Source organism: Vigna umbellata, chromosome 9 (assembly GCF_029865625.1).
Source record: "Vigna umbellata cultivar VRB3 chromosome 9, Vumbellata_1.0, whole genome shotgun sequence".
Classification (NCBI taxonomy): Eukaryota; Viridiplantae; Streptophyta; class Magnoliopsida; order Fabales; family Fabaceae; genus Vigna; species Vigna umbellata.
Window position 1 is genome coordinate 13,476,231 of NC_142173.1, and position 72,089 is coordinate 13,548,319.

General features: G+C 33.2%; 1 protein-coding gene and 1 long non-coding RNA gene across 2 annotated transcripts; one reads left to right on the forward strand and one right to left on the reverse strand.

Annotated features, from left to right (window-relative positions):
- The first annotated feature begins 28,439 nt into the window (after positions 1-28,439).
- Positions 28,440-28,942, forward strand: LOC124827583 (transcription factor PAR2-like). Its single transcript, XM_047300667.2, has one exon. It carries the CDS (start codon positions 28,594-28,596, stop codon positions 28,804-28,806), a length of 213 nt encoding a protein of 70 aa, XP_047156623.1. The 5' UTR covers positions 28,440-28,593; the 3' UTR covers positions 28,807-28,942.
- Positions 28,943-35,508: 6,566 nt separating this feature from the next.
- On the reverse strand, positions 35,509-48,547 carry LOC148192637 (uncharacterized). Its single transcript, XR_015781893.1, has 2 exons — positions 48,301-48,547; positions 35,509-36,075 (listed from the first exon to the last, which is right to left on the reverse strand). It is a non-coding gene; the product is annotated as an uncharacterized LOC148192637 (long non-coding RNA).
- Positions 48,548-72,089: the final 23,542 nt, after the last annotated feature.

Genomic DNA, 72,089 nt, shown 5'->3' on the forward strand with positions numbered 1-72,089 from the left:
ATAGTTATTTTGATCTCACCTTTATGAATTAGTGAGATGTTTATCTTACCCTTTGGACGAGATACATATATTCAAAATATTTTTTAACAATATAATTTTATAATTAACAAGATAATATAATTGTTATTCTCATAATTTTAAATATTTTTCTTTTATATTTTTTTTTCAATTCTTTCTAACTTCTTAATCAACTTTTATGTTAAATTATATTAATTTAATATTGGGTTAATGTGATGATTATAAAAATATAAATGTATACACTTTTTGTATGTTTCGTATTGTCGTATTTTAGAATGAGAGTCCCAATCTAATTTATAGAGATCTCACTCAAGGATGCATCCAAAAATTTGTTGTCAGTTAATTAACGTGTGATAATCAATTATCCACTTATGTCATGCTTGTGCTTCCTTTCAATACTAAATATTTCACCATTCAACTTTACAATTTTGGACTCCAAGGCATTTATATTCTCCATCGAGACTTCACAAACACATATCTTATAGAAGGATGTCTCTACGAGACTATGTTGCATTGCTTAATATTGATAAATCCTGCAAAAGGTTAGCAAAATAAAATAAAAGAATATATTTAGATTCTTACCACTTGTTTAAGTGTTTCACTCAAATTTCACTCGTGTATCACACTTATACGTTTTTTCTTGAATGTATTCTCTTGCCTTTTACCACTCAAATACTCTTTAGCACTTGAAAAAGGACTCTAATAACTTATGTAAAAAGTGAACAAAGAATGTGAAAAACATTACGAGATCTAAATCTTGACTCAAGAGGTCAGAGAAAATAGAAAACTCTAAGCAAAACTTCAAGGAATTTTTTTAAAAGACAAAATAATAAATTTAAAAAATTATAGGACTAACAAAAATAGTTAAATGAGACAACGCGAAGACTCTAAAAAAAAGACTAAATATAATTTAATAGATTAACAATCATAAACAATAGTGGTACACAATAATTTGTGTTGAAATCTACAATTTTTATTTATTTTTTACTCTTGGATCCTTACTTTCTCTTTTTTTTTCAACACATATTTATTTCATTTTGACTTGGATCCAATATATATATATATATATATATATATATATATATTTATTTATTTATTTATTTAATTTGGTAGTTCAACACACAAACAAAGATTGTCCTTCAAACACCAAAAATCATGCAAAATCAAGGTAAACATTTAACTGGGGCTACAATTAATAAAAAGCACAATAAAAGAAAAACAAATAATTTTCACAAATCAAAAGTAGAAATATACAAATTAAAAGAAGGACATAAAAAATACCAAAATTAAAAACTCAAGGGAATTAGATAAAGTATTGGGTTTTTTTTTTAATATGACTGAAAAATAAGATAAAAAAGGATATTCAAACCAAAACCTTGCTCTAGATACCAGATTATATGATCCTTTCTAGGAAAGAGTACGATTTTTTTCGAATTTGAATCCTCAAAAGGCATAACAAAAATAAAACAGGGTAGAATGCAGAATAAGACAAAGATAGGGACACCACAATCTAAGAAACTGATAAGTCATGTGAAGATTCATCACAGAGATGTTAATCTATGATAAAATCACAGTTCTAATCCAAGAACCAAGAGAATCCTCTCTCAAAAATACAAATGCATATATTATGGCTCAAAACTGTTAGATATGATTTTGGTACCTATATATATATATATATATATATATATATATATATATATATAGGTACATAAGTATATATATATATATATATATATATATATATAGGTACATATATATATATAGGTACATAAGTTTAAGAAAACTTAGAAACCCTAAACTAAAGGCTAAAGCCCAAACCACATAAAAATAACAAAAAAAATGAAAATTATATAAAATTAATATAAAATTAAAATTCATTTAATTTCCTAAATTATTCTTCAATTGTGCTTATAATCTTTATGCTCTTTAAATTCCCTCCTTGATGAAACATTATAGGATTCAAGGAGACATGTTTTGATATTGGACCTTGTCATACATCCTTTGAATTACAAATGTTTGTCCTCAAGTTCTTCTCATATATGTTTTAGGAGATAGTCCTCTATCACAACTCATGAAGGTACCTGCTTCAACAAAGCTAAAATAGGAAAGAAGAACAAGAAGGACAAAACCCTAATGAAAGTGAATAAGGGTAGTATTTAGAAGGACAAAAAATGTTTCTTTTGCAAGAAAGTGGGTCACTTTAAGAAAGATTGTATGAAAAGAAAATCTTTCTATAAAAGGACATTGATTACTACTCATGTTTCTAATATTATTCAGGGATTCCTTTCAATCTAGATCATAAAAGGACATTGATTACTCTTTGGATCTTGAAAAGTGTCTCTATGTTCCTGGTTGTTCTAGGAATTTAATTTTTGTTACAAAGTTGGATTGTTTAAGTTTTAATTTTAGGATTGGAAACATGATTTTTCATTTGTATAAAGTTTCTTACTATTATGGTTGTAGTACTTTATTGGATGATTTGTATCGTTTAAATCTTAATATTAATTTTTCTGAATCCCTGTATAATGCTGAACACGTTATTGGTAGTAAATGTAGTGTTGGAAATGAATGTTCTGTTGTCTTATGACATAAAAGATTCGGTCACATATCCAAAGAAAAGATGTTGAGGTTAGTGAAAAATAAATTTTTACTCAACTGGATTTTCATGACTAGGATATATGTATTGATTGTATAAAGGGTAAACAAACAAAACACATATAAAAGAATCTCGCCACAAGAATCAGTCAACGTCTTAAGTTAATACACACCAATTTTGTTGTCCTTTTGACATTAAATCTTGGGATGGTGAAATATATTTGATCTCCTTTATTGATGACTTCTCACGTTATTGTTATATATATATATATATATATATTGCATGAAAAATCTTAATCAGTGCTTGAGGTGTTCATAATGAGGTGGAATGACAATTAGATAGAAAAGTAAAAGTTGTGAGGTCTGATAGAGGTGGTGAATATTATGGTAAAACTGATGATATTGGACAATGTCTAGGACCATTTGCAAAGTATCTTGAAAGTCGTGGCATATGTGCACAATATACAATGCTCGATACACGATAACAAAATGTTGTAGCAGAAAGGCAGAATCGTAATCTTATGGATATGGTTAAGACTATATTAAGTCATAATAATATTCCTTTATCACATTCATTAAAGACTATTGTATATATATGTTGATAGGGGGAGCACTGCGATAGCTGAACGCAATCCCTGTGATATTGGTTTTTGATGATGATAACACATTGTTAATAAAAACACATGTGTATGTACTGTGTTATATGTTTTTATGCTTATTGTGAAATATGCACATATTGTGATTGTCACATTTGACATATTGCGTTGACTGATGCATACTACTGTGTTTGTAAAGTGATCATATTTGTGTATGCACAATATATGTTTTGAAATAGAAAAACCACATGCACAAAAATATATCTACATGATTTAATCGATTATAGTGTTGTGATAATCAATTAAGGTCATCAGACAACTTGAGTTTTAAATTGTGGCAAAACAACAAGTTTTGAATCGATTACGTTAGTTGGTAAATCGATTAAAACTCGTGTGTTTGCACATATCATTTTCAAATGTGCTGTGATAAGTTTTGGGAAAGAAAAGTTTTCAAAAATCTTCTAAGTGTTAAAGATTAATCGGTTACATGGATTGTGTATTCAATTAAGTCTGTTAAGATTTGAAAACTGACTTATGCTTGTCTAACTACTATAACGATCATATTTTTAAATATGTCTGACTAAGCATTTAATGAGAATCGATTGTATTAATTGTGCATTCAATTAAGGAACAAAGTTGGTTGTAATTTTGTTACACCTGTGTAATGTAACAAATTACATAATCTGGCTAATCGATTAAATTGCGTCAGGATTGACTTAAACTATATATTGACGCATTGATTGAATTTCTGTAAAAAGAAGAAGAATTGAGGTTTACATTTTCATATCTGATTCATATTCGTTTGAGAAATTTTACAAAGGTGATCAAAAGCTCCAAGAAACAAGAACTTGAAGTGATTTACTATTCTTGAAGATTTCTTGAGAGGCAAACTTGACTAGATTGAAAAGGTTGATCGTTCTGCACAACTGAGGTGCTTGCTGTTTGATCAGGAGAAGAAGATTCACAATCCTTGATTTGTGTTCCCTGTGCATGCGAACAGAAAGAAGAACGAGGAGTTCTTTGTACTTTGAGAGGGTTCTCAAAGGGGTGACTGCAAGAGAGGATTGTTCTTGCTGTAGGTTTTTGTATTGACTATATTAGATTAGTGAGTTAGAGAGATTGTTTACATTTTGACAGGTTGGTCGCTGTAAAAACCTTGTTGTAAAAACTTAGATCTCTATAGTGCAATTGACTTTCAATCTCAGGTTGATTAAAATGACACTGGATGTAGGCATTGAGACCGAACCATTATAAAAATCAGAATTTGATTTTTCTTCTCCCTATCTCTTTGCATTGATCGATTACATACTGTCATTAATTGATTAAGCATACTGTTACATTGCACACATATTGCTTACTTTCTAAGAAAGTTTTAAAGAATCATACCATTTGCGAAAAAGATTTGAAAAGCGTTTATTTTGATAAAACACCAATTCATCCCCTTCTTGGTGTTGAGAGACAAAGCTCATTAATTCTAACAATATACTTAACATGGTTCTTAGCAAAGTAGTTCCTAAAACTCCTTATGAACTATGAACTGGAAGGAAACCTAGTTTAAGACATCTTCATGTTTAAGGTTGACCAGTAAATGTAAGCTTATACAATCCACATGAAAAGAGGCTTGATGCAAGAACCATTAGTGGTTACTTCATCGGTTATTCTGAAAAATCAAAAGGATACAAGTTTTATTGCCCTGACCATAGTATAAGAATAGTTGAGTCTAGTAATGCTCGATTAATTAAAAATAGACAATTTGGTGGGAGTGAGAAATCACAAACAATGAACATTAAAGAGAATACTAATAGTATTTCTACACCTAATGTATTTTCTCAAGTTGTTATCCTTATTGTTGTATCACAATCACACAATATGTAGGGACAACAAGTTAATGTTCCAAAGCAAAAAAATAAACATATAAATGTTGAGCACTCTAACAATGAGCAAGTCACAAATGAGCAATTGATAAGAAACAACATTAATAAGGTCTGTAAGGTAGGAAAGCCTTTCTATTTTGAATGATTGTGTGGTTTACTCTGTTGAACATGAATGTGACTTAAGCATTAATTAGGATCCAGGCTCTTTCAAATAAGCCATGGAAAGTAACAATTAAGAGAATTAGTTAAATGTTATGAACGAATAATTAAAATCAATGGATGACAATAAAGTATTGGATCTAGTTGAATTGTCTAAGGGTTCAAAAAGAGTCGGTTGTAAATGGGTCTTTAAGACCAAATGTGACTTAAAAGGCAATATTGAAAGATATAAAGCTAGATTAGTCGCCAAAGGTTTCACTCAAAAGGAGGACATCGACTACAAAGAGACCTTCTCTCCTATTTCTAAGAAGAACTTTTTGAGAATTGTTTTGGCTTTAGTGGCTCATTATGATTTAGAGCTTCACCAAATAGATTTTTCTAAATAGTGACTTAGAAGAGGAAGTTTATATGGATCAACCTGAAGGTTTTCCAATAACAGGAAAATAAAATTTTGTGTGTAAATTGAAGAAATCAATATACGAAATGAAACAAGTTGAATGATATCTAAAATTTAATGATACCATAACTTCATATGGTTTTGTAAAGAACGTTGTTGATTAGTGTATATACATAAAGATCAGTGAGAGTAAGTTTGTTATTTTGGTTCTATATGTTGACGACATTCTTCTTACTACTAATAATATTTGTATGTTACATGATGTAAAAAAGTTTCTCTTTAGAAACTTTTGAAATGAAAGATATGAATAAGGCATCTTATGTGATAGGAATAAAAATATTTTGTGATAGATCCACAAGGATTGTTAAGTTTGTCTAAAAAAGGCTATATTAAAAAAGTGTTAGAGGGATTCATAATGGAAAAATGCTCTCCTGGTGTAGTTCCAATTCAGAAAGAGGACAAGTTTAATCAAGTGCAATGTCCTAAGAATGTTTTGAAACGAAAGGCCATGGAGTCAATTCCTTATGCGTCAATAGTTGGGAGTTTGATGTATGCTTAAACTTGTACTCGATCAGATATCAATTTTGCTGTTGGAATGTTAGGCTGATATCAAAGTAAAACTGTAATAGATCACTGGAAAGCTGCAAAGAAAGTTCTTAGGTACTTACAAGGTACCAAAGACTACACGCACCTATAGAAGATCAGATAATCTTGAAGTGATTGACTACTCAAATTCAGACTATGTTGGATGTGTGGATTCAAGAAAATCCACAATTTGGGTATGTTTATCTACTAGTTGGAGGAGAAATTTCTTGGAAAAGTGAGTAAAATCAGTCATTGGTACTTCCACCATGGAGACTAAATTTGTGGAATGCTTTGAGACCACTATTCATGCATTATGGTTGTGGAATTGTGTATCGAGGCTTGGTGTTATTAATAGTATTGTTAGGTCAATAAGGATTCATTGTGATAATTTTGCAGTCGTCTTCTTCTCTAAAAATGATAAGTACTTAAAGGGTGTTAAACACATATATTTGAAATACTTGTCGATCGAAGAAGAAGTGCAGAAACATAAAGTGTGGATTGAGTATATTGGTATTAATTTGATGATAGCAGATCCGTTAACTAAAGGACTACCACCCAAAACTTTTATTGGCCATGCTGAAAGTATATGCATGGATAAGTCAACATTAACATGATGATGTTATCTATATGTATATGGAAATGTATACTTATATTCTTGTACTGTCATGACACTTGTGAATTCAATTAAAATTATGTTTTTCTTTATTTTATTGTTATCCACATTAAGTTTATACATGTATTATTGATTGTGATAACATGTTATGCTTCTTTTAGAGACATGAAAGTTATAACATTGGTTAAAGTTATGTTGAGTTGATTTGATTATGTGATACATATATGGAAGAAATCTTGTCGTTCATGACTTTTTTTCTGCCATGATCCGATCATTTCAATTCATGTAAGGATGATGACTTGATTATTCTAATGAATGATGCGCATTTAAAGTTTAGTATTAGATCTTCAAGTCATCACATGAACCAAGTGCGAGAATCTTAAATTATATTAATTTAATATTTGGTTCATGTAATTTCAATAACTTTGATGTAAAGATTTTAATGTGATGATTATTAAAATATAAATGTATTAAAGTTATAGAAATTATTTTAGAGTTATTAAAATTAATCTCTCTCTTCTCACTTCAAAAGAACATTTTGGTATTTTATTAAAGTTGGTAAAGTAAACATAGAACAAGAGTTAACTTCTTGAAAAGATAGAGAAACAATGACTTTGATAGAAAGAGACTTTTTATCCGAGTAATTTCTATATCATCCAAAAGTCATTAAAAGAAAATAAGAGAAGGAAAAACATTTATTAGGAGAACTTTGCCATAAATGTAATTATATATATGAGAATTTGTGAGCATAAAATTCAAGATCATGAATGTTTCATTTAATTGAAATTATAGAAATTACTTTAGTTTAAATTGAAAAGAGAATAAATGAATTAATCAACTTAGTATAAAAAATAAAACTAATTATTATATTATTGTGTTGATATAAAAAGTAATATTTAAATAAAAATAAAAAATATTTTAAACATTCAATAAAATAAATTTATTTAATAAAAACTCAATTTAAAATATCTAGATTCTGAACATATTTAATTTAATTAAGCTTTTTAACTCTTGTATGTTCTGTTAAAAGAAATTACACTATTTTGTACACAGTTACGTTTTTATTTCTTGTCATCATCATTGCACTTATGTTTTATCTAGTTTAACAATGAAACAAAATAAAATAAAATGAAAGATAAGATAATTATTTAAGTTGTTTGCTATGAAGAAAAGGGAAAAGATTATAATTTTCTTCTTTCTTATTTAGTTACGTAGAGAGTGAAATAAAAAAAATGCATAGAGATAAAATATTATAAATATATCTGTTAAAAATTACACATGCAAAGATACTTTGATCTTTTAATTGTAATAAAGCACTTTCTCTTCTTTTTTCTTCTCAAAATAAAGAGAGAAAAAAAAATTACATATATATATATATATATATATATATATATATATATATATATATATACACACGTGTGTGTGTGATGCATTGTCTGAAAAATTGAACGGAAGGCTAAAATGATTTCCTTGTGGATGGTTGTGGTAGATCATCATCCATGAGACATGTGTGTAAATTATATGAATGTGTTGGTGAGAATAATTGAATTGAAAAGGCTGCAGCACAATTGAGAGTTTGGTTAACTAATTGAAGCTTAGAATTGAGAAGATATTTGTCGGCCATTCTTATTATGACTGCAACTTGATCTAAGACAACCAATATTCATGAATGAACAGTAAATATGATCATAACTTATAATTTGCTGCCCAATGAAAAGTCATCGTCAATGACTTAGCACCCACATGGAACCAATTCATTCCCATATTCTACTGCTCGAATCATCATATATCCATATCTGCCTCTGCAGGTACTTGTAATAATATTACATTCAAATTACTAGTTTTCCTTCATTCCTATTTAATTTCATTTTTTTTATATACTGTTTAGTTAAGGATATTTATAGGTATAAAAACCATAGAGTATTTTTTTCATGGATGCTTAATGAGTAATAAAATAGGTAATGCGACGAATTTTTTTATAAAATATGATAGTAGATAAACATTATTGGTATCAATTCGTTCTATTGTCATTCATACTTATTATTTTATTGTAATAATTAAGATTTTATATATTCTCATTTGAAACGTAATTAATATTTAGAGAAATACTCATAAAAAATAATATAACATAAATTCAATTAATATAAAAAATTGATCTCATCTTCAACTCAAAATCTTATAGTTTTTTTTTATATATTATTTGATTTTTTATTTATAATTAATGCGAGATTTTAAAAGCTTAATGGTATTTGTATTTTTAATATGACTTGATAAACTTTGTATATGAAATATATGATGAAAATAGTAAGGGAAGTGAATATTTATAAATTGAAAAGAAAAATAAGAGAAGTTAAATATTTGAATAGGAAGATAGAAGAAGGTGTTATGATTGAGTTGGGAAAGAGGGTAATAATTAGATTGGGAGGAGGGAGACAAGGCCTAGAAGTCCGGCAACCAACGTCCCAAATGGACCACACACCATGAGACTGGCCTTCCTTCCGGTGAACACGCTCCCACACTCCCACCTGTTCACAACCATCACCCTTTCACACATTCACTATTTCCGTTTCATTCATTACTTTATTTTCTACATCTTTTAAACATTCAACTAATTCAATTTCATCAGAGGATAATTTCTCTACTCTCTATTTCTCTGCAAAATCCTCATAATTATATGTTCTTTCGTATATGAAATTTATATCTTTTATTGTCATGACATCTTTTTCTCCTCTAAATCACTATCTTATTACCACCTCATCTCCTCAATGAAGAGGGTGACAACAACAGGCTTAACATCTTTGCCCACATTCTCATCTATGGCTTTGACTTTTTGAGTTTCTCTTACGATTCCATTACCATCTCTTTGTTTATTTGCATGTTGCTTTCTACTTTTTTATCTACATAGAATTATAGAATTACTTATGTTAGGTTTTAGGTTCTATGTTATTGACTCTGAGTTTGAAGTGAGACAATGATAATAATTGAAGGTGATGATATTAATTTGGGGTGATGCTTCTGAGATGGAGACTATGCTTAGAAGAACAATCACAATAATTTTGTGTGGGAGAAAAAGTTTGCAGAAACACACACAATCAATGTGAGATGAAAAAAGAATTAAGAAATGTTACATGGAACCGGTTTAAACTATATATTTTTTCTATTTATAAATGCATACCACCATGCAGCCTGGTCTTCCCTATCGCATAGTTAAATGAATTAAAATGCATAAAGGTATGAAGAAGAGCTCCCGACTTATTTGTTCACCAAACTCATTCCTAAGAGTAAGCTTATATGCAGAATTTGGAATTGCTAAATTATGATTGTTAATAGAAATTATTTGTGCAACATTATAAACGAACTAAAGTCAAGAGCGAGATTCATTTAGTTTTACTTTTTCTCTTCTAATAGCATTGTTGAGTTGTTTTGTCTAACAGCTATATCTAAATAGATATTCTAAAAATGAGATTGATTTAACTTTTTTTTACCAAGTTTTGACATGTTTTGAGCACATTCGAAGTATTTTGGAGTTTAAAATTTTGTTATAATTTTGTTTCTTAAAAAGAGTATTAAAAGATGGTGAGAAAAAGTATATTTACATTAATTTTGAAATTGACTTATAAGTAGGTGAAAATATTAAATATATCAAAACATGCATTAAACAAACACTTTTTAGTTGTATATGTGATAATAGTGGGTTGTTGGATGTAGCTTAGCATCTACAAATTTAAATAATATTTGAAATTATTATTAGTGTAATGAGAACATGTTGGGTCACATAAAATATTAGAAAAGAAAAAAAATATGAAGTATAACTAATATTTCTTCTTGATAAGCCTACAATGTATCCCATTAAAGAACTTCACTCTTAGTGTAAGATTTCATAATTATTAAAATAAATATACCAAAGAACTACTAAATACACTATAAAAAGAGGTTTGACGTTTGTTATTTTGATATTTAACGTTTGAGAAAACACTAACATCATATCACGAAACATCAATTTGGCATCAATAGGTGAAAAAGTCGTTAATTGACGTCGAAAAAAAAAACAATTCTGATGTCCTATAGCGTTGAGCGACACACCCTTTCCAGTTATCGAAAATTTATGGGGTACTCTCAATAATGATGAATGGGATTTTTTTTTACGTCAGAATGATGAATTCTACATCCTTTTCACTAGGCCACGCCTTTCCCGCTCAATGAAGGTTTGTCTCTGTAATTGACATTGTAAGGTTTTTGATGATTGAAAATATACTTTTCGACATCAATTGATGTAGAAAATGGACATTTTCAACATCAATTGACGTCAAAAAGTGTACTTTTGGACAATCTTTCTGTGTTTTTTTTATAAAAGCTTCACTTTTACACTTTTAGCAAATCTGAAAAGTAAAACCAGTTTTGACATTTCATATATCCATAACTCATGAACAAAGTATGTATTAATCACAATTCAAACTATAAACTAAAGCTATGACAATTCAAACTATAAACTAAAGCTATCAAAACACAAAGTATTGAAACTAAACTATTGTATGCCTAACTCCATCTCTCCAAAAGATATGTTGCCCATTCCTACCGCATTTTCATCATTGTGGCCTCTGTTATTGGGGATGGATTGTTGAACCATTACAAAAATATGACAACTTTACTACATTTGCATTCTAATGTTCAAAGTTGAATGTGATTTTGTAAGATGTGAAATATATATTATTACCTCAGTCCAATCATCTTTAATTCTTGCTTGGATGATGGTCTTAATCCAAGACATGATGTAGTACCCACACATGCCCAAGAATCTGACTACTTGTTACACTAAACATGACAAAGAAAATAGTCAAACATGATGGTCCAAATTTCACATACGAACATTAATAAGTTAAAGATCAATGAAGTCTAACCTTTGGATAAATTATTTGAATTTGTTGTGCTCTAAGTCTACCCATAACTCTCATTAAGTTTGAAACATAGGTTAATATAATAATGAATTGATATGAAAGAATGTAATACTTACGTTTGTAACAAGGATTTCAAGTTAGGTTTCATCTTCCTATGCAGGGAACAAAATCATACAACTTAGCATTATCTTGGTATGATCATCATCACTTGTCAATGGCCTCTATCATGAATCACAAACAGTGAGTCGATTGATTAAAGCTTCAAAAAATTGTACAATGTGTAACACCTACCCATCAATGTATGGCGTGTTGTACATCTCTCTTTTGGACTCAATAATCCATGTTTGCATATATTATTGCTTGAATTCTATTGTGTTTTCCGATGCTTGAATGGTTTGAGGTTAAAAAAAACCATACATGGATGCATGAACTTGGGCCACAATGATAGTGTCCATGTACCTATAATAATAAAGTTTATATATATATATATATATATATATATATATATATATATATATATATATATATATATTAAAAAGTAGCAATTTGAATATTTAAAAAGGTAAGATAATGAAAAATATTACATGCACCATAGTTGTATGATTGAAATGTTTAACATTCTTTCTCAACCAATGACCTCTAGTGCATCATTTAGAGTAATATACAATGACACATGACATTGGAGACCAAATACTCTAAAGTCTCACTCCAACTCCACTGGTCCTTTATTCAACCTGTGTACTTTTCTCATCAACTTGGATAGAGGATCATCTTCTTCTACTGCCTCATCATCTTCATGGCTCACAGTTTTAGGCATTGGTTGTTTCTTTAGGCGGTAGAACTGAAATAAATATTTTAAAATTTATGAATCATTAATTTCTAAGTTGCACATAAATATACTAGGAATAACAATATAATACATGTGGTAGGCCAAAATATGACATGATCAAAGTCTTAGGCCAAACTTTACATGTGCCTAAGGCCTCCCCCACGAATTGTATTTCAGAAGTTGGCATAGACACTTAAGTGTGGGGGTCTTTGGCTTCATCAATTGTCACTCGCACATAGTGGGGCAATAGAGGAGCACCATGATGGTTTTCCCTCCTATAAGTTGTCGTCCCATGGCCACTATGCATGGGGGATCTCCATTAACCAATAACTCATATTGACAAGTGTAGTAAGTATGATGTACAGTAGAGCGTGACCCTTTGGTGCTCACGCGATGTCCTATTGGATCTTCAATGCAGGTATCGTTCTTCTGCTAGGTCATGGTCTAAAGTCTTTCTTCAAGTGCCCTTTGAATTTCTTGTTGTTTTTTGAGGCATTCCATGAAGCATTGATCCATAATGCTCATGCGCTCATTTAATCTTTCCTCCATCTAGAGCTGTAACTTCCTCAACGCCTCCTGACTCTAAAGTAGTCTTTCATTGTAATAGATCCTCCAATGCCACACACATAACCTAGGTGTTATGGCTTTCCAATGGCTGCTGTGAGGATGTCCTCCCTACCTTGGTTGACATATGTGCCTTGAGTTTGTTGGTCAACCAACTCATCTTGCATATCATAATGAAGTTTGATACGTAAAAAAAGTTTGTTACATAAAATTCATATGAACTATGGTAATGAATTAAGAATTCGTACCTACAATTCTTTGTGATATATGTTGAGTTGTTTATGATGTCATCTGACCATCAGACTTAGTCCGTGCAACCTTCCACATCTCATACTTAGTAGATGGAGGTGCTAGATCATGTGACTCAAGACCTAAAGCCTCTATACAATACTTTCTAGTTTTTATTCTCTAATAATGAATAACCACCACGTGAGAATACGTGTGATGCATCATTAAGTCTCTGTCTCTACTAGGTGGCAATCCATTTTTTCTGTCAAACCATAAAAATTAATAAATTTATATAAGACATGAATGTCTTGTATGAGTATAACAAAGTATTAAGAATCAAACATGTCAATCCCTAAACTCTCTAGATGCTTTAAATTGCACTTACTCATCATTAATTATTCTAGACTTTGTACAAGAAATGTCATTTTGTCTATCATCGAACATATATAGACATGTTAACCTGATCTTAAAGTCCCGTCATCAGATTGCAATATGGGATGAGACCTTCTTCCTTATTTTCTCATTATTAGGAATGTCAAAATTTTGTTGTTGAAAACAAAAAAGTGTTAATGATTGAAGTAAAACATCTTAAACAATGTATATGTTTTAAGTAAACATACCATAATTGTATCCTAGCATAGTAGATCCTTCTCCATCTCTGAAATATCATCCTAAGAGGCAATAATAATCGACACTAAACCTTTTTGCATGTGGGCCATTAGGTGTACTTGATTGAGGATCAATCTCCACCACCAACCTCTCTATAGCAATCTGAGGAAGATGTGACATCAGGCAACCAAGTCACAAATCTACCATGTCCACTCTTTCTTGATCTAGAGCTCATCATAAATGAAAATAAAGTGTTAATGAATTATATACGATGAATAAAACAAATTATTTCTATAAAGTTAGAATAAACAAAATAAAGAAAGTATAAAAGTGGAAAAAATAATAAAAAGACACTTATTAAGGAATTGTTTCCTCACATATGCTTTCGTTGTGATCACTTTGAATTGCATGAATTTCATCGACTACGTCATTGACCTTATTTTCAATGGTTCTTGATGAGAAAGATGTTGTCTTAAGTATATCTAGAGAGTCTTCTTTATCATTTACGTGCATGGTTCTACCTTCTAATACCACTAACCATTTATGATTCGTTTGATAAATGACATAAATATTTGTCTTGCTTGACTAGCCATAATAAATGGTTCATCCGTATAACTCGTCTATTTAAGATCCACCAAAGTGAATATGAGATCATTTGTCACCATACCAAAATTGCTATCAAGCCATTCACACTTGAATATTGGAACTCTAAAACTGACATAGTAAACTTTCCATATTTCTTGTATTATTTTGAAATAACTGATGAATGTTGTAATTGGATTTTTATGTTTAGAAATGACGAAGTGTACAACCAAAACTTGGGGTAATCTCACTTTTTTGAACTCTACTTTTATCATCTTCCTACTTTGAATAGAAACAATAATTGTTTATGTAGTAGTCACCATATGTGATCACGTTGGTATTAGGCCCACGAGCTAGCCTCGATAGATTTTCAGAAACATTTGGAGTCGTGTAAACCTTTTTCTTAAATCAAGTTAAAATAGTTTTGTGTTTGTTCATGAAGTTACCATTTTTCACTCATCCGTGGGGCAAACTTTATTTCATCAATGTTATGTGAAATGTAAGGAATAACATCGTATGTGTTGTTTAAGATATACAAATGAACTTGATTAACTTCTTTTCTACTGAAATTTTCAATCTTTACTCCTTGAACACCCTTACCTTCACATTTACCTTCATGTATATTCTTTGGAAGCTCTATTAGTTCACAACTTGACGAAGCTTTTGATTAATATTGATTATTAACATATTCCTTTAAGATCTTCATGTTTCTCTCAACTGGGTACACCCACCTCAAGAAAACCATTCTATATATTCAAATTTTCCACACTAGATGGACTATTAAATGAACCATGATATAAAAAATTTTGGGAAAGAATTACATTTTCAATTAAAAGAATAGTTTGATGGTCTCATTTTGCAAATCATCTAGCAATCGAGGATAAACAACTTTCTTATAAATGACATTAAAGAACAAACTCAAACGTGTGAGAATATCTCTAACAAAAGCCGTTAATATAATTCGAATAACTACTGGTAAAATTTGTTGCATTAAGACATGACAATCGTGAGACTTTAAACCAACTGACTTTAAATCTTACATAAAACAAGACTACTAATATTTGATGAGTAACCTTGTGGAACCTTCGCACTTAAACATTAATAAAAAAATTATTTTTCTTTTTTTAAAATGAGTGTGCCAAGCTGGGGGAAGGCATGTACGTCTTCCAATTGATTGAGGATGTAACTCAGAACAGATGCCCAAGTCCACCAAATCTTGTTGTTCTTTTACTCCATCTTTTGTCTTTCCTTTTTGTTTAGTAAAGTCCCAACGACACTATCATATACATTTTTTCAACTTGCATCACATTTATGCAATGCCATACATCTAGTTTACATCAATATTAAAGAATATTGATCGTTTCTTCCAAATGTTTTTCTCAATGGTCTTCTTTTGATGTTTTCCAAACACAACAATCAATTTTCTTCACATGGTTATATACTTCTTCCCTATTTTGAGGTCTCAATACAACATCATCTTTAGGACTTCCATTAAACGTGTTTTTCAATGTATGGTAAGGGTCATTTTGAGGAAGGGATCTTCAATGTCTTGTATACACAATTTTTTGGCCATGCTTCAATTGAAGATACTAGTATTTCTTCACAATTGGAACATGCAAAATGACATTTAATACTGTAACCACTCAAGTTTTCATATTCTGGAAAATCATTTTATGGTACAAAACAACATTGCACATAAACAAAATTTTTCTTCAAAATATGAATCGAAAACCTCCACGTCCTCTTCCCACAACATTTTCAAATCATCAATTAACGGTTTTAGATACACATCAATGTCATTTCCAAGTTGTCTAGGACCCGATATCATCATATACAACATCATATATTTTCTCTTCATGCATAACAAAGGAGATAGATTGTAAATCATCAACAACATTGTCCATGAACTATCTTTGCTACTTAAGTTTCCGTAAGGATTCATACCATCGGTAGCAAGTGCAAGTCTTAAGTTTCTTGGCTTTGCACCAAATTCTAGAAACCCTTCATCAATCTTCTTCCATTGTAGGAAATTAGCTAGTCGAAGAAGATTATCATACTTTCTTTCATCCACATGCCATTTAAGGTTCTTTGTGTATTCTTTAGTAGAAAAAAATGGTTTTAACCTAGGTATTATAGGCAAGTACAACATCACCTTAGCAGGTAGACCGTTATTGTCTTCATCACCATGCCATTTAGGTTCTTTGTGTATTCTTTAATGGAAAACAATTGTTTTAACCTAGGTATTATAGGCAAGTACCACATTACCTTAGCAGGTGGACCATTATTGTCTTCATCACCATTATTTTCATCAACTTTATTCTTAAAATGTGATAAACCACATGTTGGGCACACCTTCAGTGAAACATACTCATCTCTACACAATCATTGAGACATGCATGTATCTTTTGGTATTTCAAACTCATTGGACATATAACTTTCTTCGCCTCATAACGGATAGGTAACATGTTATTTTCTAGAACCATTTCCTTCATCATCTCAAACAATTTCGTGAAAATTTTATCAATTAATCCATTTCTTACTTTTAAACTAAACAATTTTAAAGTTGTCGACAGTCGTGTAAAGTTGGTGTTTCCTGGATATAAATCTTCCTTTGAATCATTCTTAAGATAATCATATAAATGAGCTTTTCCAAAATTTTCTTCACCAATATCATGTACCATGTCCTTTAAATGACCACTCATTCATTTGTTTGCATAATTTATTCCTCTTAACATTGTAGAGTTATGTAATACTTCTTTATGTCAAGTCCAAACTATATAACTCATTATTATTCTATAGATGATAACAGTTGTTGTCAAAGTCTTGAAATATTTGATTAAGACAGCGAACACAAGGACAAAAAAATGTCTCGTTCACTAGGTTTGTGTGTTCTTTTGAATATATTGTAAGAACTCAAAAACTACCTTTTCATATTTTTGACTGTTACAACGTTCATTCATCCAGTTTCGATCCATACTATTTTTAAAAAGTTTATAAAAAATAAAAAAGCAAAAATGCACATTAAAAAATTAATCTAACTTACAAGAAACATACAAATATCAAAGATAAATACAGCAAACATCACACAAGGTAAAATAATGAAACTAAAAATCACGTATTTAATAATATATGACTACATTACAATGTCATTCAAAACCAACAAACTAATATTGATAGAAGGGAGTCGTTGGCAGCAATGCACAATGAAGATTGTTTCTCTGTTGGTGGTAGACCTTCATGGAGAACAAAAACACCAAATGAATACAAAAATGACAAACAAAATCATAACCACCATTTGCAAAAACACATACATTTATGATAAAAAACACAAAACTGACCTTTATTCTTCATTGGCTTCGTGAACAAACTATTTGGTTTACTTGGGCGAATGGAGTTCCAACTTGCATAAGCAAGTCAATAATAAACGAAAAAACAAAAACAATCGTCAAAACTAACAAAATACATCAACAAAGTAAAGGGAAATACTTCTGAAAGAGGTAAGTGAGTGAAAACTAACCTTTCTTCTTCCTTGCACTCATCTCTGAAAACGCAAGTTCAAGCAGCATGAAAGCGCGAAGAAACAATGTACGTAAGTCATGTTTTTATAAATTTTTATAAGACATATAACGTCAAAAATAATGTAATTCTGACGTCTTAAAACACTTTGACGTCGGAATCTAGAGTTTCCGACATATTATGGTAGTAAATTTTTACAACTGCTCACAAAAAGTTTTAATGTTTTCACATAATTCAAATGACATATAATGTTTAGAAGGTGAATTTCCAACGTTAATGGACATCGAAATTCACCTTTTTTGACGTCTAGTTGCTCACTAGGCAACCCAAAGGTCTTTTTTGACTAGGTTGACATGATTCATGAAAACATATAACATCTAAAAGGTCCTTTTCGAACATTAATCAATGTCAAAAATTAGCTTTTCTGACGTGTAATTATCATTTAAGGTTTAAAACCTGCACAAAAATTTCCTTTGTGACTGTTCAGTGAGCAAATAAATGAAGTATATGTTTCTAAATTTTAGCCATATGTAACTCTTGAAACATATACTCTTCTCCTTTCATGTATCCTCCTCCACCTTTACTTCTTTTTTTTGTTCTCTCTTTCAATGCTTTTGTTCATGTCTTTCTCTTTATATCTTCTCGAACGTCTAAAACAAGGAAAATATCCATACCTTTTAGAGATTCCATATCCATTAAAATTTCTCTCTTGATCGTATTAAGAGTCATTTTTAAGATTTCATGGAGATCTCTCTTATAGTCAACTTTCAGAACATTTGTATCCTCCAAATTGGTAATTTTTTGTCTTTGGATTTCAATAAGCTCTTTCATGTTCACAATACCTATTCATAAATAGGACCAAGAAAAGAATAGATTTTGAGAACATGAAGGAGTTTATTGAAATCTAGAAACAAAAAATTACCAATTTTGAGGATATAAATGTTGTGAAAGCTGGTTGTAAGAGACATCTCCAGGAAGCTTAAAAATGTTTCTCAATATGGTCAAGAGGGAAACTTTAATGGATAAGGAATGTAAGAGACGTCAGAATTTCCTTTTTTAGACGTCAAATTGCTTCATGGATACCCAAAATGTCCTTTCTATGCAAGTTGGCATGATTCATGCAACCATATAACGTCCAAAAAGTGAAATTCCAATGTTAGTTGACATCAAATTTCCCCTTTTCAGATGTCAATTAGTCATATGATGACATCAAAATATGGAAATTTTTGACGTCTAAATAGGAGAATTATTTATGACAATGTCACCAGTCATTTTTAACGTTGGCTTTTTTTCAATGATGACATTGAACCCTAGACATGGAAGACTTATTTTGCACTAGTAACAACATGAAATTTAAGGTCTTAAAGTGACATGTCATTCTAAATAGTCATGTGTTGTACTCAATTTATGTGAGATTTTAGTGTATCTATCATGGTCTTATCCTTCCTTGATCGTGAGAAGATTGATAATACTATTTGTGTCAAGTTTGTAGAAATTCTAGAAAATGTGATTTGTGAAAAAAAATGATTACCGAATGTAATTTATATAACATAACTATATGCTCTTTACATTTTGCTATGAATGTTAAAATGAGTTCAAAATTTATGAGTTAATCTAGGTTACCATGATTTTGAATTGGGTTAGATTAGAAAAATATATATTTTTTTTAAATTTGAAATGTGAAACAAATTAAGTAACTAACTTAATTCGCAGCAGGTTAAACTATTTATGTACATTTAGAATTAAGTTGATCTGTAATTCACACACAAAATTTTTTTATAATGTTTTTCATTGTAATTATTTATTATATTTTTATTATGTAGATTGAAACTTTGAGTTTTTTTTTTAAATGAAAAAGTTGTTAAATAATATTTGAATGACTTGGATACTTACTTTATTTGTTTGCTCTAATGGTTAAACCACTTTCGTAGTCCTTATTTATGTGGCTTTTTTTCAGTTAGGTCCCCGTATTATCGGTTTCCCCCACTTTAGTCTTTAAAAGTGAAAAATTGACTCAATTGGGTTGGCTTAACGGGGTTAAGTTTTTTATGACCTAGGACGTTGACGTTGACAATTTTTTAAACATGGCATTCACATAGCTTTATATGTGGAATTTGACAACATTTAACATTTTCTTGTATTATCATTATTTGACCCGCAATTAAAATATTATTTTTAAATTCTATTTATCTTCTTTTTAATAATATTTTTGCCTCTACAACAAAGTTTAATCAAAAACCAAACTCTTGGCATGTAAGCCCAACTAAGTTCAATCTAAACCAACAGTGACATTGTCGGGCCACCGTGACTCCTCTCCATAGCCAAGCAAGGAACCCAAAGCTACCATCAAGTCTAAATGAGTATGAATTGGTGTCCGCCATTGCAGGCCACTTTAAAGGTGGAAATCACCACAAACAATCTCAAACCCCAAACGTAAACACAACCAGATCAAGAAACAAGATTTCCCAAACCAGAATTCAAACCCTCAAACATAATTTGAGAAAAAAAAACAAAGCTCCTAAAAAGAATTCCCAAACCAAAAATCCCAATTTTAAGATAACAAGAAAACCTAAATTCCCAATTTGCAATTCTAGAAACCTTAAACCCAAAAATTTCATTCCGTAACCATCAAGAATCATAATCGTGAATAGCAGAGGCAAAAGGAAACCCTAAATCGTAACTCGAAACCCCAAAATTTTCATCTCGTAACCATCAATCCCCGCACTGCAACACTCACTGTGCCACGAGAGGAAGATAACTTATTTTCCACGAGAGAGGAACTCAAAGATTTGGGGGAAAATAAAATCTGAGTTGCGTGAATATTCTATCAGGAAACTAATTTAGGGTTCACTTCAATTGAATCTGATTGGAATTTTAAAATTACCTAGGAATGATAATTAAAAGTAATTAAAAAGGAAAGTACTAATCGTAATCTGTTATAATTGAAAGAAGGTTAAACCACTCTTGCAGTTCCTATTTCAGAAATCCTTATTTTTAAAATGTTAAATGTTATCAAATTCCACATGCTCTATGAATGCCATGTTTAAAAAACTGTCCATGTCCCAGGTCATAAAAAACGTAACTTCGTTAAACCAATTTAACGATAGGGACCCAATTGAATCAATTTTTCACTTTTAAGGACTAAAGTCGAGAAACTGATAATACGGGGACCTACGTGGGAAAAATCAATGTAAATAGGGACTGAGAAGTGGTTTAACTTATATAAATTAATATTTTTATATTTACTTACTATATTCATTATTAACTGTGGATAGTGAGATAGGTGATATAAACATATGATTGAGTGAATCCACTTTGATTTTATGACAAAAGAATATATAAAACAATTTAATAGAATAAAATATATTTAAATGAGACAATCTACTTAACTTACAAATATATGATGGTTCAAATAAGATTGCAAAATTTTTATGAAGAAAGAAAATATAATTAAATTGACTTATTTTTAACTCAATCAAGATTCGTATGAGTTGAGTTAGTTCACTTTAATACACAACATTACCAGTATATCCAAACTAGATGAAAAATAATGAAAGAATGAAAAATAGAACCCTAGAAGTTGAAGAATAAAGCTTGAGCATCCAAAATCCTCCTCCAAGGGGTGAAGAAAGTGTGATTCGCCTCTTTCTGTCCAAAGATACTAACCCTAATTCAGCTAAAACCTTATATAGTTTCCTAAAGATTACAGAAAATAGGCCCAAGCCCAACTAAATGGCGCACAGCGGCATTTTTGCCGCTCAACGGTAAGTGCGGGTCGTCAGAATTGATGCTCAGCTGTAGTTTTGCCCTTCAAGGGTGGTTGCGGGACTTCAGAATGCCGCTCAGCAGTAGAATTGCGCTCAGTGGTGACTGCGACTTTTCTTTTAAGCACTTTCACTTCGTTTCTTGAGTCCAGCTCCTTACTACTTCAACTTCTTTCATCTAATTCATCTCAATTCCTGCAAAAACAAAGAAAACCAAGCATAAAACCCATCCAACTCTCTTATTTCCAAAACATAAGCAAAAGCATTATTCCAAGCTAGTTTCTAAGTCATAAAGGTTGTTTTTTATGTCAACATTAAGTATAAAAATAGCAGTTTTTCAACTGTTATCAAAACATAATTAAGATCATAGTAGTATGCAGACCAATCAATATGTCATCATATGTATCAATTATAACGAAACATTTACATATCAACATTTGTATCAATCACAAATACACATTTTTGTTGTATCATGAAAACATATATGTGTTGTTACAATCAATGTGTCATCCTCATAAAAAACCAAACACGTCAAGGAATGGGTTTAGCACTCATATTGGTCCCCCTATCAACAATTAGGACTTAACTAATCTTAGGTTCATCTCAAAAACTATAAACAGAGGTCAAATGTAAGAGGTAGGTAATCCAATTTATTGTGAATTTAAGACTTTGCTCTGACCCCCAGACCAGTTTGAGCATTAACGAAGGAGGACTTGGACTAAAGACGAATGTAGTTACTCGTGCGACTAAGGAGTAAAAGTGTGAAGGGGTGATTTGTGGAGTTACTTGACTCCACACCCGAAACATTTTAGCGCCCACCGTGGGACCCGAGTGATTCAGAAGACCCAATGATGACCACGAGAAACATGAGCTCAGAGGACCCGACGAAGATTATTATAATGCTTCAAAAACATATGACAAAGAAGCAACAATGTTATGAGGGGGAGTTGGCCGCCCTTAGAGCTGAGAATGCGGCAAGGGCCGCCAAGGAGAAGATTGTCGAAGAAGGGGACAAGATTGTTCATGCGGAATGAACAAAGCAGAATTTTGTGTCGGTCAGCACCAGTCAAGCTACTAGCACGAAGGGTAGGGAAAGTGGGACAAATATTGTCCTAGAGGAAAGTACTGTTATTAGTAGGGAGCACCATATGGTGAAGACGGAGTATACAACTAGTATATTGCCATTCGTCCCAGCTATAAAGGAGGTCCACATTTCGAAGCACTTCGCTCCCCCTAACTTCAAGATGTATGATGGTTCGACATACCTTGAGGACCACCTAAAGATGTTCATTAAACAAATGACGTTCTACACTGAGAACGATGACATCCAGTGTCGTGCTTTCTCCTTGTCTTTGGAAGGAGAAGCGTTGGAGTGGTTCAATTCTTTGCCACCAAATTCGATCGAGCATTTTGCGAGCATCAAGTGCATGTTCGGGCTTAAGTTTGCAGGAAGTTGGGCCCAAGATCTAAATGCTTTCTCCCTTATGAGTCTCGAGCAAGGAAAGGAAGACTCATTGAAGACCTTCATGGTCAAAAAATCGTGCGGCGAGTGAAGAGCTTCAATCCTGAGTTTTCCCTCCAACATGTGTTGACGACTTTCATGGATCGATATCAGAAAACTGTCGGTGCCAAAGACAATGGAGTAACTTAAAAACGGACTGCAAAGTATGAAAGTGTACTCTAAGAAGTTACTCGACCCACACACAAGAAGGTTAAATGCAAAGCTCCTAATCAACCGAAGAAAAAAACAGGTGGGACACTACAAATAAGTCATTCAACCACACCAAGCCTTCAATCAATGTGAGAAAAAGTCAATTGACTAAGATATTCAATTTATTTACACTAAGTGACAAAACTCCTAAAAGCATTCACAAGACAAACTCTCTAAGTTCTCACGTTGTCTAACATGTCATAAAACCTAGGGCATTAAGCATGAGCCTCGGCTTGTTCAACTGCCCCAAGCCTCAAAACAAGGGTAAAATTTTATCAAACACAAGCCTAGTGTCATTTAACTATATTAATTAATCGTCAAATCATAGGCTCCAAAAGATCAAGTTCATACCTTTAAGTCATTCATACACATCAAATTCCAAAAAATCAAATATGTAAGATATATAAAGATTAAATCAATTGACTTCTCTTTGAGTACAAGCCTTAATTAGGTCCTCATCCACTCACAAAACAACCCTGAAAAAATTGGCTAAAAGCCTAAGAGATTATAACATTAAGATAATATACACTATTGTTCAATGTGTACGGACTGACCACACTGTTCTCCATATGCCCAAAAAATTGTGATGATTGATATCTAATACCCAACATGCATCACTTAAGTTTGTAAAAACTAAGATGGTATCGAGACAACCCAAATATTACCACAAAAGGCCTGTTTTGTCTCTAACTATATATGTTAACATACACTTAAACATGAATTTCAACGATGGAATTGGAATTCTGAGAAACGGCCATGGATACGACATCGAGCTTTTCTTTTTGTTGTAATCTTGTAAACCTTCCATATCATAAGGTCAAACTCCCATTATGCCATAAGACTTCACAATCCCACTCAGTATCATACAAAATATCTTGTATAATCAAATATTAAATACACAAGGTCAATAATTGATTACACAATTCCCTCTGTCAACATTAGTCTAGATCAATTCCCCTGTAGAAGTCTTTATAATCACATCTTAATAATGAGAATGAACTTGTAATGAAGATTTCCCCTTCTAAAAACACACACATATTGTAAGACCATAACTCATTACAAGAACAATGAGAAAAAACTGATTTATCGGTGCTTAAAGATTAAAAAAAATGTTGTTCCATGAATGGGTATAAGGAATTGGTGATAAAGAATTGAATAATTAAAAATAGGATTTTATAAAAAAAGTGAAGGGAACTAAGAGCATTAAAACTGAAAGTGGGTGGGGGGCAATGAATTAATAATAATAAGTTTAGATATTAATTAATCTGTTGGGCAGGATATTGTGAAACTGGGTGAAATGAGGTGATAAGGTGGGAGAGAATTGGAAGAAAGGGTAAGAATTAATTGGTGAATTAATTGTGAGTTACACGAAGTTCGAACAGCACCATTTATGCGGGTGCAGATAATTTATGTGTAAGTAGGGTAATTACAGAGAGACAAAAGCAAAGGCCTGTGACGTTATTAATGATTTGCACATCCTAGGGTTGTGTAAGTAGATGGGTCTCACTCACTCTACCATCTTCCATCTCAATTTACTACTTCTTACGACAACCCATGTGAATTCTCCAACTTCTTGGTAACCTAAAAACTGTTACTGTTATACTGTTACTATTACTGTGCTTACCCCAGTGGCTCAGCATTCTGCATTAACTCAACCACACTGTGATTTCACCAAGTCAAATAACCATTTTTATATCTTATGGTATTGTCGTGTTTGTGTGTACTAGGGTACGTACGAAGAAGCATGTAGGTGTTCGATTTTAGATGTCTTCTGTGTAATAAATTTTTCACTTCATCTCTCGACAAATGTCATCGTCAACCGTCACATGGCATGGGTTTCAATGACCCTGGAAACTTTCTTAGTCTTCTAATAAGGGGACCGCTTTTTCGCTACCCAGCTCGCGCTAGCAACCTATTCTACAGCTCCAACACTCACATATATTAATATCTATTTTTATAAAATAAATTTAAATTATTTTATAAGATTAGACAGCTCCTATCCTCGTATATGTATCGACATATATAATCTTTAATGTAGTTCATATATAGCTAGGGCATGACTCCTATACGCACATGCAACAAGTGTAGAGTACATATACTTCCTTTTAGATATTATGTGCGTTTTGTGGACAATATATGAATGCAAAACTTCAAAGTTAAGAGTGTTTACTTTTGATATACATCATCAGTGCGAATAATTCGTGTAAAATTTTATTGATTAACGTATACGAACGAATTCGTAGCTGACCAAAAAAAGAAACGAACGAAGTGGTCACTTTTTTTGTTTATTCAAATTTAGGAACTTTTTAGTGGAATGTTAAGTTTCAATAGGCCCTAAATAATATAAAATTGACCAAGGTATTACAATTTATTACGAATAAAAGAAACAACTAATTTATCAATCTAAAGATGTTCATAATATATAGTAGACTAGTTTATACAATTTATTTCACATACTTTCTGTAATGTTTTGTTTGTGTGTGTGTGTGTGTATATATATATATATATATATATATATATATATATATATATATTTAAAAGTTTTTATTAAGAATCTCATAAAAAATAGTATATTGAAGGATAAAAGTTAGATTAAATGTGGAAAAGAATGAAGTAAAAAGAAGACTAAATAAATAAAAATGATAAGTAAATAAAAGAGATAACTAATTAAACAGGTTAATGAAAAGTTACTAACTCATTCACTCGAGCTTAGACACATATTTCTAACACAATCATAGACATGTCTAACATAAATTTCGATGCTCAGATATCGTAAACTGATCCAACAAAAAGTAAGGCAATTGGGATTTGATGTACTTATGGAGGAGTAAATTACTTAAAACAAGTTAATTTTATAGCATTCAAAAAGTCAATATATTTGAAAACATTCTTGAAGGCTATAATTGATATAATAATTACCGTAAAGGTCTCAACAACCTAAACATGGTGATTTTATTGTTACATGTCTCTCGTAGGTATCCTAAATGCTTTGAGTTTTCTTCATGTATATTTAACTGCTTAGTTTTTTTTTTTTAAAAAAAGACATTTTCTACCTAACTGTTTTCAACAAACGGAGGTTTTAAAATTGTCTTCGGAATTCTGTCCTAATAACATGTTGTGCTAGAGTTTTTGTATACCTAATTGTTGGTTATCCGAAAAGGAAAAGGGACTAATAAATGGATTCTGCAAGGCCTAATTAATTGTATTAAATATTAATTAGATTTTCACAAAAAATGTAGCCAAAAATCGTTCATAATTATGAAGCCAGGCTAGTTTGGTCCCATGTAATTAATCAATTCGAGAGACGTAAAGTAGAGGCAACTAAATCTAATGTGGTCTTTCTGGAATTAGAAAAAAGTTAAAATAATAACGGAGTGCCATAACATTAAAGAAATGTATCTGTATATTATAAACCAAGACATATAGCGATATATATTTTTCTTTCATACTTTAATATACAACCATTTCATTTCCTAATATTCTATCTAAGTTGCATCACACATGGTCTCGTGTATCCCACTAGCAATGATAAATATCAGGATGAGGAGAGAGAGACTCAATCATAATCTCTCTCTCTATACTATAGTATTCATAATTTGCTACATATTTTAACCACTAACGTTATAAATTTTTCTTAAACTTAGCCAGCCAACACATGATGTTATTTAAATAAATTAATTATGTTTTTTTTAAGTTTAACCAGCATATGTTCTCTGATAACGCAAACTAAATGAATGTAGCAATTGTTAGACATTTAATATAAAAGGCATCTCTACACCACAACTTAATTAATTAAAGAACCAAACAGAAAATGTATTAAAAAGGTATATGACTCATTTAATTAAATAATGAAAATATATATAACTATTTATAGTTTGAGAGCATAAATATTACGCAACCAAATATCATAGATCAAAGCCTTTACCAACTAGTTTGAGTGGACCATGACCTCAAGATTTTGATTACATCATCCATGGATTTTCAAATTTGATTCTTCTTCTGTCGTTCTAAATGTTTCGAAGTAACAAAATGTTACTAGTTAAGAAAAAAAAAACATTTATTTTCAACTTTTAAGACTAATTTATTACAAGAAACATATAAATAAAAACTTTTTCTTTTAATTTTTCCTTCAACATAAAACTTTATTTAAAAGAGTAAATTTGTCCCGAGAAGACTAAATTTTCAATCACTTAGACTAACGTACTTTAGCTATTTATCTCAATTAATAATGTTTTATTACCTTTAAAAGAAAAAAAAAGAAAGTAGAAAAAAAAAGAAATGGGAAGATGAATGATGGTGGGTGCAGGCAAGGCAAGGGTGAGTGAGTCTCTGGTGAAGAGAAGTGTTCTGGAATTTGGTTGGACCTCACCACCACACGAGAAAGAACAAGGCCATGTGAGGCCGCACGTGGGAAACCGAATTTCGCGCGTGGGGTCCATCGCAGGACCATCGTTAGCCGCACGATTTGCTGACTCACACTCGGATTTACGATGGGGCATGACGCAACCGATCCGATCCCGTGACAGGAGCGAACAACTGTCGGGATTCGAGGATTACTAGGACACGTGTATGCAACGCAAGCCGTTCATAAATCTGGCTGGTGCCAGCCACTGACAGACACGTGCGTGGGCCGCTCCACGACAAACAAGGGCCTGGCCCACCGGCCCGTACACGCCAAACTAAAACCGAGTCTCCCTCCAAAATCCACACGCAAAATACACATAATAACCTACAACCAATAAATAGCGGAAATTATTTCATATTATATATAAGCAGTGCATGTGAATAAAAAAAAATATTATTATTATTTATGTTTTGTTCGGCGCGCTAGCCACTTGAAAATGGGATCGGCTGGGCTCGGCTCTCATGGCCCGTTTCTTGAACTTTGCCTTTTTCTCCATTCATTTATAGCCCTCCCCCTTTTCTCATTCCATGCCATTCTCTTCCACTCCCATCATTGTTTTCTTCTTTCCTTTCTTTCTCTTCTTTCATTTGAAAAAATCTATCATATTTATTAGTATTTTCTTCCTTTGGGACACAAAATCGTGCTAAAAATTAATGGGTTGCAGGGACATGAGAAAGGTGAAGTGGGGGAAGAGGAGGAGGAGGCAAGAGGGTGTGGAGAGGAGGATGAAGAAGCTGCAGCGCCTGGTTCCCGGTGGCGCCGGAATGAACCCCGACCGGCTCTTCCTTAAGACGGCGGAACACATCTTAAAATTGAGGATCCAACTCAATGTGCTGCAAGCTCTTTCCAAGGTTTTCAATGCTTGATGATGATATTCATTATTATTTAGTAGCTAGTGAAGCATTGCTATATCAAGTTGTACCATCATTGTTCTTATATGTATTCATCTATTATATTTATTTTTATCAATTAATGCCTATGCTAATTCCTTTCTGAGGTCAATTGGGCTCGCTTACTTTCCTTTCTCTTCACTTCCACATTTTTTTCTACAACAGCGTTCAGATTATCACACATTTATTTAATTAAATCTGGGGCTTAACAAAATTTTGTGTTTGTTTTTGTATTCGTTCTTATTATTTAGATTAGTAGTCACTTAGTCTTTTACTAATTGGTGTTTAGAAATACTGAAAAAGAAAGGAAATTTTGATAAAATCCGAAGCATGAATGAAAAAAAAAATTACTAGAATGATGTTTGAATAGAGTTTCCCACTCTTTGTTAACTTGACTATTCAGTTTAATTGATTAGTCAGACAGACACCACACCTCTTAGTTGTCTTCCTTAAATCCTATCTTTGACCTTCTTAATTTTTCATGTCATTCAATGTTGATGCATTAGAAAGCAATATAAATGAAGATACATTGTTGCGTACTGAATTTAACTTAATATAGGATCTGATTTTGTCATGCATATATGTAATGCTGCATTTTCTTTTGCGTTTTGACATACCCATAACCACGGTTTACTGTAGTACTTTGCTATTTCTTAACTTCGTTTTTAAACTATTAATTAGTGGTAAAACTTCATACTAACAGCCCTAAAAAATTACTTAGGTTTGTAATTTTTCTTTTTTCTCTTTCAGTTTTCATATACGAATCACAAACGAGTATTCATGTATACAGTAATGTAGCCAACCAATCATTGATTGGTCTTAATTTGGTTAATTACCAGTGAGCAATCTAAACAATATTATCCGAATTGTTGGTTAGAGTCTAAAGATAGTGGTTACCCCACCAAACCTCTGAAAAAAAAAATCCTGATAATAGGGTTTGTGTACCCCTTTTCCTACCACTTTACGTTCTTTGAGGAGGTAGTTGCGCACTTACATTTTCATGTTACCCAACAGGAAACTTTTAAAGTACATTAGTCTAAAAGCAATGTACTTGTGGCTAACCGAACCCTAATTTTACTTCTTATACTCTCTCTTTCGGATACACCAATTCATCGCTCTGGTTTTATGTTGTAGGACGTAGTACAAAGATAATTGATGTATAAGAACATAGATCAATGTAAATGCGCCTTATATGCAACTGTGATACTAAATATTCGTAACCACGCTGGGGCGACCTACAATTGTTATATAATCTCAAAACTAAATAAAATAGCAAACCTAAGGTGACCGGACAAACCATCACTTTTATACTTTTCCGTAGTATTTATATGGCAAACAAAGTTCAATATAGTAATTTTGAGATCGGATTAGTAGTTAAATTGAATCACTAGGGTCGACTTAAAAATAGAAGTTTCAGTAGTTGACAACAATAAAAACCATGTTGGTGGTACTTTTATTGTCTTGTAAGGGAAAATATTTTAACTAGAGCTAATTACGAATTGAACTTTTTTAGTTTAGATGTAAAGGAGATTTAATAAAATATACTGGATAATTCATATCCATCCTAATCAAATCAATTTGGTTTAGATTTCTTTTTAGGCAAATTTAAATTATATTAAATATAGACTAAATTCATTTTCTCAGTTAGATTAAATCTATGATCAATTTAATAAATTTGACCTAAGATTAAATCTACTTTAGTTAGATAATGTCTTAATTCAATGTATTCAAACATAGATCCAACTTACTTGGTCTAGCTTGATTAAGATATCTTAATTCCACAATACTTTTAGTAAATTTGGATTCGATTAGACTCAACTCGATCTAACCATCCAACCTTATTCTCTTCAATTGGCATGACATATATCCAGAAAAATTTAACTTGGGTTTGTGTTGTCTCAACTTAACTTCAACTTAGATTGAATTAGCTCAATTTGTGCTCGAATCGACTTTGCTCGACCTTTGGTTTAATACAACTTAGCTCATCCTGAGGCCAAACTAACTCTGCTTAACTAGGACAACTTGAGTTAATTTAGGTCTACATTGGATTGACTCGACCTATACTTAAGCTAATTCAACTTGACTTGGTTCCAACTCAACTTAGTCTTGATTGGACTAGACTTGACTTGGTCTCAACTCAACTTGATCTTGATTGAACTAGGCTTGACTTGGTCTTGATGGGGTTAAGCCTTGATGGAGCTAGCCTAACTTGGTCTTGATTGGACTAGGCTTGACTTGGTCCTGACTTAACTTGGTCTTGATTGGACTAAGTTTGACTTGGTTTTGATGGGGTTAGGTCTTGATGGAGCTAGCTTAACTTGGTCTTGATCAGTTAGGCTTGAGCTGATCTTGATAGGTCTAGGTCTTGATTGAGTTAGGCCTGACTTGGTCTTGATGGAGATATATTCGACTTAGTCTTGATCAGAGCTAACTCAATTGAACATAAATTAGTTATGAATAAAATGAATGTGACTTAATTGAATGTGGGCTTTTTTCGATTCGATTCAACTTAAGCTTATATTGATTTGGCTTAACTTATACTTAGATTAACTCAATTCATATTAAGTCTGACTCACTAAACATGAACTTGGACTAAACCAGGTTAATCTTAGATGAGTATGATTCGATGCTACCTTAATACTAGTCTGACCTATTATTTCATAACTTAAAAAATGAGCTAAATACACTTTGATTGAGTTTTTTTTTTTAAATTATTCAATTTGTTTCCATTCAAATTCAATTAAATGAATTGAACTTAAAATTTAAAATTATAAATTTAAATTTAAAATAGATCTATCTAAATAGATTTAAAGTAATATAAAATTTGAATAATTATAGATTGAATTTGGTAACTTGAAACAACAAAGTTATCGTGGCCAAATCTAAGATTCAAAGTGATGGAAAAACTGGATAGTCACAATGTTCGATTGTTTCTAAGTTGACCTGCCAAAAAATAGTCATGTGGACTGATGTGCATAAAAGTTGCATATTATTTTATTGAGTTTGTTGCACATAATTTGCTAACCTATGGGACAATTAGCATGGTTTCGGTGTGAATTGTGAGACCGAGACACTAACCTTCGACTGGTGTGCTTCGCTTGTCTTCTTCCAGTTTAAACCTGATCGGTCACCTTCAATATTGGCCGCTCGGTTGTAAAAGAGGGAAGGTACCTGCAAAAGACACTCTGACGCTCAAGTTAGGAGTGATTTTATAAACTGTTTGTTACAGTTAGATATTGAAGTCCTAATAGGACGTATTGTAGTATGAGTTGAATCTGACTTTACCTCAAACCTAACCCTTATTTATAGAGTTTAAAGGAATCTAAATTAATTTACCTCTTAATGGTCATTAATGCAAACCTTAACGGTAACCGTTATCACATTTATTTGTGCATTAAATCTGTTCAACAGTTGTCAAGACCGAACGACAAGAGGTTTGCCGAGACCGACCGGCTGAGAAGCTGATAGACCAATACCGATGGGTTGCGTGCAAGTGCATAGTAACAAGCACATTGATAAAAACATTGAAAAATGAAAAAAAAAAATAAAGCCACAAAATTTCCTAATATCATTCATATGTCGTAATATCATGTTAATGGAGTTCTGCCCTCGCTGGTTGGTTTCCAACTTATGAGGAAACGTTCACCTAAACCGCTATAAATTAAGGAAGGATTGCAAATCATAGGATGGTTGAAATGATAAAGTTCATTGCATTAGGCGAAATAATTCAAGACAAAACAATTTCTCGTTGAATATTGTATGTGTAAAAGAAAGAAATCACCATACAAGTTACTGTCAGTTTTTTAATTTTTCACGATTTTGATTTTAAAGAAAAGAAAAAATATTTAAATTATTTTAGATCTCAGTTATTAAATAATATAAAATTATTGAATGTGATAGAAATATATTATTTTATTAATAAAAAAATTGTCTATAATATTTTTTCATAATGATATTCTAACTTTTCTTATTATAAAAAAACCAAAATAAAAGTTATCTTTTCATACTTGAAACTTCCATTTAACAATCTCCAGATAGTGACTCTGTAAAAAAAAACATTATAAATGTTGTCTCAAATTCTCTGATTTTTGTACCCCAATAATATATGAAAAATAAAATTCCCAAATAACACAATTAGTCCATCTTTATACATTTACAATGATTTTTCTTAAGACCAAAATTTGGTCGCCAAAAACTTAAACTCTAAGCCTATCTTAAAGTATGACATCGAAAAATCAGTTACACTTCGTTATTTTGAAACTGAATTCCAAGATGAGTTTTCCATATTTTTACCTCTTTTTTCGGTCTTATATAAAAAGGAAAAAAATAAAATTAATTAATATAAAAATTCATAGTTTAAAACTAAAATATTAATTTTAATATTTTTTGGAATAACTAATTTATGAAAGATATATTTTAATTAATTTTAATAAATACTTTTAGATTTGATAGATAAATAGTATTGAACTATTTATTTTATAATAATTTTAATTTCAAGTTTTAACATGAAGAAAATTTTACTTTTAAGCATATCCATTTAAAACTATTTTCAACTTTTGCGTAATTACATTTCTATTTTTAAAAATTCATTTAATTAGTTTGCTATCAATAAAATACTAAATAAATACATTTCAAAATTATTTAATAAAAATATTAATTTTAAGTGAATGTGAATTAGAATTAGTTTTACATTCACTCAAAAAAAAACACCGCTAATTTTCTTTTGAAAACTTGTTCTTAGAAAATGCATATAAATTTTGCTATAAATAATAATTTGTAAGAAATTGCTGCAAAATATTTTGTAAAACACATTTTTGACATAAAATTTTGTAGAAAATCGTTGTAAATTTTATAATTTTGCAAGAAATAATTATTCATGAAGACATTATTGGCCAATTAAAACTCTTAAGAAAAATAAAAAGAAAAAGTTTATGTTTTGCAAAATTTTATAATAAATTTGTAAGAAAATTTTCATGAAATATGAAAATTTCTATTAGTAAATTATTATAAGAAAATATTGTGTATTGTAAAATTTGAATTTTAATATAATGATAACATTCTATAAAACAAAAAAAAAATTAAATGATATTGTTTCAGGTGTGTGAGGTCGAGTCTTCTTTTCAACGGGATGGTCTTCAACTCATCGCCTTTAAGTTCAAGTCTCGTTCGTCAATTTCGATTGAGGGGCATCTCTCAAAGGTTCTCCGATACCAAAGTCAGTTCGATTTAGATTGTAAGGACAATAAATGGGTAATTAATGTGTAACCTACCTCCTAATCTTGAATATCTATTTATAGACTTTGTAATGGGTTTTTGATTAGGATAAACCTAATTACGACCCAAACAAGATTAATCATGATTTGATCGTTTCATCTCTATAATACTTCAACTTCCTGGTCTGATTTCATCTAAAGTGGTTGACCGTTTGGATAATATTGATCGAACGAGATGTGCACATGCCTTCCAAGCCCGAGCATTGTCTAAGTTATGAAGTGGTTTGTTCTTTGGCCGCTAGGTTTTGTTACTCTTCTTGTTGGTCATTCGTTTTGAATTATGACCATTTAGAAAAACAATATGATGCCTTAAACTTGGTGCTTGTCAGAATTTGAAGCGTTGGATTTTTCTAGACCATTAGATGCGAAAAAGTATAACGCTTGGGGCTTGAAGACGGTTGAGATGCCCACTTTTATAAATAGGGGTGGGCTTGACCTATCAATTTTACCTTTTTCTTTTTCTGCTTCTTGCCAAACCGACCATTTTCTTGCTTAAGGTAATAATGTCTGTCATTTCTCTTTCTTCATTTGAGGAGTCTTCTCGTAGGGTAGCTAGGGATCAATCGAGCAAAGTTTGGACTTGTCTAGGAGTGCGACAGTTGGTGTAAATATTAAGGAAAATAAGAATGACTCTCCTGAATTTTTTGAGGAGGATTCAATCATTGAGATTAAAGTGGATATTTCAAATGAAGAGAATGAGATGAATCTCCCTATCATTCTAGGTTGTGACTAGACGTCTTATGAAGTTCGCAAATACATAACTCACTTTCGTTGGGGTAGGGATTTATGTTAATGGGACGAAATATCGAATGTGTGTTGATGGATTGACAAGTGTACCAAATCACACAAGTAATATAAAATGGTAAGACCAAGTATCGTATCCCTGAAGACTCTCGGCACTAGACAGTTGTGTGATAACTCGATTAATTAAGACTTAAATCAAAAGAGATCATTGGTTTAAAATGTAAAGATAGAAAATTAAATATGAATGCAATTGATCAATAGCAAAGAACACAATGATGACCGGAGGTTGTTTATAAAATGAGATGATTATGTTGTTAGGGTTTGATTTCACCAATTTACTCTCATGTATATAAGAATTCTTCTTTTTACATTAATGTTAACGTCACTCACTAAATTACTTAGAACCCGATCCCTCGGCGATATAAGCCTACCTTAATTCCTAGTTCGTACAATTCCTAGCGTTCCTAGAAAATTAAGTCTGAAGATCAAGAGCTTAAGACGACCAAGTACTCATACCCTCATCCCTGAGAAATATTACCCTTGGGAGAATTCAACAAGAACTTGAATTGTAAGGAACCTCTCGACACTCATGCAATTCATAAATCATGCTACTAAATGAGTTAAATAAAGCAAGCATTGAAACAGATGAATTCCCTAACAATTAATGAAAAAACATATAAATTAAGAATCAATTCAAATACATGAGAGTTCACAAGGTTACATCATCCTCCAACAACAAATAAAGTTTAGTTCCCCATAGACATGGAGAAACTAGATGAATAATGGAAAAGCATGAGACAGTGAAACCCTAAAAGTAGAAGAGGAAGCTCCCGCCTCCAGATCCGCCTTCAGAGAGTAAAATACTGTGTTGTTGTGTTGCTCTAGCCAGAGATACAAAACCTAGAGTGCCTGGGTCCTTTAAATAAAGTCAGAAAAGAGTAGAAATAGGGTCCGGTCCAAAAGAGTCGAAACAGAGCAAAACTTGGGCCGGATCTGCGACGCACGACGCTCGGGCGCCCCATTTAGGGCGCCTGGGTGGTCGACGATGCTCATATAGAGCTGAAGCCTTCAATTGGACGCCCGGGCAGTGGACGTCGTTCTTCCGAGGCTCAAGCCTCCAGATAGGGCGCCCAAGCTTCATGCGGTTCCTCCTTTTGGTGCTTTTCCAGGCCTTTATGAGCTCTAACTCCTTAGCACTTCATATCTGCTTTCCGCATTCTCTCATTACCTATCAAAACAAGGGAAATTAGTCATAAAATCATCAAATTCAACCTCAACTCTCTTATTCACACAACTTAATGAAAAAGCATGAGTCCAAGCAAGTTTCTAAGTGAAAAAAGGGTGTATTTAGTATCAAAATTACATCACAAATAACGGTATTTTTAACCGTTAACACAACCCCAAACTTAGAACTTTGCTTGTCCTCAAGCAAAACAGATTGTAACTCAGCTTTTCAGAATAATCACTATAATGACTCAACCTTTTTCAAAACTTTTTCTTTCAAATAAGCAATCACTTTTATCAACTCATCATATAGATATCAGTCAAAAAGTGTACAGATGCCTTAATTAATTAAAAATCTGTGTGATGCTCATGTACTTCAACAGATGCTATCCTTAAGAATGATCAATCAACCAAGCAGAGATGCAATCAGAAAATCAAAGAACTATTCCTCACCAAAGAAAGTGTTTCACTCAAGCACTCAAAAGTGTATCACTCAAGTACTCAAAAGTGTACCACTCAACTCACAGGTGTATAGTGAGGTGTTGGTGTTTCTTTCACTCTGCTATTACAATGTTTCTTTCATTGTTTTTCATTTAGTTTCACTATGTCTATGGTGAACTAAACCTCCATTGTTGTTGGGGAACCGATGTAATCCTTTGAAACTCTCATGTATTGAATTGGTTCTATATTTTATATGCTTTGCTTCATTAATTGTTAGGGTTTTTCTTCTATATTCTATGCATGCTTTGTTTAACTCATTCAATTGCATGATGATTGATGTTATCTATATGAACACATATAGATAAATCTAGAACTGAGGAAATTCTCCCAAGAGCAATATTACCTAGACACAGGGATAGGAGGATTGGTTGTCTTTAAGCTTCTGTGCGAATGTAATGCATGAATAATTGCTAGGGAGACAAGACATTGTAAACTAGTGATTAGGAGTAGGCTTTCTTCACCAAGACATCGGGTTTAAGGTAAATTAGAAAGTGACATTAACATTAATGAAGAAAGATGAATTCTTGAGTACATGAGAGTGGATAGGATAAATCGGAAACCACAACAACATCATCATTCCATATTTTACATCAATCTCTTTTGCTTCTTTCAATCCAATTGATTAAACACTTGCATTCATGTTTATTTTCCGCAATTCAAACACAATGATTTGGTTTACAAGTATAATTTAATCAACAAATCACATAACTGTCTAGGGCGTGAGTCCTTTGGGAAACGCTACTTGGACTTACGATTTTATTATTACTTGATAACAAGTTTTTGGCGTCGTTGCCGGAGTCTCGTGGTTTAACTATTTGATAGGAATGGTTTTAAGGAGTTGTTTGTGGTCTACTAATGCTTAACAATATGTCTTGTGGTTTTGTGAATTGTGTTTGATGCGGGGATGACCTCCTCATCGGGTAAGAGAATCAAGACTATAGGATCCCAGAGGAAGGATAACGAACCAGAACGCTCCTATTCCAGCAAGTTCCTTTCCCGCAAGCATGAGCGTCATTTCAATATTGTCCAAGATAGAAGGTTATTGATGGAAAGGAAGGCTGGAAAATTTGGAGAGTAATTGGAGAACAGGAATTAGGGGAGACTAGCCACTTATCCTGCACCAGCTAACATAGCAGTAGTGAAAGAATTTTAAACCAACGCAAGGCAGTTGGGTGATCATCCCAATGAGGACTATATATGAGCTATGTTAGAGGACACACCATTCGGTATGATCCTGATGCCATTAACAGGTTCTTAAATACAGAATGGGTTGGTGAGCAGTGTCAGTTTGCTTTGAGTATGGAAGAAGGAGCAGATTTTGTTGATGTGGAGAGCGTGCTTTACGTGCTTAGAGGGCACTTTCAAAGAAATAGGAATGGTGCTGTTGTGAATATCGGGAGAGCTGATCTGACTCCTTTAGCAAAGTACTGGATGACGTTCTCTCATGCCAACATCCAGCCTTATTCGCATGTCTCTGATATTATTGTCAATAGGGCTCTTCTTCTGTACTGTATGCTGAGAGGGATGAGCATTAACATTGGCCAGGTCATAGCCAATGACATATAGGTGTGTGCAAATACTATGAACAATAAGGCACCTTTGGGGCATCCTTCTCTGATCACATACCTCTGTGAGCTAGCTGGAGTGAATATTTCTACACCGCCGTTTGAAAGGCCTAAAAAGGCGATTGATGAGGCCTACTATAGGCAGTATTGTGGCAGAGATGAGGCAGCTCAGCCAATACCACCACGTCATCCTCGCAGAGGAAGAGGACCACCACAGGCACCTGCACAGCCTCATGATGTAGAGGCGTTTCAGATGAGAGATATGTATATGTCTCTTATAGATGCTAGGATGTAGTCCATCCACAAAGGGCAGGTGACCACAGCAGAAATGATCATTGGGATGTAGGATACACCCCCAGGACATCGGTGGACCACGGATGAGTTCAACAATGTGGTGGCATGGCCAGAGGAGCAAGCTCAGGCTAGTGGAGCTGGAACAGCTGAAGCTCCAGCTATGGATGATGAAGAGGATGATGATGAATTTGAAGATGCAGAAGATGAAGGAGAGGAGGAAGATTCGGATGACAACATGGGTTATGAGGAGCTGAGATAGTATCTACTGATGGATGCTATTACCTCTAGAGTAGGATTTTTTCTATCTTTTGTTTTGTACTGTTGAACTTATTTGCTTATGTTATTAGAATAGGTTGTGATGTACTCAGTGTAAAACTTTATCTGCTATGATGGTTTGCTTGTTATTTATGCATGATGAGTATTGCTTGATGATGCTTGGATATTGATTGATGTTGAGATTATGCACTATATGTTGATATACAGGTGGTTGTTCACAAGCTATGTGAACAAATGCTTGATGTTGTGATTGTGATTACGATGCTATGCAGAATGTGTATGTGGAATGTTGAATGAACTTATGTGTGAGGTTTTGAACTCCAGAGTTTTTGTGATTGAATGCTATTACATTGAAAGCATGAATGACTTTGTCCAGGTTTCTATGATTGAATCACTTGCTTGTATGTGTCATATGATCACGGCCATTTGTTGGTAACCCTTTATTAGCCAAATGCATGATTTTAGCCCAATAAAAGAGAGCACAATGTGTTCTATCCTTTGAACCTTTAGCCTTGAACATGATAGAAAACCCTTTTTGAAAATCTTTACCTTGAGTTGAGCTGAAAAATATATTGTGGTATTGATAAATGTTCAATTTTAGGGTTGTTGGGAGGTCTAAAAAGGGAATATGAAAAGCATTGAGCTAAGCACGTGAAAAGCAAAATAAAAAGGAAAGAAAAGAAAGAAAAAGAAAAGCTCAATGCAAAGGAAAGTTGAGAAGAAGTAAGAATGGTTGTGTTCAATTGTTGATTCTCTTAACTCAAGGATTTTGTGATCTAGAAAAACCAATTTTCTTCTTAACCCAGCCACATTGTAAGCCATAGAAAAGTCCTTGTGATGATGCTTGCTTGTGAGGGTGTTTAATTGTGGTTAAATGAAAGGCAAAGTTGATTCATGTGATATTGTGATAGTAGAGTGAATGAGTGACCTCTATACACTTGTGGGATTGAGTGAGACACTTTATCTAGTGAGGAATAATTCCATGAGCACATGATTACATCTATGCTTAGTTAATTGATCATTCATGAGAATAGCATTTGTTGGATACTTTGTGATTATGTGAACACCACAATGAGTTTGATTGAATTAAAGCATGTGTGCATCTTGACTGAATTATTTTTTATGAGCTGATTTGAGTAATTACATGTCTTGAAAGAAAGAGTTTTTGAATGTGGTGAACCATTGTATGGATTGGTGGAAGACTGAGTTACATTTTGTTTGCTTGAGGACAAGCAAAGTTCTAAGTTTGGGGTTGTGATAACGGTTGAAAAATCATTATTTTTATACTTAATTTTGATATTAAAAACAACCTTTATGACTTAGAAACTAGCTTGAAATAATGCTTTTGCTTAAGTTTTGAAAATAAGAGAGTTGGACTGGTTTTATGCTTGGTTTTCCTTGTTTTGGCAGGAATTAAGATGAATTAGATGAAAGAAGTTGAAGTAGTAAGGAGCTGGACTCAGGAAAGGAAGTAAAAGTGCACAAAAGAAGAGTCCCATTCACCCCTCAACGCAACTTTTACCGCTGAGCGGCGTTCTGAAGCACCGTAGTCACCACTGAGGGCTAAAACTGTAGCTGAGCGCCATTTAGAAGAACCGCATTTACCGCTGAGCGCCAAAAGTGTCGTTGAGCGCCATTTAATTGGGCTTAAGCCTACTTTCTGTAATTCTTAATAAACTATCACTACAAAAAAGAAGGGCATTACCGAAGGCCAGAAGCCCTCGGAAACAGCCCAAAACCGTCGGTAAAAGGTAATTACCGAAGGCTTATCGACGGCCAAAGAGCCCTCGGTAAATCCCTTGTCGCTAACATTTACCGAGGGCTTTCGCCCTTCGGTAATTACCGAGGGCCAAAAGCCTTCGGTAATTACCGAGGGTCAAAAGCCTTCGGTAATTACCGAGGGCCAAAAGCCTTCGGTAATTACCGAGGGCCAAAAGCCTTCGGTAATTTCCGAAGGGCGAAAAAAAAAACAGGGCGCTGGGCTGCTGCAGAATGTGATGCTAGAGTGTTAAACATATGATTGTAAATTAAGAGATATTATACAATAAAATTAAGAGATATAAACCTCAATCTGGATTATGTATTTTTACTACTGCATCTTGAAGAGAACTAAAACCAACATCAACATAGGTATATTACCTTCTTACATCATGAATTGGTGTAATGAAATTGGCTGTACTTAAATGTTAAAAGGTTGGGTTGTTGTTATACCTTGTTTACATTCACGTGTTGCCCTCACTATGTCTACAGGAATGTTTGAACCAGAAGCAAAAACACCAATCATAACAAATAATTAAAATTCAACCTCAATAGTCAAGAATGATCAAGTTCAATAATGCAGAGCTAGAATGGTAGGAAATTCATTATGGATGACATGAATAAAAAAAACTCACAGATTGTATATTTTTGAACTAAAGTTAGCAGTTACAGCTGCCATAACCTCTTCTATCTCCTTTCTCTTTTTATTCACACACCATTACTCTACAGTTTCACAACCACACACTCTTGTCTATTCTTCTTCTGTTTTCTTCACATCACCACCACACTGTGGCTCTTCTATTGAAACACATCACCCACACCTTACAGAAATAAAATAAGAAATCCTTCCACATGCATGCTCTTCCCACATGGTCAAATAGCCAAGGATTTTTATGCAGAATATACCATCAAAACAACCAGATTTTTATGCAGGTTATACAGCAAAATAGTAAGCTATTTTTGCATAATTTTACACCAAAACAGCAAAGATTTTATGCAGAATTTACAGCAATACAGCAATGCAGAATTTTATGCAGAATTTTACAGCAATACAACAATGCAGAATTTTACAGCAATACAGCAATACAGCAATGCAGCAATGCAGAATTTTATCATCATTTTAAAGATATTTAAACACTCAAACAGTTTGAAAACAGATTGTAATGTGAATTCACTGGTTCACTTCCATTTTAAAGCCAATTTTGATGGTTTAAGACATGATTCTACATATAGGCATAAAAATGATCATTTCAACAGTGCACACAACTTTAAAATGGCAAAATAAACTTGCTCAAACATTGTATATGCACAAACACAGCAAGATTCAACAAATCATAGTTACTATAGACAAATATGTATGAAAATGTCACCAAAATTGCATCAGAATTTTGTTGTGTCTTAGGCCATTTAAAATCTCCTAGCTAAGATTTTGTACCTAGATCTGGTGAATTAGGACTTCCTTTAGCTTTGTTTATGCTGTACAGTTTGATTCCAGTGTGTGTTTTCAATTCTAGTGCTAATTTTGGGTTTAAAATGCTGCATAATTGGCTATAGCAAGTGTGATTTGAAGCATCTGGTTGTTTCTGTCCATTGTGAATGTTTGAACAAGTTTATTTTACCATTTCAAACCTGTGTGCACTGTTCATTTCGTCAAATTTGAGCCTACATGCAAAATCACTTCCTAAACCATCAATTTTGCTTAAATTTGGAAGTGAATTAGTGATTTTTGAGTGTAGTGTGATTCCTTGTTGTTTCAATGTTTAAACACCTTTAAATTGATGATATAAAGTTGCTTGAATCATCACTTGAGCTTTAGAAACACTGCCACTCATTTTTGGATTTGAAAGCACACTTTTAAAACCATTTTTCTGGTGCAGTTTTCATTTTTAGTGTGTTTAATTTTGTACATTCTTTAAATTTCAATTATGGGTTGGCAAGAGCTGGTTACATGTTTGAAAATGGAATTATATGATCAAAAAAGTATAATCCAATCATAAAAATCATTTGAAAACCAAGCAATCCAGTTTTGAACCCCAAAAACCGAAAATCACAAAATCTGCACTTCTTTGGAGACTTTCATCAAACAGTTGCATTTTTATCAAACACCTTACTGCACTACTTTTGGCTCTTCGTTTTTTACTTTTCTTGCGTGCTTAATCTGATCTAGTGCCTCTCCTAGGTTCCTTTTGTGTCCCTCTATTGATTCAAGGCTTAAAATCATTTGAAATCCACTTGTTTGGCCTTCAAATTGTGCTACAAAGTCTGTTACTTGAAATTAAAATCTGGTGCAGTGTAGATTTATGCTGTGACTGGTTTAGTGTGTGGTGGGGTGTTGTGACGTTTTGGTGAGGCGTCCAAGGTCCAGAATTCTTGCTCCAAGGGGGTAGCATATTAGGTAATGGAAGGGTTGCTGAATTGGACAAAGAAGTAGCTCTAAAAGTAGCAATTTGGCTTGATTTTCAACAGCATTTCACCAACTTGGAACCACTTTTTTAGGTTCTAACAACTCAAACTTTGAGTTTTACCTAATCCTTTGCTTTTGACTAGTTTCTTAGGTTCATTTCACTACTTTATACTTGTTAGGATGTTGACTATATTAGGTGAATTGACAATTTCTCACCTTATAAGTACACTTTTTATAATCTAAATACTCAAACTTTGAGTTTTAGGTTATTCTTTGCTTTTCACCAATTCAACAACTTTGTTTGGTGAATTGAAACTTGTTAGAACTCAAATTTAACTCAAAACCAAACTGCTACTCAAAATCACCTTTCTACTTCCCAAAATTGACTCAAAATTGGTGGTTTTGAAAGTGATTTTGTGCCTAAGCCATTCTAACACTTTGCTAATCATTTTAACAGTTTTAAGTCATCAAAATACACTTATTTGAACTCTAATTATGCATAAAACAGAAATGCAACTCAGATTCACTTTGCAAGTTCCAAAAATGGCTCAAATATGATGGTTTGACATACTAAATTGCATATAGGTCATTCTAACTTCATATCAATGGTTCTAACAGCTTTAATACATCAATTTGGACTTGTTTAAACTTCCAAATATCACAAAATCACAGCAGAACGAAATTTGACCTGTAATGACTCAATTAGGTACTTTTTACTACATTTTTTAAGGTTTTAAGTAGTGTCATTTTGAGTTTTAGGGAATTTTTTGCTTATGACCACTTTCCTACCATCATTTCACTACTTTAGACTTGTTAGGATGTTAACATTACTTAAAATTACTCTACTTTTGGTGAATTGGCAATTTGTCACCTTTTAAGTGAACTTTTTAGGTTGAAACTACTCAAACTTTGAGTTTTAGGTACTTGTTTGCTTTTGAGTAGTTTCCTATCTTCACTTGACTAATTTAGACTTATTAGGATATTAACATTAGTTAAAATTAGTCTACTTTAGGTGAATTGCAAATTTCTCACCTTTTTAGTAGACTTTTTTAAGTTCTAACTACTCAAAATTTCAGTTTTAGGTACTTGTTTGCTTTTGAGTAGTTTCCTAGTGTCATTTCATTACTTTAGACTTGTTAGAATATTAACATTAGTTATTCTTAGTCTACTTTAGGTGAATTGCCATTTTCTCACCCTTTTAGTACACTTTTTTGGGTTCTAACTACTCAAACTTTGAGTTTTAGGTAGTTTATTGCTTTTGAGTATTTTCCTAGCTTCATTTCACAACTTTATACTTGTTAGGATGTGTAGAATACACATTCTTAGGTTACCATAGGTGAATTCCTAATTTCTCACCTTTTTAGTACACTTTTTTAGGTTTTAAGTACCCAAATTTTGATATTTAGCTACTTCATACAATTTGACATCTTTCTTAGCTTCATTTAAGTTCTTTAAACTTGTTAGACTAAGAACATTACACATTGTTAGGTTAGTTTAGGTCAATTTCGAAATTGTCACCTATTTACAACACTTTTTAGGTTTTAAGTACTTTAATTTTGAGATTTGTGTACTACTTTGAAATTGACATGTTTCTTAGTTTCATTTAAGTACTTTAAAGTTGTTAGGATATGAAGATTGTACATTCTTAGGTTACTTTAGGTGAATTCCCATTTTTTCACCTATTTAGTACACTTTTTAGGTTTTAAGTAGCCAAATTTTGATATTTAGCTACTTGATACAATTTGACATCTTTCTTAGCTTCATTTGACTACTTTACTCTTGTTAGGATAAGAACATTGCACATTCTTAGGTTACTTTAGTGCAATTTGCAACTTTTGACCTTTCTAGTGCATCTTTCCGATTTTCATAAGCAGATTTTGATTTCTTTCCTATTTTCATTAGTTACCATAGTTTTCAATAGTCTTGTACCATTTAAAACATGTTTAGATAGTTACATTACAACTTCATCTGTTAGTTTAGAGAATTTTTCATGATTTGAGATTTCTAGCATAGTTTTAGGTTCTCAATAGTCAATTTTTGAGTTTTTGTAGAGAGGTAGGTTTTAGGTTGTTTCTTAACTTGCTTTTAACATTTAAAACTTGTTTACAAAGCTGCAGTGCATTTTACTGCACTGCAATTAGTGTAGTCCTCATTTCTATACTAGTTTGAGTGTACTTTTAGGCTTTCTTTAGTAAGTTTTAGAATCTCTTAGAATTAGTGACTTTTGAAGTGCTCTTAGTTTTCTTTAGACATTTAAGACTTTATTAGGAAGTTTCTTTACAAGTTTGTTTCTGTTTTAGTTTAGTTCTTACTTTTACCTTGTTTAGCCTAGTTTTAGAGTGCTTTGGTAGGTTTTGAGTATTGAATTCTTGAAGATTTTAATTTTTAAGTTGATTTATAGCTTTCTTTAGTCATTCAAAATTTGTTTAAATGGATTTTACCTCTGTTTTTGAATGATTTTTATAGATTTATTTTTGAATTGATCTTAATAGCAGTTAAGTATCTCAAAATAAACTTTCATTCTCTTATTAAATAGTCCAAACAAATTAACAAATAGCTTTAACCCCATTACCCAAATATGATACATTCATGCATCAGTATTTAACATTCCTACATATTAACTTAGTCCTCAAAATCACATGCTCATGACCATATTACAAAAACTTCTCTGCATCTTTATTTCCTAAATATCCCTTGCAACTACAACATTTGCACTACTTGGTTACATTTAATCTTATCAGCACAATAACTAAGAGTATAACTAAATTCAATAATCACCAGCCATCATACAATATTCTAAACTCAAAAGATACAAATTTGATTTTTAGTTTCGTCCAACTCAAACCAGATTTCATCCATTACGTTTAATCCAAACAAGAAATTAAGAGCTCTCCATACCTGGAAAATGTGTTTGCCCTCTCCGCAAAATGTTTCCTCCAAACTCCGTAACCTCACCTGTCTCGCACTCAACCCGAAATGTTTCCTAGCTTGCACTCGCACCTTTCTTTACTCTTTAGTTTCTACAATCACTTGCATTAGTCTATTTCTAACCCTCTCTTCATGATTGAACTCCAATAGAGCCTCCCAACCCACCACGTTGCGATATACAGCCCAAAACCACACTGGCAGCTGGGACAGGGATGACTGTAAATCACTCCTCCAAGGTTTCGTGCTTAGGATTGATGCAAAGGACAAGGGTTTTGTGGGCGAAGGGTTTCGAGCAAAGGGGGAAGGGGGTTTTCGTGGCCAGCTTTGAGAGGAGACGAAGATTATTACTTTGGTGCGAAATGAATTTGAGAATGGGAATATCTTATTTTTGGCCCTAATTAATCGAACACATTACCGGCGGCTCACAAGCCTTCGGAAAACGTTATTTACCGACGGTCTAAAGGCCTTCGGTAATAAGCCTTCGGTAATTAACGCATTTCTTGTAGTGTATATAAGGGTTTAGTCGACCTAAGGTTTGTATCTTTGGACAGAAAGAGGCGCAATCACACTTTCTTCATCCTTTGGAGGCAAATTTTGGATGCGGAAGCTCCTTTCTTCAAATTTTAGGGTTCTATCTTTCATTCTTTCATTGTATTTCATTTAGTTTCACCATGTCTATGGTGAACTAAACCTCCATTGTTGTTGGGGAACCGATGTAATCCTTTGAAACTCTCATGTATTGAATTTGTTCTATATTTTATATGCTTTGCTTCATTAATTGTTAGGAATTTTCTTCTATACTCTATTCATGCTTTGTTTAACTCATTCAATTGCATGATCATTGATGTTATCTATATGGACACATATAGATAAATCTAGAACTGAGGAAATTCTCCCAAGAGCAATATTACCTAGACATAGGGATAGGAGGATTGGTTGCCTTTAAGCTTCTATGTGAATGTAATGCATGAATAATTTTTAGGGAGACAAGACATTGTAAATTAGTGATTAGGAGTAGGCTTTCTTCACCGAGACCTCGGGTTTAAGGTAAATTAGAAAGTGACATTAACATTAATGAAGAAAGATGAATTCTTGAATACATGAGAGTGGATAGGATAAATCGGAAACCCCAACAACATCATCATTCCATATTTTACATCAATCTCTTTTGCTTCTTTCAATATAATTGATCAAACACTTGCATTCATGTTTATTTTCCTCAATTCAAACCAATGATTTCGTTTACAAGTCTAATTTTATCAACAAATCACATAACTGTCTAGGCCGTGAGTCCTTTGGAAAACGATACTTGGTCTTACCATTTTATTATTACTTGATACGATTCGGTACACTTACGGAGTGTTAACAAGTATCAGTGCTACTTCCACCACTCTTCTAATAGCTTCACTAGGTATCACAAACATAAACTCAATTCCATAAGAAATAAACCATATTATGCTCACACAACAAGCGACAAACCCATATATGATAAGCATTCTCGAAACAATAATAAAGAAATCATCAAAATGATGACAAGTCAACCAAACCATAAAATACTATTTAACTACCCGTGTTACACTCAAAACAAGAGTTACACACGTCTCAAATTAAGTTAAGAACCATAACAAAGCAACTCAATATTTTGTAGAAACCATGCACTTGATATCACTCAACCGACAACATTTTTCCTAATTCAATCATGTTTTGTTTCCCTTCAAAACCGCATGAATTATTATAAATTTCAATCATCCAACTACAATATAAATGACCCCTAATACTGTATCTTTATATAACATTTATATAAAGGAATACTAAAAGAATTCAGGTGAATAATTCAATTAAAAGCATGCAATACTTACTAGTAACGTTATTATATTTTGCATGCCACTTAATATATTAATACTTTGCTTGCATTCATTACGAGAATCCGAGAATCTACTATTTCATGATAAAAGAATACTATTTGATAACATTATTATAAATTTAAGATACCTAACAACGTGTAATGAACAACTGGACTTTGTCTTTGCATAAAGCAAAAGCACATCACACGTAGAACGAGGCATATTAATTCATGAAGAATAACTTGGAGACATTAGCTTATTCGACATTTCCTTTTTCATGCATTCACTATTTGCTCAAAAACTCAAACCCAGTAGAAACTACTGCATACAAAACCTTACAACATCGAATGGAAGTCTTATCCCCTGCTACAACCATTTAAACAATAACATCCTTCTAGCCCGACTCTAATATAATTCCACAGACTCACACCATCCCATTGTGTAGTCCAATTTATTACAGTTATAGTCATTGAGATAACAGTGATGGAAACAAGACGAAGTCAGACCCAACTAGCAACCAAGGTACACACAACCACATTATAGAAGAACAGAACCGCAATTATACGTTCTATAACAACAACCATAATCACATACATTCATTCCATGGATATCACACATTAAGCACACCAAATAAAATAAGCAAGGTCAGTTCCCCTTACCTGGATTCCAGGGGTTTGTTCACTTTACACTTGCTACTCTTCACGGTTTTTGATTTTCTAATCCACCTACACACTCTCACCGTGATGTAGGAATAAGGAATCTTTCCCTTCTCTGTTTGGCCAAGAAAGTTGAGAGTAGGGTTGGTCTCCAATCTCTCTCACCACACTCTAGGTAAGAACAAGGATGCTAGGTTTGCTCTCCACCATGTCACGACTACTTCCAGTTATCATCTCCCTACTATCAGTACTTTTCTTTCACAACTCCAGGGTATCCTTAGGTTTTATCCTAAATCCCACTTAAATACCTCCACCCTAATAACACTTTCAGTTTTCCTATTGTTATTTCATTTAATTATTTAATTATTTAATTATTTAATTAAAACCTAAATTCCAAACCCTCACTTTTCTGCATGCACGCACCAAACTAAATTTAAGAAAACCGTCAGCCCCTCCTTATTCGAATAACCTAAGAGAATTTCTCTCTCCTCCCTTAAACTTAGGAATCCATAAAAATATAAAATAAAACAATTATTAATTAATTTTCCTATATCTCTTTAACACTTTTATCATCCAATATCATGCAATAAATAAATATTTAATATTAGAAAATATAAAATAAAAATGAAATATATTTTTATTTTATCCGGGTCTTACATTCTTTCCAACTCCAAAAATTTCGTTCTCGAAAATTTAAAGTTACCTACACTTGTATCCTTTAACCGAAATCCACCATCTCCTAACAAAAACCTTGCTAAACCATCCAACACATAGCTACACTAATGGTTAAACAACATAGAACAGGATTTCTAAGGCTACAACGGTCAAACAATAAATACACAATCAGGGCATTTTGATCAAACCACACAGCCACTTAACCACAACCTAATCTATCCAAAATATTCCATATACCTCATACTTATATCAAGCTACATTTATCCCCAACAAGATGCGTTTGGCTCTCCATTTCCATGGAGAGCCTTAGAGCTTACAAAATGCCAATCGAAGAAGAAAAAGAATCCAAAGAGGAAGAAGGGAGTGTTCCCACGAACCCTAGCAACCCTCCAAGCTCTCCTCTAAATGAAATCGTGCCTCCAAACCACCAAAGACCCAGACGCCTTCGTGTTTTAGTATTAAATAGAGCAGATCTGATATGTCAACAAAAGTCGCGATTAGCGCCCTTACAAGGAGGCCCAAGTGCCAACTTTACGAACTGAATGACGCTCTACGCCTTAAATGAGGTGCTCAAGTGATACGCTGTCGTTGAAGCTATCAAATTAATACTACTTTTCAAGGCAACTTCGGTATTTCCAAGTCAGTAGTCAAGAAAGTAGATAGAGTTAAAGTAACCTTGAGAGATGAATACGAAATTGTTTTTCAATATTTGAATCTTATGAATGTTATGTAATGCTCAAGAATGAAAGTGAGAAACTATGCTAATGGAATTAATGTTTGAAGAATGTTTGAAGAACAAAGAGGAAACTTAGAAAGAATTATTATGAGATAGGTTAATTCCACTACTTTTCCAAGATAGATTCATCATCATTTATCCACATATCATTGTTCAATTGATTATTGTTCAAGTTTTAAATTAATTAAAGTATATTCTTAATTAATTTCAGGGTGGTCATGTAGTTAACCAAAGTATATTCTCATTCAAATGAAGACCTTTCTAGATTATTCACTATGAATTCAATCAAAGTACATTCTCAATCAAATTCTGTTGTGTTTAATCATGTCTATTTTTAAATCTCCTAACCAAATTAAAAGATAATTAATCAAAATAAATTCTCAATTAATTATAGTTGAAATTATTACCACCAATCAAAGTACATTCTCAATTGATAGCAAAACCCGTTTATCTTATATCTAATATCTTCCAAATATTCAAAAGATTTAATCGGTTTTTGAGAATATTTGATAATATCTTTTCTAGATTACAAAAGATTTGACAAATATTATCTTTTGATATTTATTGATATAGTTAAATAATGTAATTATTTAATAATATCAAATAAAATATCTTAAGATATATTTTTTCCAAATTATCTTTTAAAATAAACATGCCAAAAATTACATTTCAACCCTTTTTATTTTATTCAAAATTACACAGAAGTCCAAAAATTTTCTCTAATTGCACTTTAGACTTTTCTTTTTTTCAGAATTGCAATTCAAACTTTAATTTCAGGTGCATCAACAAACATTAGACATCCAAAATAATTTATGCAACTAAAATCACATTTTAAGCCTGTTTAATTCCCAAACTCGATAAAGCCAATAATGCAAAATCTTATTTTAAATCAATCATTTAAGCATAAGAATCTCATAAAAAATTTTGTTTTTAAACCATAAATGTGGGAATAAATATGCACTCATCACCAAGCGTGAGATTTCCGAAGCAAATGGCGCTCAATGCCTTGGATGGGGCACCTGGGCACGAGATTCAGGCTGCATTACTACTTTCTCCCATTTTGTGCAGATCTGCTTGATCTTGTGGCTGGCTCAGCTCTATACATTGGTGGAGGTTCTTCCAAGCACAATATTACCTACAAAATAAGGGAATTGGTGATGAATTTATACCAATGTAGCCCAAAATATAGATAAACACGAAAACAAGATAAAAGAGAGGATTTAAGCAAGTAATAAGCTAAATGAGAGCTAATTTTGTTTCTAAATGAATCTCAGATAATGGTAAGAATTACTGTTATCAAACTACCCTAAACTTAGAACTTTGCTTGTCCTAAAGTAAAAGGTAACTTAGCTTAGACAAAATAGTCAAACTATAATGGTTTAGTAACTTAAGAAAACAATTTTAATTAACACAAGTAAATCAATCATGCTTGCTCATCGCGTAAAGACTAATCAAGAGATAATGAGCCTTTAACAAACAAGCTTCAACTATGGTGCTCACAGGACAAAGATTACAAGATAGATGGAAAGGCTTTATGAGGGATTAACATACGTGGCAAAATGTTTTCATTAAATGCATGAAACCTTTCCTCACCAAGATTTTGTTTAGGTTATTTATTTTTCTTTCTCTAAACCCTAATTTCAAAAGTTTCCCAAATTGATTTTGGGTTTTCCCAAACCCATCTATTGCGCCAGTAGCGAGAGTTTCTCTTTCTTGTGCATCTAATCCAACCCATATAGGGTTCTTCTTCTCGTGCCAGGAAATAGGACTTCTTCGTTTGATTTGTTCCCCTCTTGTGCAAGGAAGATTGTGGTGGCGAGATTCGACGATGCTACGGAGGCGCAACTCAGGCGTGTTGATGAAAGCATGCCTAGGCTTGGAACTCGCAAGTAGCAACTTCAAACAGCAAGCATTGATGGTGCAGCGGAATGAATGAAAATGAGTAGTGTTTTGGTGTGTTTTTAATGGAAGGAGGGTGTATAGAGACCTCTCAACTCAGAAGGCCTTCCTACTATGGAAGGAAGCTAGAGGAAAGGGTAGAGAAAGTGAAGAGAAAGAGTGACTCAAGAGCATATAGGGCTGGAATCAAATTCTGCAGCATTTAACTAAAGCTCAAAAGTGAAAATTTACAATGGAGAGGCCCTCTTATTTATAGGTGAAGAGGGGACTCAAATCTGGTCCAAATTCCCTCCAAAATTCAAATGATAAAACGAGCTTGGAGGCCAAGCTGGCTGAGTCACGGGAAGCATGCTGGGTCACATGGACAATGCTGCCAAAACGTGCTTCAGGCAGCTCCGTTGGTGTTGGAGCGCCCCTCTCCTGAAGGCGCTTGGGAGCACGTGAGTTGGGAAGTCCAAATGTTGCATTTGCGCTGGACGCCCCTTGTCTAAGGGCGCTTGGGCGGCCCTGGTGTTGATTCCTTGAAGAATGCTTTTTCCAAATCTGATTGGTTCGCCATGGTTCTTGACTTTATTGTATCCTAAAACAAAACAACCATATAGTATTAAAAGAGGAATCCTTCTAAGACATAGAGAAAGAAAATCAAGAAAGAGCCTTTAAAAGTTCTTCTTCAACTTCCCTTTCCTAGCCTAATTAGGTTTCAACCATACCCTTCCTCTTGAAGAACGATTTGTCCTCAAATCGGAAAGGTAAAGAAGCACAACTTTGGTTTAGTACTTCCCTCCTGGATCAAAGATTTATCTACAACAAATAGCAAAGATGAATATTAAAAAGACGTATTCAAAGAAAAGAATACAAAATGAAGGCCTTTTGAAAAAGATTTTCTTAGAAGTATCATTGGCCTTTATTTTATTTTTTCTTTGACTTTGTTTTCAACATTATCCTTCATTATATAATGAAGCAAAGTGATGTTTTTGAGAAGAAGTTTCAAGGTATTTACGTTTGGATGAAGAATTTAAAAGCATGCATACCTTCTTCTCCTTTCTCTTTTCTCCTTTAGAAGGTTGTTTATCCAACCTTTCTTCTTCTTTTCTTTCTTTTTCAATTTTCATTTTTATTTTTATTTCATCCTCTTTCACTTGTTGAGGTGTAAGAGGAATCAAAGTTATTTTACTTCCTTTGTCGAGAAAAGTTATCTTATTGGTGTAGCCATCATGAGTGAAGTTATGGTCATATTGTCATGGCCTACCTAGTAGAACATGGCCAGCATCCATTGGCACAACATCACATACAATGGTTTCTTCATAGTTTCTAATGGAGATAGGTATGCTTACTTGTGTTTTGACTACTATTTCTTCATCCTCTTTTATCCAATGCAACTTGTAGGGCTTGGGATGAGGAATAGTAGTTAATGTCAATTTTTCCACCATTCTAGAACTACAACAATTACAAGAGGACCCACTATCCACAATTAATGAACAAGTATTTTTAAAAACTTTTCATCTTGTGTGGAATAGATTTTCCCTTTGTTATTGTTCTAGTTCTATATGTTGACTTCCAAGAAGTCTTCTTACCAATAACAACTCTCCTTCACAAGGTAAGGCTTCTTCCTCGGATATGGAAGTATTTGAATCACTAGAAGAATCTTCATCTTCATCTTGATGTTCTAGGATATAAGTAAACCTTTTGTTTGGACACTCGGAAGCATAGTGCCCTTTATAACCACATCTAAAACACTTGGTCTCTTTTTCCCTATCATTTTTAGAAGATTCTTCAGAGGGATATTTTTCTTTTTCCTTTTCCCTAGGTCCCTCTTCTTTTGATTTGGAGGGTTCACCTTCCCTCTTGGACTCTTTCCAAGGGTAGGAAGAATCAGAGTAGTCTCTTTTAAAGGAAGTTTTCCTCTTCAATTGTTGCTTTACTCTAACACAAAGCTTAACTAATTCATTAAGATCATTATAAGGTAAGAGTTCTACCTTACCTCTTATATGTTAGAATCGCTGCAGCGGAATTGTTAGCGTGGAATAACAAACCAAGAGGGTTTTTAATACGAACGTGTGCCTTTTAATTTCTACTCAATTAAACTTACCAAGCAAATAATAAAGACAAATAAAGAGAGTAAGGTTGAGAGAAATTTGCACAGATGATTTTATCCTGGTTCGGATCTTACCAATCCTACGTCCAGTCGCTTATCTCAAACAAGATAAACCTTTTTCACTAACACAAAACACTTACAAATATTAGTCACAAAGAAAAACAATTTGTAAGAGTTTAGAAATACCACCTCTCTTGAAACCACAAGAGATGAACTTACACTTCCTTTGAATCTTCACAAAGGATGATACCACCTCTCTTGAAACCACAAGAGACGAACTTACACTTCCTTTGAATATTCACAAAGGATGACCACCTCCTTCGAATGCTTCACGAAGGATGATTCTCTTCCACGCACTTCCTCGGACACACCAAGGATGAACAAGCTAATCCTCTGTCACCGCAATAGCACTTCAGGACTTTGCAGACAAGAGTTTCCTTAGCTTCAACAATCTCACAGAGTTCTCAAAGAGTTCAGAGATCTTTTGCACAAGGGAAGAGTTATTTTTGAGATAAAGAGTGAGCCATTTTATAGACTCAGCCTAATACCCTTCCATTCTTCGAAAACGGGCCATCTAACGCATTTAATCGATTAACATAAATATTAATCGATTAATAATGAGTACAACGGCTAGTTTTTCAAATCTGAAACCCCCAACGGCTAGTTTTTCAAATCTGAAACCCCCAACGGCTAGTGTTAATTGATTATTCTCAGGAATAATCGATTAACTAAATAAATCAAATATAAATTACAAGAATCAACCCTAATACATATTTGAGCACTATTACATCAACTTTGATTATTATAAAAGCTTTATAAAATACAGAGATCTTCAATTTGTCTTTATGGATCTTGACTTGTGCAAATTTGTTCATCATCAAAACTTCATCTTTGATTTTTGCTAACATTCTCCCCCTTTTTGATGATGATCAAAAACTACTTTGATTTAAAGCTTTTAGTAATAATCTGGATAAAACACAACTTATGGAAGAAAAAGTGCATTAGTGAATAAACACAAATAAGCAAACATAAATAAGCAAATAAGCTTTAAACATCTTCTCCCCCTTTTTGATCATAATTAAAAAGTTGTGTTTGATGTTCTCCCCCTAAGATAATACTCCCCCTTAACAAAAGCATGTATGCATATGAGCTAAAAATATTTCAAATTTAAAGATTCATTCAAACATACACAATAGGATATTTAAAGCAAATAATTTTAGGATAAAGAACTTATAAAACATTGTTTAAACATACATTAAACTATATAAGATAGGAATTTTAAAGCATACAAAAATATGGCTAGTTTTTCAAAATTGCAAAACTGGAACGCATTTAAAAATTCAATCCTAAGATATTTCTAAAGATTCTTAGATCTCTTCTAATGTTTACCCCTTTAGATATGCCTCCAACTTCGTAATGATAATCCTCTAGGTTGTTTCCACATTTTGTTTAGATCTTCATCTTGAGGATTGTCATCATTCTTCGCTTCATTTGTTGTCTTCTACAACTCTTCATCATTGCCTGCATCTAATTCAACTGACTCAAGAGGTTTTGCCTCAAGGTCTACAATTTCATCAAAGACAACATGCACACATTCTTCTATTTCAAATGTTTTCCGATTGAAAACTATATATGCTTTGTATATTAGAAGATATCCAAAAAAAATAGTTTCATCGGCCTTGGAATAAAATTTTCTTAAATTTTGTTTTAAAGAAATTCTAAATATTAAACAATAGGTACCCAACTACTTGTATGGGTCCTTTGGGTTAGATTTAGAAAAAAGAAATCATTTTACAACCCAAACATATCTACCACTTGGAACACCATAATGCTTAATTTTACATTTATTTGAAGTATGACCCTTTTTCATACAATAAAAGCATGATACAAAGTTTGTGTTCCTATAAGTTGTTCCTTTTTCTACCCATGTTCTACGGGTTCTATTATTATGTTTATTTTTAATTTTAGGAACATACTTATTTTTAACAACCTTATTTTCGTTATTTTTACTACATTCTCCTAAGGTTGTGTGTTCTAGTAGTTTCTTAAAATTTTCACAAGAAGCACATTCATCACTACTAGTAAATTTACCCTTTTTAAAAAATAAAACTTTATTTTTCAAATCTTTATTTTCTTCACAAATATTTTCAAAATTTAATTTTAAATTTTTATTTTCTTCAAGAATATTTTCAAAGTCTGATTTCAAATTTTTATTTTCTTCAGAAATATTTTCAAAATTTAATTTTAAATTTTTATTTTCTTCAAGAATATTTTCAAAGTCTGATTTCAAATTTTTATTTTCTTCAGAAATATTTTCAAAATTTAATTTTAAATTTTTGAAATCCTTTTTCAATTTCTTATGAGCTTTATCTAATTTTTCAGATTCTACTATTAAAGCAGCATAAGTTTCATGCAATTCATCTTCACTAATTTGACTATAATTATCAGAATCGCTAGATGTACTTACTTGGCTTCCAGCGTCGTCGTTCACCACTAAACAAATGTTTGCTTCTTCATCAGATTCGCTCAAATCGGAAATTGTTTCGTTGTCATCTTCCCATGCAATGTAGGCCTTCTTTTTCTTGAAGAATCTTTTCTCCTTTTTGTCTTCACTCTTCTTTTGATTTGGGCAGTCTGCTTTTAGGTGCCCCCTTTCTCCGCAACCATAACATTTATAGTGTGAGGAAGATCCTTGATTTTCTTTCTTTTCGAATTTTAATCTTCCTTTGTCTTTTGATTTCATGAACCTGTTGAGCCTTTTTATCATGAGTCTCAAATTTTCTTCTTCGTCTGAGTCTTCATCTTCCGATTTAGCTTTGCTTCTTTCAACCTCTGATTTTAATGCCAAACTCTTCTTGTTGGTTTTGGCTTTTGCTTCTTCTTCATCAAGTCTTCCAAGATCTAATTCATGTTCCCTCAACTTTCCAAATAGTGCCGTCATAGTCATGGTGTTGAGGTTTTGTGACTCCGAGATTGCAGTCACCTTAGGTTGCCACGACCTGTCTAAAGACTTCAAGATTTTAATGTTTAATTCATCAGTATCAAATGACTTACCTAGTCCAATGAGATGATTGACAATGTTGGTGAAGCGTTTTTGAACGTCGGAAATTGTTTCTCCTTGCTTCATCCGGAACATTTCATACTCTTGAATTAGGGAGTTCTTTCTTGCCCTCTTTACGTCATCCGTTCCTTCATGTGTCACTCTGAGCACGTCCCACATTTCTTGAGCAGTTTTGCAGACAGAAACCCTGTAGAACTCATCAACAGTCAATGCTGATGCAATAATATTCCGAGCTTTTACATCATTCTGAATTCTTTTCTTTTCTTCAATGGTCCATTGACCACGGGGCTTTGTTTCCTGTATATTGTTAGTAGGAACAGAAGAACCAGATGCAATAACATCCCAAATTTCACAATCAATAGATTCAATAAATATTTGCATTCTTACCTTCCAGAATGCATAGTTCTCACCTGTGAATAGTGGGGGTCTATTGATTGATGCACCCTCTGCAAAGGTTTGATGTGATCCTGCCATTTGAATGACTATCAAAGCAAGCTCTGATACCAATTGTTAGAATCGCTGCAGCGGAATTGTTAGCGTGGAATAACAAACCAAGAGGGTTTTTAATACGAACGTGTGCCTTTTAATGTTAGCAAAAATCAAAGATGAAGTTTTGATGATGAACAGATTTGCACAAGTCAAGATCCATAAAGACAAATTGAAGATCTCTGTATTTTATAAAGCTTTTATAATTATCAAAGTTGATGTAATAGTGCTCAAATATGTATTAGGGTTGATTCTTGTAATTTATATTTGATTTATTTAGTTAATCGATTATTCCTGAGAATAATCAATTAACACTAGCCGTTGGGGGTTTCAGATTTGAAAAACTAGCCGTTGGGGGTTTCAGATTTGAAAAACTAGCCGTTGTACTCATTATTAATCGATTAATATTTATGTTAATCGATTAAATGCGTTAGATGGCCCGTTTTCGAAGAATGGAAGGGTATTAGGCTGAGTCTATAAAATGGCTCACTCTTTATCTCAAAAATAACTCTTCCCTTGTGCAAAAGATCTCTGAACTCTTTGAGAACTCTGTGAGATTGTTGAAGCTAAGGAAACTCTTGTCTGCAAAGTCCTGAAGTGCTATTGCGGTGACAGAGGAATAGCTTGTTCATCCTTGGTGTGTCCGAGGAAGTGCGTGGAAGAGAATCATCCTTCGTGAAGCATTCGAAGGAGGTGGTCATCCTTTGTGAATATTCAAAGGAAGTGTAAGTTCGTCTCTTGTGGTTTCAAGAGAGGTGGTATCATCCTTTGTGAAGATTCAAAGGAAGTGTAAGTTCATCTCTTGTGGTTTCAAGAGAGGTGATATTTCTAAACTCTTACAAATTTTTTTCTTTGTGACTAATATTTGTAAGTGTTTTGTGTTAGTGAAAAAGGTTTATCTTGTTTGAGATAAGCGACTGGACGTAGGATTGGTAAGATCCGAACCAGGATAAAATCATCTGTGCAAATTTCTCTCAACCTTACTCTCTTTATTTGTCTTTATTATTTGCTTGGTAAGTTTAATTGAGTAGAAATTAAAAGGCACACGTTCGTATTAAAAACCCTCTTGGTTTGTTATTCCACGCTAATAATTCCGCTGCAGCGATTCTAACATTATATTATAGTTAAGTCCACTTTGGAACTCTTGGACTCTTTCCAAGGGTAGGAAGAATCAGAGTAGTCTCTTTTAAAGGAAGTTTTCCTCTTCAATTGTTGCTTTACTCTAACACAAAGCTTGACTAATTCATTAAGATCATTATAAGGTAAGAGTTCTACCTTACCTCTTATATTATAGTTAAGTCCACTTTGGAACCTAGCAATTGTTATCCTTGGTTCCTTTCTTATCCCAGCTTTCAACATGAGTAATTCCATTTTTTGCCTATATTCCTCTACACTCATGTTTCTTTGTTGGAGTTTATGGAGTTTGTCCATTAACTCCCTATCATAATATGCTGGCACATGCCTTCTTATTAAGGCAGACCTTAACTCATTCCAATACCTAATGTGAGGTAGGTGTCTTAATCTAAGGTCTTTTACCAAGGTTGTCCACCAATATAAGGCATAGCCTTGAAAGCTTAAAGAGGCCATAGTTACTCTCCTCTCATCATCTATTTGGTGGCCCTCAAACAATTGCTCAACTTTCATCTCCCATTCTAGATATTCTTCCACATCATCTTTTCCATGGAAGGGAGGAAGATCAATCTTGGGTTCCCTTGGGTGATGCTCTCTCACTCTATGATTTCTCTTAGGACGTATTGATAGTGGTCATCATTGTGATGACTACTATAATGCTCAGGTTCACTAGGTGGAGAGGATGTATCTCCAACGTATTCTTTTTTTCTATGTGAAGACCCTTCTTTCTTTTTACCCTTGTCTTGATTGATCAAAAGTTGACCAATCATATCCTTGAGCTCACTAATCTCCTTGTCTCTTTGTTGGAACTTTTGCTCAAATTCCTCTCTTAGTTGTAAGCTCTCACTTTTAGGTCTCTGATGGACAAATTTATGATCACCAAAATATGATGTCACAAACTTGTTGAACAATCGGCAAGTATGACCGAATCGTTTCAAGTAATAAACTCGGTAAGACCAAGTATCGTTCTCCCAAAGGACTCACGGCCTAGTTTAGTTATGTGATTCTTTGATTAGCTAAGACTTAAGAACAAAATAATTGGATTGTACTATGCAAAAGACGAAAATAAACATGTATGCATGAGGTTTTGATCAATGGCAAAAGCAAAAGACAAGCACTTTCAATGAAATATATATATATATATGAATATGTTGTTGGGGGTCAATTTCATCTTATCCACTCTCATATATTTTAGGAATTCAACATTCAAGTCATCATTGTTAATGCCACTCTCTTTAAATAGGACATAAAAATAATAGAAAACGGGTCCAAGCGCAAACAGATCATAAAATCGCATAAAACTGGCCCAAAACTCGTCTGGTTGACTTTTTTCGTATTCTGGTTGACTGGTTGACTTTTTGGTTGACTGGTTGACTTTTTGGTTGACTGGTTGACTTTTCTGGTTGACTGGTTGACTTTTCTGGTTTCTGGTTGACTTTTCTGATTCCATCTCTCTCCTTCTTCACTTCTTTCACTAAATTCACCTTAAAACCTACACAAAAACACTGAAATCAAGCATAAACCTGTCCAGCTCTCTTATTTCTGAAAATATGGATAAAAGCATGATTTCAAGCTAGTTTCTAAGTGTAAAGGTTGCTTTTTGTGTCAATTTTAAGCATGAAAATAACAGTTTTTCAACTGTTATCACAACCCCAAACTTAGAACTTTGCTTGTCCTCAAGCAAACAAGATGTAACTCAATCTTCAACCAATTCATATGATGGTTCACTCATTCAAAAATCCTCTTTTTCAAGATAAGTAACAACTTCACTCAAACTTATGACCAAGAGTTCAATCAAGATGTGCACATGCTTTAGTGTTCACAAAGTCATTTAAATTCCAACAAATGCTATTTTTCATGAATGATCAATCAATTAAGCATGGATGTTCATGTGCTTATGGAATATTTCCTCACTAGGTAAAGTGTTTCACTCAACACACAAGTGTATAAGAGGTAAAGTGTTTCACTCATTCAATCCACTATCACAATGTTACATGAATCAACTTTGCCTTTCATTTTACCACAATCGAAAACATTCACAAGCATGCATCATCACAAGGACTTTTCAATGGCTTATAATGTGGCTTGGCTAACAAGAAAATTGGTTTTTCTGGATCACAAAATCCTTGAGTTAAGAGAGTCATAACAACACAATTATTCTTATTCTTCCCAACTTGCCTTTGCATTTGCATTGAGCTTTGCTTCTTTTTCTTTTCTTTTCTTTTCTTTTTTTTTTCTTCTTCTTTGCATATTCTTACTTTTTAGCTCTTAGCTCAATGCTTTTCCTTTTTCATGTTTTCCCAACAACCCCAAACTTGAACATTTAACAATACCACACAAGATCTTCTACTTAACTCAAGGTAAAGATTTTCAATCAAGGGTTTTCAGTGTATGTTCAAGGCTAAGGGTTCAAAGGATAGAACACAAAGTGTTCTCTTTTAGTGGGCTAACTTTATGAATTTGGCCAATAAAAAGGGTTCCAACAAATGGCCTTGATCACATGATGCAAAACAAGCAATTGATTCAATCATAGAAAACCTGGGCAAAGTCATTCATGCTTTCAAAGTAATAGCATTCAATCAATAAAAACTCTGGAGCTCAAAACCTCACATATAAGCTCATTCACATTTGACATACACATCCTGCTTAATTTCACAATCACAATCATAATATCTTGCATTTGTTCACAAAGCTTGTGAATCACCTGTATAAGCATTTTAATGTGCACATCTATCTCAACATCAATCAATCACTAATCATCATCAAGCATTACTTATCACACAATCAAAGTTAATAGCAAACCATCATAACAAACCAGGTTTCCAATAGAGTACATCAAACCTTAATCTAAAACAAAAAATAAATAAATTTAGAAAACTTAAACCCCAAAAACATAAGCATATGATAACATTCATCCGTAAATGCTATCTCAGCTCCTCACAAATCTGAGTTGTCCTCTGTATCTTCCTCTTCTTGGATCTTCTAGTCTTGATTCTTTTTGCCCAATGAGGAGGCCATCCCTGCATCAAACATAATTCACAAAACCAAAAGATACATTGTTAAGCATTAGTAAACCACAATGAAGAAATCAGCCCCTTCAATGATGCTCTCTCCCAACCCCAAACTTAGATGGAAAACTAGTGAGCAAGTGAGTGGAAGGGAGATTTTCTAAAGAGGGATGAGGGAAAAGTTGTAGAGAACCTTTGAAAAGGTATGTAAGAGTGTGTGTGCAGAGAAGAGCCTGAAAATAAAAGCATTTGCGCAATTTAGGGTATAAAAATACCCTAATGGGCTCGGGTTCCGCTAAAGGGTAACCAAAGCCCATCTGCGAGAGTACCGCTCAGCGGTAAGTTGCCGCTCAGCGGCACTTTCGTGATGTGCTCTTCTCCTTCTTTTCTTATCCTACGTGCCTCTTAGACATGCCCCTCACTGGTTCCCTGCAATTCAATGCTTAAAATACTTATGCAAACCCTAACTAAAATAAAACAAACAAAAACAATCAATCAACTGGGTTGCCTCCCAGGTAGCGCTTGTTTAACGTCACGAGCCTGACCCAAAATCCACCAACACCCATCAGTAGGTGTTTAAAACTTACCAACACCCATCAGTAGGTGTTAAAAACTTACCAACACCCATCAGTAGGTGCAAAATTTTCTCACCAACACCCATCAGTAGGTGTTACACACTTAGCATCCTTCAGTAGATGCTATATCCAACTAGCATCCTTCAGTAGATGCTATGTTCAGCAATATAATGTTCAACAGATTTAAAGATTACAAACCAAAGTAAAATTTAAAAGTTCTAAAATCACTGGGTTGCCTCCCAGCAAGCGCTCTTTTAACATCACTAGCTTGACCCAATAAAGCTCATGTTCCATCTTCTTTTTCTTCTTTCTACTAAACTTCTTCAGAAATTTGATCAAACCAGGAACCTGTTGCAGTGTCTCAATCATAGGAACTTTAATCTCCAATTTCTTGAAGATTTCCATGAAGCACTTAAATTTCTTTTCCTTCCTATGATACTTCTTTGGATGAGGAAGAGGTTTTTCATATGATTCTTTCTTTTTTTCTCTCGTCCTCTTTTTCTTTTCTCTCACTTTCTTTTTTTCTCTTCTTTTTTTACTCACTTTCTCAATCTTCACACAAATTTTCTCTTCTTCTTTTTCTTCTCTCTCTTTTCTCTCTTCTTTTTCCAACTTAACTTTTTCAATATTTACATTCACTAGCACTTTACACTCTTCCCCGGGGTTAACCTCAGTATTAGCCCCACAATTCTTGTCAGGCCTTTCTTCCAACTGCTTAGTAATCTGACCCATTTGAATCTCCAAGTTCTTGATAGCAGCTTTAGTGCTCTTTTGGGTAGACTCAGTTTTCTGTATGAAATAATTAAGAGTGTCTTCCATCCTCATGGACCTTTCATTAAGCATAGAAATCTGCTGCCATAAGGTGGGTTGCTGCTGCTGCTTATTAAATTGACCACCTTGCCCAGTTTGCCCTTGACCAATGCTTGCGTGTGGTTTCCACCCTTGAATGTAGTTCCCTTGACAGTATGAAAATTGATTGGCCATGAAGTTAACATCCTCTAAAGCTTCCACTGGAAAGGCGCATTGACCATTGATATGATCACCACCACATAATTCACACATCTGTGGTTGAACCTGTGCAACAGTCTTTAACTCTTTTGGTAGTTGTGCAAGTGTTTTTGTAAGAGTCTCCAGTTGTTGAGTGAGTATCTTGTTCTGTGCTAGCAAGGCATCATGGGTTTGTAACTGTAGAACTCCTTTTTGTTGTATAGGAGCTCCTCTTTCACTGTTGAGCTCATTGTCACTAGTAGCCATATTGTCAATGATTTATGTAGCTTCCTCTGGAGTTTTCCATTTGATATTTCCTCCTGCTGAGGCGTCAAGCATCATCTTGGTTTGTGAACCAAGACCTCCAAGGAAGATTAGGACTACTTCCACTTCGTCAAATCCATGCGTGGGTGTCTTTCTTAATAAGCTTTTATATCTGTCCCATGCATGCCCGAGTGATTCCTCCATGCCTTGCCTGAATGATGAAATCTCTTGTTTTCCTTTGTTGATCTTGGAAGAATTGAGTGCCCATATAGTTAAATTCTTGACCGAATTGCATCCTGCATGCATTAGGCACAAAACTCTAGAAAATATTTGTTAGCACAAAAAGATAGAGAAGATATAAAGAGTAAATGATAAGAAGATAAAAGATAGCAAGATAGAAGATAAAAACATAAAATAGAAAAATGAAAACAGAAAACAGAAAACAGAAAAAAAAAACAGAAAACAAAAAAAAATAAAAACAGAAAACGAAAAAAGAAAAACAAAAAACAAAACAAAAAAAAATAAAAATAAAAACAAAAAAACAGAAAATAAAAAAAAACAGAAAAATAAAAATAAAAAATAATAACCGAAAAATAAAAACAGAAAATAAAATCAAATAAAATCAAATCAAATCAAATCAAATCAAATAAAATCTAATCTAATCAAATAAAATAAAATCAAATCAAATCAAATGAAATAAGATAAAATAAAATAAAATCAAATCAAATAAAATCAAATCAAATCAAATAAAATCAAATAAAATCAAATAAAATAAAACCAAATCAAATAAAAACCGAAAAAATAAAAACAGAAAATAAAAACAGAAATTCAAAATTAAAGTCAAAGATAATCAATAATCACACAAATTAACCAGTTAAACCAGAGTCCCCGGCAATGGCGCCAAAAACTTGATGGACAAATTTATGATCACCAAAATATGATGTCACAAACTTGTTGAACAATCGGCAAGTATGACCGAATCGTTTCAAGTAATAAACTCGGTAAGACCAAGTATCGTTCTCCCAAAGGACTCACGGCCTAGTTTAGTTATGTGATTCTTTGATTAGCTAAGACTTAAGAACAAAATAATTGGATTGTACTATGCAAAAGACGAAAATAAACATGTATGCATGAGGTTTTGATCAATGGCAAAAGCAAAAGACAAGCACTTTCAATGAAATATATATATATGAATATGTTGTTGGGGGTCAATTTCATCTTATCCACTCTCATATATTTTAGGAATTCAACATTCAAGTCATCATTGTTAATGCCACTCTCTAAATTACCTTTCAAGAAGGCTTCTCCCTAATTACGAGTTCATACGATTCCTAGCATTCCTAATAATTAGTTTTTTTAGCACAGGAGCTTAAGGCAACCAATATACTATTGGGAGAAATTCCCCGGATCTAGACTTCCCGGTACGTTCCCGTATCGACAAAACCAATAATCATGCATTGAATGAGTTAAACAAAGCAAGCATTGAGCAAAGAGGAAAAACCCTAACTAATGATGAAAGAAAGCATAAGTCTTAGATTAAGATGCAAGCACAAATTCCATATATGAGAGCTTCAAAAGATTACATTGATTCCCCAACAAACATACAAGGTTTAGTTCACCATATTCATGGTGAACCTAGATGAACAATAATGAAAGAATGAAAGAGATAGAAAAACCCGAGAAAGAGAAGAGGAGAGCTGTCACCATCTCCCAATCTACCCCAAGGGGTGGAAGAGAGAGTGTTTGCTTCGTTTCTGCCAAAGATACCAACCCTAAGACATCTAGGTCTTTAAATAGGACATAAAAATAATAGAAAACGGGTCCAAGCCCAAACAGATCATAAAATCGCATAAAACTGGCCCAAAACTCGTCTGGTTGACTTTTTTCGTATTCTGGTTGACTGGTTGACTTTTTGGTTGACTGGTTGACTTTTCTGGTTGACTGGTTGACTTTTCTGGTTTCTGGTTGACTTTTCTGATTCCATCTCTCTCCTTCTTCACTTCTTTCACTAAATTCACCTTATAAAAACCTACACAAAAACACTGAAATCAAGCATAAACCTGTCCAGCTCTCTTATTTCTGAAAATATGGATAAAAGCATGATTTCAAGCTAGTTTTTAAGTGTAAAGGTTGCTTTTTGTGTCAATTTTAAGCATGAAAATAACAGTTTTTCAACTGTTATCAATCTCACACTCCCTTGGACACTAGATTGACTCATCCTTGTCAAGTATGTAGAAATGATTTTCACAAGGTTCTCAAAAAAAACTTGCACAAGTAATGAGTGAAAAGTTTTTCACAATCTTTCTTTGTTTTTGGTGAAGGATTTCTAAAGAGATTCTAGAGGTAAAAAATTGTTTCCAAGTAGCTCCCAGGAAGAAGAGGTGAGTCACAATTGGACAAGCTTAAAAACCAAGTTCTTCCTATCCAGAGTTTCCTTATATTTATATTTTGCCTTAGTTTCTAGGTAGAAATCTTTCAAAATATTTTCAAATGTTAATGAAATGCTCCAAAAAACCAAAAGAAGGTTTAGCTAGATGCTATGCAATCCTATATACCACGGAGACTTAAAACGAAAAAATCAACAAGCAATTTAAAGAAAGCAATAAAGATGCAAAATGTAAATGCTAGACGACCCTAAGTGAAAGTGCAAGTGACACTTGGAGCCCCTTGACACACTTCCACACTAAGGAAACAAAATTACACAATTACAATGTTCAAATGTGATCTTGGAATTTCTTCAAGAGCATTTTCCCAAGTAACTTAGCCAAAAACCAAAATGAAATTTAAACTACAAAGGTTTTGTGATATGAAGGCTCAAACAAGCTCAAAATAATGCCTAAAACTAGTGCAAGCTTCAAGCTTTGGCTGCTGCTATGTGCTACTCAGAAACAGTATGTGAGTTGAGCTTTTTCTGGTTGGAAATGTTGTTGGAACAACAAACTGCAACTATTGGACAGAGGAAAAAATTGTTGTTGTATAGTCCTCCTTCTTGCTCCAATTTCAATTCCCTAACCACTTCCTAGAAGGCTACCATAGTAGGTGTAGGTTTCTGCCTCTGGATGCCTCAATCAGAATTCACAACTGCTCCAAAATCCACTAGAAACAACACCAAACAAATCTAAGAAATCTGCACCAGTTTCAACACATTGCACCATATTTTGCAATCCAAGTTTCTAGAGTGGATAGTTTAGAGGCCAAAAAAATAGGGAATTCAATTAAAACAACACAAAATAATAGCAAGCACTCAAAAGGAACCTAATAAAGGTACTAAAATAGATGAAGAAAGTAAGAAAATTCGAAATCACAGTTCAGAATTCATTCCAGATGTAAACTGTTTGATAATTTCCAAAGTGTTTGATGAAATGCCCCAAAGAACTTCAGATTATGTGTTTTTGACTTTCAGGGCTTGTAAACTAGATTGCACGGTTCTTTAAGCTTTTTAACACTTGATGTTACTTCTTTTAATCATTTATTTTCAATCTAAATCATAGAACAAGCTTTTACCAATCCAAATTTGGAATTAATCAAATGAAATTTTCAAACAGCACCTAGAAATGCAGAACTGCACTAGGAAAAGTGGACTGATTTGGTGATTTTAAACCCAAAACTGCGTGGAAGTGATTCAACACTTGAATTACTTCTTCAAACAACTTTGTATAATGAATTTAAGCATGTGCAAACTGTTAAACCAATTAGAAACAGACTTCAATGCAAAATCACTGGTTCACTTCCATTTAAAGCATAATTTGAAGGTTTAAAAGGCAAATATGCATATAGGCTGGAAAATGACCAAATGAACAGTGCAAACAACTTTGAAATGACAATTTAAACTTGCTCAAACGTTGTAAATGCACAGAAATCATATTTCAAGGAATCAAGAATGGACAACAAAGAAAATGACTCAAGATGATGTTACTCTATGGAACTAAGCTAGAATTGAGATGCTTAGCATGACCAAACTCATATTGGACCAATCAAAGAAACTTAGCACGGTGAAAAGCTTGGATTAAAAGCTGAAACAGTGGAATGCTATTAATTGTGAGCAACCAAGCTATGCAAATTGCATTTCATTGCTTGTAATGGTCTGCTACACTTGTAGCATAATTCAATATCATCAACCAAATTTGTATAAAGCGCCAGAATCAAAAGAAATCAACTGGAAAACATATTCATGATTTAAAAACAGAATTGAAATTTTGCAGTAGAGTTCAACACAGATTTGAAATCAAAATGGATTTCTAGTGCTTTAGCTTGTATCACCAAAGCTAGAACAAATTCTCATTGCCTTTATTGGTTGATATTTGGCTTATCTAGCACTTGAACTCAAGCAACACGAATTAAACCAGTAGAAAAGAATACCAAAGCAGTGACTGCAATATTCATTTACACATGACCAAGACAACACAGATTGGAAGAAATTAAGCTAGAAATGACTCAAACAAACAACATTCGCCATTTAAAATAAAGGATAAACATTAACACACCATGGAAACAAGAAATCACTGACTGGAAATTCAATTAAAGCTCAAAACAATAGTGAAAGAAATGAAACAGTGAACTGGAACAAAATAACAACAGAACAACACATGTGGAATAGAAATGAAGTAGAAAATGCAAGGAAAAAGTTAGCTATGGATGCGTGGACGACCACAGCTCACGATACCACTTGATGGAAGCATGCGTAGGCTATGAACTTGCAAGTAGCAACTCCAAAAAGCAAGCATTGATGGTGCAGCGGAATGAATGAAAATGAGAAGTGTTTTGGTGTGTTTTTAATGGAAGGAGTGTGTATAGAGACCTCTCAGCTCAGAAGGTCTTCCTACTATGGAAGGAAGCTAGAGGAAAGGGTAGAGCAAGTGAATAGAAAGTGTGACTCAAGAGCATAAAAGGCTGGAATCAAATTCTGCAGCATTTCACTAAATCTCAAAAGTGAAAATTTACAATGGAGAGGCCCTCTTATTTATAGGTGAAGAGGGGACTCAAATCTGGTCCAAATTCCCTCCAAAATTCAAATGATAAAACGATCTTGGAGGCTAAGCTGGCTGGGTCACATGGACAATGCTGCCAAAACGTGCTTCAGGCAGCTCCATTGGCACTGGAGCGCCCCTTTCCTGATGGTGCTTAGGCGGACGTGGGATGGGAAGTCCAAATGTTGCATTTGCGTTGGACACCCCCTGTCTAAGGGCGCTTGGGCGGCGCTGGTGTTGATTCCTTGAAGAATGCTTTTCCCAAATCTGATTGGTTGGCCATGGTTCTTGACTTTATTGTATCCTAAACAAAACAACCATATAGTATTAAAAGAGGAATCCTTATAAGACATAGAGAAAGAAAATCAAGAAAGAGCCTTTAAAAGTTCTTCTTCGACTTCCCTTTCCTAGCCTTAGCATGAGTTAATACTCCTTTGGATGGCTTGCCTAATTAGGTTTCCATCACGTGTTCTCACCTTCGATGGCGGCTCGTGGTGGACTCGTAGGGTTCTTCGTCACAAGTAGAACTCTTTCTTTTTCCTTTCTTTTCCGAACTCGCAATGCAAAGAGGAGGCAGTGTCACTCTCTTTGTGCCCAATCGTTTTTGTTGTTTCGATTCATGACAGAGGACGTCGTTTTCTCATTCTCTTTACCGGTTTTGATGCTTCTTGTAGGGGAAGAAGAGCGTAGGCGTTTTCGAGGCGTAAGGGTTCTGATTTGGGGAATTTCAGGTTCTGTTTTGGGTTGAGGTTTCTAAAGTTAGGGATTTCTAGGGTTCTTCCTTTGTTCTTTATTGCAGGTTTTGGATCACGTGTTTGAGTTGAAGTTTGAATTGAGATTTTGATTTCTGATTTCGCGTTTCTGAGTTTGAAACTGATGGTTTTATGTGAGTTTGCATTTTTGGTGTTTGATCGTGTAAACATGATGAGTTGTTTGGCGTTCTATTTCTGCTTCGTTTTGGGTTTGCTTTCTCGTCGTGGTTGCGAGGGCAACGACCTTTACGGGTGGTGGTTGGCAGCGTGTTCGTGTTAATTAACCATGGCAAATCTGGATGGTATAAGTTGGGTCTCTAAATTGTTTGTTCTGACCTTTGGGATGGATTAATTAGTCCTAAAGACCTATCAGTTTTGAAATGGCTAATAATAAGAAAAAGAGAATTGAAAATAAATTTAATAAAAAAGGGAATTGGAAATAAACTTAACTTAAAAAGGAAATTGGAAATTTAATTTATTAAGGAAATTAATGAAGTTTAATGAGATTTTAAAGTAATTGGAAATCAAATTAATTAAAATTAAATATTTTGGAATTAGAAATTAATTTATTTTCATAAAAAGAAAAGTATTGAGATTTTAATGATTAATTAAAGTAATAATGCTTTAATATTTTTGAATTGGGTTTTGATTCTTAAAATATTATATAAATTTATATTGGGTTTGTATATTGGTTTGTAAGTGATGAAAAGAGAGGTGTGGACAGTATTTAGTTTGACTATAGGTTATGTTTGGTTGACTTCTTGGATTGATAATTGTAAAACCAATAAGTGGATATCCATAGAATGGACTATAAATTTTAATATCTTGATAATTAAGTTGAGGTCTTGTTAGCGGTATACATTTGAAGAAAGAGAGTTGTCTATCTTGTACCTAGTAAATCCTAAGTTTTGAACTATTTACCGTGTGTTTATGAGCAGGGAAGCTATAGGTAGTATGTTTATGAGCCTGTATGAGGAAGCTACAGGTAGTATGTTTATGACCCTGTATGGGGAAGCTACATGTTGTATGTTTTTGAGCCTGTATGGGGAAGCTACATGTGGTATGCTTATGAGCATGTATGGGAAAGCTACAGGTGGTATGTTTATGAACCTATATGGGGAAGCTACAAGTGGTATGTTTATGAGCCTATATGGGGAAGCTACAGTTGGTATGCTTATGAGCCTGTATGGGGAAGCTACAGGTGGTATGTTTATGAACCTGTATGGGGAAGCTACAGGTGGTATGTTTATGAGCCTGTATGGGGAAGCTACAGGATATATGTTTATGAACCTGTATGGGGAAGCTACAAGTGGTATGGTTGGATACAAGAGACAGATTAAGGACCTTCTCGATGATGTTGGGAATTTGTAGTGACAATGTGTTGAAGACATTGTTGATAGGATAACGTTGATGGTATAATCATGATAGGGTTAATGAGGATATTGATGATGTAAATGGTGTAAAAATGATTATGTTAGTAGGATAACGCTGTAGATGATTGATTTGTTATTAAGTTGTGCTTGTTTTCTATGTAGAAATTTTATTGTCATTGGTTGTGCTATGGTAGCTTACCCATATTTGTTTGTGTTGTGGTTGTGTGGTGTTTTGTGATGATCATATGACATTTGGTTATACAGGAGCAGAGGATGTTACAGATGCTCCAGATGCTTGAAAGAGCCGCGATAGTGGAAAGACGACTTGGGTTATTTAAAGCTTTTGTGCTATAAATTTTAGAAACAATGTAATTGGGTTTGCTTTATTTCGTTTTGAATTTATTAATTCGAAATTATATAAGTTGACTATATATAATGATATTATGTTTTTTTAAAGTTTTAAATTTTTCCTCATACTCGAGACATCCCAAAAATCGGGATGTGACATTTTCAGCTTAATCATAACTGCTATAACGGTCATATTTTTAAATATGTTTGACTAGCATTAAATGCAAATCGATGACATTAATTGTGCATTCAATTAAGAGTTGTGTTAGTTGTAATTCTGTTACACCTGGTTTTTATGTAACCGATTACATTACTAACATTCAATTACTTTACGTCTGATATGATGAAAACTATAAATTAACGCATTACTTGTGTTTCTAAAGACTTTGTGATCAATTGTACACTTTCATATCTGACATCTTTGATCTGAGAAAGCTTTTACAGATTACATATACGCTCCAAGAATCAAGAAGTGAAGATTGTAAAGAAACTTGAAGGATTCTTGAGAGAATTGTTAAGAACTTGACTAGCTAATCTGATTCGCACTAGTGAGGTGTATCTGCTATGATCAGAAAAAGTTTCTGCACTCGTTGATTGTGTTGTGTCCCTGGTCGTGTGCGACACGAAGAAGAGTGAAGAGCTCTTAGACTTTGAGAGGGGATTCTCAAAGGGTTTCTGTAGCAAGAACGTGTGTGCGCAAGTGTTTTCTTTTCTATATTTGATTGTGAGTGGGAAAGGTGTTTACATTGTGAGAGTGTGTTCACTGTAAAACCTTTGGTATAGTTCTCAAATCATTATAGTGAAATATCCTTCAATCTAAGGTTGATTGGAAGGGTATTCATTGTAAGCATTAAGGCCGAACCAAGATAAAAACCTTGTGTTTGTTCTTCTTTCCCTATCTCTTTTACCTTAAACTGCATACACGTTTACTTACATTGCAAGAAAGTTTAAAGATCATTCTAACTTTGCAAAAATATTTGAAAAGCACTCATTTTTATAAATCACCAATTCACCCTCCCTCTTGGTGTTGAGAAATGATCGAGATCATACCCGAATTAAATTAATATGCAATTAAGTGTTGTATAATACTAGGAAGTGACTCCTAGGTCGTCTCTCAAGGACCAACTTACTCTGTCAAAGGTTCAGACACAAAATAGGGGGTTGTGAAGATTTGTGCTAAATAAAATTAATTCAACAAGAAATGCATATTAAACAGTTATTAAAAATGGTTGGTCACTAGCTCAATTACAATTCCAATCACAGATTAGCAACAATAAACACTACTCTAACTCCTCATCCAACACAAGTTAACCAATTAAGCAAAGACTAACCATGTTTTCATAATTGCAAACTATGCAAATGCAATGCACAAGTTCAATCAATTTTGCACCATGCAGTCCAATCAACTAAGCAAAGATTAAACACCAATTAGCCA

Coding starts and splice junctions, on each gene's coding strand:
- LOC124827583 (XM_047300667.2), top strand. CDS start 28,594: ATGGGTTGCAGGGACATGAGAAAGGTGAAGTGGGGGAAGAGGAGGAGG.